The following is a 56,749-nucleotide window of genomic DNA, read 5'->3' on the forward strand; positions in this document are numbered from 1 at the left end:
GGCCCCCTGGGGACTTGGGGTTTGCATACATCTGATTAGCATAAATTAGCAGCTGCCAGCAGGAGGGAGGAATGTTGTATTGGGGAGGGTAGTGGGGGGGGGCGGCAGTCTTGTTTTTGGAAACCTTATGGAGTTCTGCTGAGGGCTCCCCTTGTTCAGAGGCCCCTGGATGGCGGACCGGTGTTTGTGTACCCAGCAGAGGCCCACCCCAGCCCCCGGTGAGCCCACGGCCCGCAGGCTCCAAGGATAACACAGAGGGAAAGAGCGTGATGCCCAGGAGGGGGCACGATGCCCCAAGGAACGTGGGGTCTGCAGACTCCAGACCCTCAGCCGGGGCTCCTAACGCACAGACAGGACTCTGCCCAGGGTAGTGGGGTTCTCGGAGGGAGGGACCCGATGGCCTCCTCCAGCTTGCTCCCCGGCCGGGGCAGCATCCACAGAGCCCTTTCGGCTGGGTGCACCAACCCGGTTCCTGGGGGATGAAGCTGATGAGCTCTGACTCTCCCAGGAAAAGGAAGGGGATTTTTCATCCCAAAGAAGCCCCACTGTGTGCCAAGCCCAGCGCTGGGTGCCTTCTGTGTCATCAAGGACCCCGTGGGCGATAGAGGGCATGGATAGCTTTTGTCTGCCAGGTGGCCCTTCCTTCTGCCTCTGATCACTCGGCAACCTTTAGAGTCATTCTTTGGGTGACCCAGCAGCACGAGCTCTGGAACCAGACTAGGTTCATATCCCAGCCTCACCGCTCACCAGCTGTGTGCCCCTCTGCCTCCGTTCCTTTGCCCATAAAACGGGGTTGCTGAAGGGAGCATTCAGTGAAGTCCAAGATCAAGGCACCTGCAGATTCAGTGTCTGGTGAGGGCCTGCTTCAGGGTTCATAGGCGGCTGTCTTCCGGAACATCCTCACATGGCAGAGGACAAGGGAGTCCTCAGGGTCCCTTTGACAAGGGCACTAGTCCCATTCCCGAGGGCTCTGCTCTCCTGGCCTAATCATCTCCGGAAGGCCCCACCTCCTAATACCATCACCTTGGGGGTTAGGTTTCAGCAGGTGGACTGCAGGGAGGGGGGCAGGGACGAGACCATTTCCTCCAGAGCCTGGAGTGCCCTTGGGGGCAGAGCTGCTAGGTGATGGAACCAAAAGCCATGGCCTAGATCCCAGGGTCCAAGTAGGGAGGGAGGGACGGAGGGGGGCCACTTTCTCTCTTCATCTCCCCTGTCCCTCCTGGGGTGCCACGTTGGCCCTCTGTCGGATGGCTGCCGGAAGAAGGGAGAGCCTGGGTTTGAACTCCAGCCCCGCCATTTTCTGAACAACCCACATCTCCTCTCTGAGCCCAGTTTCCTCATCTGTAAACCGGGGAGAACAGTCCTTACTCCACTAGTCGGTGGCGGCATGAAACGGATTGTCACATTGAGGATGCCCCCCGCCCACTTAGCACCCAGCTTAATGCTCACTTTTCTCTTTCCCCCAGACAAAGAGCAGATGGCCTCAACCCTCCAGGAAGCCAGAATGCCTCAGGCATGAAGGAACTTTCATGATCTCAATGGATCCTCAGGACGGGGATGGTAATCCCCATTTTAGAGATGGGGAAACTGGGGAGTCAGAATGGTCCAGTAATGTACCCAAGGTCAATGAGATCTCTCAAGCTTTGACCAAGTTGCCCCAAGTCCCTGCCCCAGGGTTCTTTACAGTCAGGGCTGAGAGCCCACATCAGAGAGGTGAGGGTCTGGCAGGTAGTGTGGGACTCATAGGGGGTGAGCCCTGAGGGTTCTGCCCAGCTTCCAGAGGCTTCCAAGCTCTGCCCTCCCCACTCCTTCCAAGCCTAGACTCTGGGTCCTGGGTCGAGGGCTCCCCATGCTGGCCATGAAAGGAATGTGTCCCGGGCTCCTGGAAATCCCAGGGAAGGCACCCGGTGGGCAGGCTAGGAGCTTGACCTCAGACTCTGCATGACACCTACAAGGTACCTCCCTGAGCCCTGGTTTCCCATCTGCTAAGTGGGGATGATAACGGGGTCATAAATAATTCTGCAAAGGGCCTGGCACCAGGCCCAGACCGGGAGTTCTCAAACCTGAGTGTGCATCAGAATTACCCAGAAGGTTGGTTAAAACCCAGATTGCTGGGAGTTTCCCATTCAGTCGATCCTCCCTCGATGGGGACTGAGAATTTGCACTTCTGACAAGTTCTCAGATAATGCTGAAGCTGCTGGTCTGGGGGAAATAGTGTTAATTCAAAAAAGACAAGACTGATAAGCACCGGAAAAGATGCTCAACAACATTAATCATTAGAGACATGCAAATCCAGACTACAAAATACCACTTCGTACCTGTTAAGCTGGCCTCTACAAAAAAAGCAAAAAGGAAACCACAGGTGTCGGTGAGGCTATGAAGGATCCTCGGTGCCCGCTGATGGCAACGTCAAATGGCGTGACCGACCGTGGAAAGTGGTATGGCGGTGCCTAAAAACCAAAACCAAAAAAATCAAACACAGAATTGCCGTATGATCCAGCCAATCTCACTCCGGGCGATCGACCCAGAAGAACCGCAAGCAAGGTCTCAAACGGACAGATAGCTGTGCATCTGCGTCCAGAACAGCATTATTCACGACAGCCAAAAAGTTAGGAGCCACCCAAGTGTCCGTCCACGGATGAACGGATAAACAACATGTGGGGTACACATGGAATATCGTTCAGCCTTAAAAAGGAAGGGAAATCTTGGGCGCCTGGGTGGCTCAGTCAGTTAAGCATCTTAGGCTCAGGTCATGAGCTCACACGGTTCATGGGTTCCAGCCCCGCGTTGGGCTCTGTGCTGACAGCTCAGAGCCTGGAGCCTGCTTCGGTTTCTGTGTGTGTGTGTGTGTGTGTGTGTGTGTGTCTTTGCTCCTCTCCTGCTCACATTCTCTCTCTCTCTCTCTCTCTCTCTCAAAAATAAATAAATGTTTAAAAAAAATTTTTTAAAGGCAGGAAATTCTGACATACGCCACAATATGGGCAAACCTTGAGGACATCATGCAGAGAAATCAGCCTGTGATTTCTGCTTCTATCAGGCCGCTCGAGTGGGCAAAGTCACAGGGACAGAAAATAGAACGGGGGTGCCAGGGACTGGGGGAGGAGGAGATGGGGAGTTAGCGTGTTATGGGTGCAGAGTTTGAGTGTGGGATGATGAAAAAGTTCCCGCGATGGATGGAGGGGATGGCCGCACAGTGAGTGTACTTAAGGCCGCCGAAATATACACTTCCAGATGCTTAAAATGGTCGATTGTGTTATGGGAAATTCACCACAAATAGTAGCTGATAATAGATAATAACTTGGCGCTTGAGCTGGGACCTGCAGGATGGGCATCCGTGCCTCCAAAGATGGGGAAGAGCGTCGCAGCGGTCGGAATGGGAGCCCAGCCTGGGAGGCCAGCGGCAGACTCATCCCTGAGACCCCCGAGTCTCAGTCTCCTCTCCTCAGAGAGCATGATCCACCCTCCTCACAGAGACAAGGTACGCCGGTGGGGTCCGCAAAAACGAGAGGGGGCGGAGGGGGGGTGGGGAGCCAAACCAGGAACTTGGTTTCTCTGAGTGAGGTGGGAAGGTGGCAGGCAGGGTTACATTTGGCGGCCCAAAGCTTCCCAGGAACTATAGCAACCCCACCTCCACTCATCCCCCCAAAAGGAAAGAAAGCTGCTTCCCCAGCCTCCCCCCACTCCCCCCCTCCCGTTCCCCGGTACCCCCCGCCCCCCAGCCCCGCAGAAAACTCTCGGAGACCAGGGCCTCCACGAGCAGTGTTCCGAGAAGCCACCAGGGGGCGCACTGCACCCGCAAACCCGGCTCTCCGGACAGAGACAGGGAGGTTGACTGTCCTGGGGCATCTTCCTGGGCAGGGGCCTCCGAGGTCTGTTGAAAGCTGCCCCTGGGCGGGGGACACCCCGAGTCATGGACTCACAGAGCAGAGTCACAAGGGGCTTAGAACGGCGACATTTTTACGGAGGGGAGGAACGCAGAGAGGAGAAGGCACCCACCCATGGTCACATGGCAGGTCAGGGGCGGAACAGGGCTGGAACCCCTGGAACCTGCCTCCCCCAGTACACTCACGCCAGCTCCTCCCGGGCCCCTGGAGAGCTCAGCCCAGACAGACCAGGGACCAAGGCAAAATGGAATTGGGCAGAGGCGGCTATGATGCTCCCACCATCCCCAGGATGCTGAGTCATGGGGACACTGAGACACAGAGAGGCAGAGCAGGCCAGCGCCCCAGAGTGGGTCCCAGTGAGCCTCGTCCGCTCCTCCAAGGGGCGTATTCGGGGACAGTGCTGTGGCTGGCCAGGCAGGCCAGGCCACTGTAGTCTCTGGCTCAAAGCCCAGCAGAGAGCTATTTGACGGGAGCTGCGGTGGGAGAGCACTGGGGGTCAGGCCATTACAGGCCCATGGGGGACAGACCATCTGATGGGTCCCTGGGGCCCTCTCCGGAGGTAGCGGGACTCGGAGGGGAGATGTCAAGAGCTCCACTGGCCCCTGCCGGGCCTCCCGGCGCTGGTGGCTCCCGGTCCCACCTCCCTCCTCAAATGTCGACTGAAAACAGCACCTCCTCCCTGTGGAACAAGACTCTCCAAAGGCCCTCACCCTTCTAGTTCATTCTCACTTTCCAGCGGGGGAACCTGATGCCCGCGTGGAGACAGGGAGTTGCTCAGCGGGGCTCCCACACCTCAACCCCCCGCGGCCCAGGCCCCGTTTCACAGATGAGGAAAATGAGGCCCCAGAAACAAACCATCCTGATATTGAAGCTCTCTGGGCTTCCCTTCGTTGCCCAGACCTTGGACGACAGAGGCCCCCAAAAGTCCCTCCATGCCCCATGTCTGCCCCGGGTCAGAAGTGGGACTGGGCGGGGGACACTGAGCAGGTGAAGAGACCTGCACAGAAAGACCACAACTGAAGGCCAAGCAGGAACCGAGGGTGGCCCCCAACGCCTTTCCCAGCCACTCTTTCACTGACATCTGAAACGCTAGAGGCTGGAAGGCTAAAGTCTCATTTTCCCAACTACCTTCCAGCCAAGGATAGCGGGGGGAATGTTCTGGCCCAGGAGACCTAAGCGGGAGTCTGCTGGAGGGGCTTCACTTTCCAAATAAAAAGACAGAGCTTCCCCAAGTTGGAGACCTCTTGTCCTTCCACTACCTTTCTGCCTGGAATGCAAATGTGAGAGCGCTGGAGGTATGGCAGCCGCTTTGGAACGATGAGGGCAAAACCCACAAGTTAGGAACATTAGAGGGGAGACAGCCTGTTCTCTGACAATGTTGGTAAGCTGCTGTACCAGCCCTAGATTTCTAATATGTGAGAATGATAAGCCCCGAGTTCTTTCAACGCTGCTAAGTTTCCTGTTGGTGCAGCCTACCGGGTTTGCACTCCCATCTGATATAGAGCAGCACCGAGTAGTTAAGACTGTACTCAAAATCTTAGCCTACAGATTAGCAGCCATGTGACCTTGAGTAAGTGGTTTTGTGGTCTCAGAACCTCAATTTCCTCATCTACTAAAGGAGCACACGTGTACCTACTGCAAACTGGGTGCCTCCAGCCCAAGACAGCACACACACATAAAGGTCAGCTCTTACTAGAAAGACAGAAAAGGACATGAGAAGAAACAGAGACTAGATGCCCTCCCCTCAGAAAAGGACATTTGGAAATGAGGTTTGACGGAGGGAAATTGAACAGCAACCCCTGACAGATCAGGAGCCCCAGGCCATTGACTCCCCTCCCTTTTAATTAAGTGCAAAGCTTAGCAGACTCAGTTTACTGGGCCACCAGGCAAGGGGGCTGTTTTCAGTTCAGGGCGGGCTGAACTGAACACACTGGGGATGTGGGAAGGACCCTCCCACACCCACCCAACTTCAGCCTTCTAAGTCTCTTCTCTACCACCTATCACAGTCAGGCATTCCACTATTAGAGATTCACTCCTTTGGATATAACAGCTTGTGGGAGTTGGCTTCCGAATCTCCAAGGTGGGACTCAGGGCATGGGTCTTTGTGTAATTTTCTAGGTAATTCGGGCTGGCACCCCGATAAAAAAGCTATGGTTGTAGGGGGGCATCCAGAGGCCACTATTGAGGTAAGTGCCTTGAAACATGTCACCTTCCATGCTGTGGTGAACACGGCACCTGGGAGCAAAGAAGCGGACGGAGAGGCACTCACACCTCGAAGCCATGTGTTGCACACATGTCCCTCACCCACTTTAATCAGCCCGGCAATCCCGGAAACGGGGTCATTGTCCCCAAGATGAGATAAAAGCGTTAGAAGAGGTAAGGGACGTGCCCAAGGTCGCACAAGTACCATCGAGGAGCTGGGATTCACACCCAGGACTCTGCACTCCACGGCCCAGCCCCACCCCTGACACATGAACTTGGGCCAGTTCCTGAACCCCACGGTGCCTTCAGGTGCCTGTCTGTAAAGCGGGGGGGGGGGGGAGCAGTCGGGCCTTCCTAGGGTCCTTGTGAGAATGAACACAGAACCCACACACGGAAAGCACCTAGAGGGGCCGTATCTGGGGCACGGTGAGAGCCACCGCTGCTTTGGCACCCTAGTCACTCCTGTGGGCGGGGAGGCCCCAAACAGGTGCCCCGGAGGGGGGAGGCAGGAAGCAGGCTGGGGGTGGCCGAGGCAGAGCCCTGCAAAGCCAGGGAGGGAAGCCGTCCCCAACAGTAATCACAATATCCATGACATAACAGTAATCGAGGTCCACCGGGGCCCAGGGCCCTCCGATGGTCCCACAAAAACAGGGGGGGGGATGGTAATAAACCCCAGCTCCCCACTTCCCGGCCTCTCAAAGAGACCCTCTGTCTGGGGGCATCAGAGGCCGGTTCCGGCCCCACGAGGGCCTGACCGAGCTCCAGAGCTGACCCAGGACAAAGGGCCCTCACACGGCTCTGCCCAGGACACGCCCGCCGTGCCCCAACTTCCGCTGCCCGGGTGGCCAACCGGGGCCCACGCACACATGCACGCAGCCTGGCCAAGATCAGAGGCTGCGGGGCCAGACGCCGGGACCCAAGAGGCGGCGGGCGGGTCAGAGGGCGCTGATGACGGGGGCAGCAGGAAGGGGCCCGGCAGGGTGTGCTCAGAATCAAAGGCTTCTGAAGTTCCCCGTTTGAGAGCCAGACAGCAATTTTAGAAATAAATAAATAAGGTGCTCCAAGTCTTCTAGAAGCTTCCACCATCCTCCCCCAAGCTCTGCCCCTGGTGGCCTGCCTGTAGAACTTTCCTCTCTGACATCCCATTCCCCGCTCCCCACTTCTACTCAGGCCTTGCTGAAAGACACATCCCCAGACTGCTGCCCTCTGACCCCAGCTCTTCTCGGGCCCTGTTGCCAATCCCTTCCCTCTGGGGTCTCCGCTCCACTGCCCCCACCGCTCTCGTCCAGGGCAACAACCACCTGCCTGGTGCTGAGCCCAGAGGCCAAGCGCCAGCCCTCGGTTCATGGGACCGGCCCCGGCATGGACGCGGGGGACACAGCTTTCTCCTCTTGACTTCCGGGGACAATCTCTCTCCCGTCGGTCTTCCTCCTGCCCCAAAAGTCGGGGCTCTGCTCTGCCCCCTCGCCCCCTCTCCCGGTGGCCCACGCAGTCTCGGGTCTAACCCCCTTCTTTCTGCTGAAACTCACGCCTCCAGCTTCGACCTTTCCCCACATCTCCAAATGCCTGTCTCTATCCTGGCCTCCAGCAGGGGTCCACGCGGCTGAGCAAAGCCACCAGGCAGCCCCGCCCTCCCGGCCCGCACGCGACACCGTCCCGAGGTCCCCGCTCACCCTGGCCCTTCCATCAGCTCTGCTTGGCTGACTCCCCTCCGAGCCTTCAGGTGTCTGCGTAAACATCACTGGATCGGAGCAGCTTCCGTGGCCACAGACCAGAAACCACCAAGGCACCCGGCTGACTCAGCCATTAGAGCACACAGCTGTTGATCTCGGGGTCATGTGTTCGAGCCCCGCGTTGGGTGTAGAGACTCCTTAAGGAAACTTGAAACACAAAAACATGTCCCCCAGCCACACTCCCTCTCTCTCCCTCTGGGCTGGATGTTCTCCATAGCATTTGTCACCCACTGAGGTCCTCTGCACCTGCTGCCCTCCCCCGCCCCCAACTCCGCCGTTGCCGCCACCACCGGGAACGGGCTCCGTGAGAACGGGGACTTCACCGGGTCAATGCCAGCACCTAGAACAGTGCCCACACATGGTAAGAGGGCTCCAGAAATATTTGCTGAATCAGTGAATGAGCTGAGCCAAGGGCTGAGGAAGCGTGTGTTCGCCGGGTGGGTGTTGGGAAGAGAGGCCAGGCAGAGGGAACAGCGTGTACCAGACGGGGGCACAGAAGAACTAAGGTTATGTTCAAGGAGGCAGGGAGGGGAGGTGTGCAGGGCAGAAGGTGCAGCGTCTGAGTTTAGGGCTGGGGCGTTAGGCAAGAACCTGGTCACAAAGGGCATTTGCTCATTCAATTGTTCATTTAATATTTATTAAGCGCTGTGCGGAGCCTGGCCTTCTGCCCATCGAAGGGGGTAAGTAGGACTTAATCCTGAAGGTACTTGGGAGCCTTTGAGAGACACAGAGCAGGGGCAGCACCTCTCACTGCTGGTCACGATGTTCCAGGAAACGCCAGGGTGCCCCCGGATCTTCCCCCAGGGGAGGCTACTCTACCACTGCCTTTGCCCCGGGGCAGCCCTTTGGAGGTCTGGGAAGAACTGTGCCCACTGAGGTTGCTCCTGGCGATGTTGCACAGCAATGGAGTCTCCGGACAAGCCAGCCCTTCCACCTGTGACCCTCCCAACCCAGATGGGGAACTTGAACTTCCCAGGCTAGAAGAACCTCAAAGAATCCCAACCCTTTCATTTCCCAGATGGAACAACTGAGACCACCACAGAAAAAAGGACTTGCCCAAGGTCACGCTGTGTAGCAGTCTCAGCTCTTTTGTTTACAAGTAACAAGCACCCAATTCAGATGGATTTGGAGGAGAGGGAGGAGGAGGAAGAGGAGGAGGAGGAGGAAGAGGAGGAGGAGGAGGAGGAAGAGGAGGAGGAGGAGGAGGAAGGAGAAGTAGGGAGGAGGAGGAGGACGAGGAGTGGAGATTTGGCTCACATAACCAGGATGTTGAGAGTGAGCTTCAGGTACAGTTGGATCCAGCCCTCAGAAAATGGCTGGCTCAGCCTCAGACACACGCTGCCCCTTGATCATTGGGCCAGGGGTCTGCAGAACTCTCAATGGCCAAGCCTGGGTATAATATGCCTACCTCTGAATGGGGGGGGGGGGCAGTGTCAGCCTGCCATGACATCCCAAGACTGAGAAAGGGCAGAGTGGGACCTCAAAGGAAACCCGGAGTGCCGATCCGAGAAAAGGGGGACACAGAGGTAGATGTGGATCCACCACACCCAGGAACTCAGTGACAGAACACAGACCAGAACGCCGGGCACCTGACTCCAAGCCCCTCACACATCCCACTTTCCCGAACCACGTCAACAAGGTTAACTAGACCTCAGTGTGGGGGAGGGATTGGGCCAGAGGGGGGTGGTGGGCTGCGGGAGCTGGAGGCAGGGGGCCAGTCAGGAGGCCGTCTAGACAAGAGGTAATGAGCCCCTTGGCAGAAACGAATCGATCTCCTAACGCCCTAACCCACTCTCCCACTTCAACATTTTGCTGAGGGAAACACCTGTCACTTCTTCAAGATGGGTGATACGTCGCCACCATTATTAACGTATTTTTAAGTGGTGTTTAGAAGCCACTTCATTTGAAATCAAAGAAAACGACATAGATCTTCCCTGACTTGTGTGGACCCTAGAGGCACTGGCACCTCATAGCAGCTGCCTAAACAGTGTGATGTGCGGCCACGTCCCCCAGCAGGTACCCAGAGCCGGGCCCACGACAGCCAGTAAGCGCAGGTGCACAAAGCCCCTGGCTTTGTGGGACACCCGATGCTGGGGGGGTGGGGGTGGGGGGAAGCGAGATGAAGAATTTCCTCTACTGCTGGCAGGACTCAGTGCCATTTTTCTGAAAGGACATTTAGCAGGATGTTTTTGTTGCTTAAAGGAGGTTCACAACCTTTGGCCCGCTCACCCCCCACTTCTGGGAACGCCCCCTGCAGGCATCTTTGGAGATGTGACCCAAGCTTGGGGTGCTGAGGATGTTCGTCACGGCCTTTTTTATGACAGAGAGAAACTGGAAGTCACCTCGATGTCCCGCCAGAGGACAGGGGTAGCACAAGCGAAGACGGGTCCGCTCGGCAGAACGTTTCATGTCTGTTCGAGAACGTTGCCAAGGAAGATTATTGACTTGAGATGATTTGATTGGAAACGCAGGAACTGAAGGAACCTCAAATCAAAAGGAAGATTATGTAAGTGCCAGAGGCATTCCCCCACCATCCGGCTGCCGGCAGCACAAAGGAGGGAACACAAAACCCGCCAGGTCCCAGGGCCGCGTGTGTCCCCTGCGCCCCCAGGTCTAAGACAGGGAGGAGACGGCCCAGGCCAAAGCTACACGGTCTTTTCTAACCTAATCTCAGCAGTCCCATATCTTATTGGTCCCCAAGCCCAACCCTGGTACAACCCCAGGACCTTGTGGACAGACGGCACCAGGCAAGGGTGTGAACACCGGGAGGATAGATTGTGGACCAACTCATTCTATAACAGTGGTTTCCAATGTGTATATGCTGGCGGGGGCGGGGAGGGGAGGGGGGGCGGCGCCTGGGGGGCTCAGTCGGTTGAGCATCCGACGTCCGCTCAGGTCATGATCTCACGGTTCGTGGGTTCGAGCCCTGCGTCGGGCTCTGTGCTGACAGCTCGGAGCCCGGAGCCTGCCTCAGAGTCTGTGTCTCCCTCTCTCTCTCTGCCCCTCTTCTGCTCTCTCTCTCTCAAAAATAAATAAACATTAAAAAAAAAATCAGTGCATATGCTGGCTCGTTGTCAATATTCAAAATCAACTGAGGGGAAGCTAGTCGAAAAGAAAGCTTTTTTTTTTTTAATTTTTTTTTAACGTTTATTTATTTTTGAGACAGAGAGACAGAGCATGAACGGGGGAGGGTCAGAGAGAGAGGGAGACACAGAATCGGAAGCAGGCTCCAGGCTCTGAGTGGTCAGCACAGAGCCTGACACGGGGGCTCGAACTCACAGACCGCGAGATCGTGACCTGAGCCGAAGTCAGACGCCCAACCGACTGAGCCACCCAGGCGCCCCAAGAAAGCTTTTTTAAAACATGACTTGCCTTTGATTACTTCTACTGGGTCATTAGGGGTCCCGACCGAGCCAGGGAGGACCGGACACACCTAGGGAGCAGGGCCGAGCGATGCTCCACATCCAGCCATCCACGTGCAGCCACTAGGTCACAAGATGGCAGCAGGACCAGGTTACTTTGGGTTCGGACACACGTGAGGCGTGCCTGGAACAAGAAAGGCAGACACCCAGTGGAAGCCAGGAAGGACCGTCAGGAACCAAGGAGAAACCCTTCCTAAGAGAAAGCACAGAGTCCGGGTGGCAAGCCAGGGGCCTCAGGATGGGGGGAGTCTTGGGTCCGGATCCATCCTGCCGGCTGGTTCCCGGACCTGTTACAACCCAGTCGCCAACCTTGGGAGGAGGAGGCTGAGAGCAAGAGAGGGAGCCGTCCGATGAGCGGTCCCAAACAGCCCTGCTGGGGGATCCCACCCTAGAGGAGCACTCTTCCCCTTAGTGACCCGCAAACAGGGAGATCCTGCAGCGATCTAGAAGCAGAGGCAGGCGGGACCTGGCGGGACAGGACCGTCACGGAGAAACTGAAGGGGGCAGTGGAAATGGCGGTTGACGGGGACAGAGGACGACGCAGGTGGCCGTCTCCCCGGATTCGTGAGCACACAGGATTCGCCCACACACTTGAGAGGGGAGAGGAACTCACGCAGGACGTGGCTTCCCGCGGGGGACGGTGGGGGCTGGAGCCAGCAAGATGAGGATATTAAGAATAATGCTACCAGTCAGGCTTTCATCATTTAAGATTCTTAGAGCCGCAAAGCTGGAGGGAGCTCATTAAAATCTAGTCCAGGGCGCCTGGGTGGCTCAGTCAGTTAAGCATCCGACTCTTGATTTCGGCTCAGGCCATGATCTCATCGTTCGTGGCATTGAGCCCCACATCGGGCCCTGCCCTGCCAGTGTGAAACCTACTTGGGATTCTCTCTCCCCGCCCCCTCTCTGCCCTTCCCCTGCTGATGCTCTCTCTCTCTCTCTCTGTCTTTCTCTCTCTCTCAAAATAAATCAACATGAAAAAAATTGTTTTTAATCTAGTCCAAACCCATCTGGGGTTAGGATCCTTGGTCCACACATCTCACCCAGGCACTCAAAGCCTTGAACACTCCCAGGCATGGTGGGCTCACTACTCCATTAGGAAATTCATTCCCTAATTGGACCGCGCCGACACATAGAACGCTCTTTCCGAACCTTGAGACAAAGTCAGCCTCCCTCTGGGTGACACCCTGTGACCATCATGTCACATCTGCCAGAATGGCTAAAACTGGAAAGACCGACGAGAGCCAGTGGTGGTGACGATGTGGAAGACTGTTACCCGCATAGGCTGCTGGTGGGGGGCTAAAAAGGTACGTCCGCCGTGGGAAACAGCCCGCACGACCCAGCCTTTCCATCGCTAGGTATTTACCGAGAGAAATGAAAATTTGTGTGCACGCAAAGACTGGTACATAAATGTCCCTGACGGCTTTATTTGTAACGGCCAAAAACAGGGAGAAAAACCAAATGTCCATCCAAAGGTGCGTGGAAAGACAACCTGTGGAATATCCGTACAACAGGACAGTACTCAGGACACACGACTGCATGGTACATCTTCAAAAGACTGTGCTAAAGGAAGGAAGCTGGACCCCAAAGCCTTCCCGTGGTATGATGTCATTTATATCAACTTCTAGAAAAGGCAAATCCATCTACAGTGACGGAAAACAGATCACTGTGTGCCTGAGAACGGGCGGGGGCAGCTGGGGAGGGGCAGGTTGTTTTTGTGTTTTGAAGGAGAGAGAGAGAGAGAGAGAGAGAGAGAGAATCTTAAGCAAGCTCTACACTCAGCGCAGAGCCCAGCCCAGCATGGGGCTCGATCTCAACAACCATGAGATCACGACCGGAGCCGAAATCAAGAGTCAGACACTCAACTGACTGAGCCACCCAGGCGCCCCCGCACGACGTATGTTAAGTCGTTCTTTACAAACTAACGTGTGAATTCGTTGATTGAGTGATATAACAAACTGGGGCCAGGCGGAGGGCCTCCCGGGTCGGGTTGGAGGGAACCCCTTGTCATGAGCACATGGAGGGACCCGAACAGTTTCTCCTCAGCAGGTTTAGACCCGTTAAGGTCTGATTCTGGAAACTGCCTTGCAGTACTCAGCAGAGGTCATTCAGCAGAGCCGGGAGTTCAGCCCAGGCCTCCTGATTCTTGGGCTTCTTCCCCACGACGTAAGAAGAAATGGAATCCAAGGCTATGGAGAGCTTCGCTTCGAGGTTCTCCAAGCTGCTTGACATCTGTAATCTCATTTCCTGGATTAATCCCATTTAACACAGTGGAGTGTGTAATAGATCAGACGGGGCCGGGAGAACATACCGCTGGTTTATTTACGGCAGGCGTCTATTCTGATGGCTTGGGGCCGGGCCAGGCCAATTGTTAAATATCTTGAATAACCCTCCAGGGTTAAGTAGTCAGGGCTTTGGAGTCAGACAGACCTGGGCTGGAATCCAGGCACTACCGCTCACGACTGGGACAAACCATCCAACCCCTCTGAGCCTCAGTTTCCTCCCTTGTAAAAAGGGGATATTAGCAGTAACTGCCGCTTAGTGCTACTAGGAAGATTCAATGGGACTGCAGTTTCCAACACACAGCGAACACTCGAAGTCTAGAAATAATTGCTACCATTGTTTCCAGTAACGCTTGCAACACCCTTATGAAGTAGGTCCTATGATTTGCCCCAGATGACACAGCAAGTCCCCTATATGGCTCCAAAGCCAACTTTGGCTCCCGCGTACCACACTGCCACCTGCTCAGGTTGCGGCAGGTGCAGCGAGGACTATAAGATGGGAGGGTATGAGGGGCGCCTGGCCGGCTCAGTGGGTGGAGCAGGAGACTCGTGATCTCAGGGTTGTGAGTTCAAGCCCCATGCTGGGTGTAGAGATTACTTACAAATAAAATCTTAAAAAAAAAAAAAAAAAAAAAAAAAAGATGGGAAGTTATGATCAAATTCCCCTCAAAGTTGGCCAGTGCCTATTGTTGCTGAAGGAAGCTGAGGCCCGGCAGACTGGCACAGCCAAGGTCAGACCGGGAGTCCCCTTCTGGACCCTACAGGCTCTGCCACCAGGACAGCACAGAGAAGAAAGTCCACGAGGAAGGGTAATCTCTCCAACTCGAGCACGTCCCTGAGAACGACCGGGCCTGCTCCGTCCACCAGTGTCCCCAACCCACAAGGTCAAGGTCATCGGAGTCTGCACTCAAAACTGCCACAGGGTCAGCAGGTAACCTTGGGCAAGTCCCCGCCGACTGAGAGCCCTACATCCAGCCATAAGCTAAGGGCACCGGACAAGATGACCTACAATCACTTGTCCAGCTCAAACCATCTTCGTTTCCAAAGCAATAGTTATGCCTGGGATGCAGGTGATACTTAACTCCAGGTGGAGTGGGGCCTTTGAAAGCAGAAATGGGTGGAGGAGGGGTCCCAGAGTACCCGGGAGCGAGGTCCTGGCCCCAACAGGGGGTCACTGATCATCCAAACAGGCAGCCCCGGGAAGGAAGAGAACAGCTTTGGAGACAAGAGACCGGGACCCAAATTCCACTCTGCTATTCACTAGCTCTGTGAGCCTGGGTTTTTCCTTGCCTGCTGAGCCTTAGGGGTCTTTATCCACAAATAGGGACAACCACACCAACTTTATAAGGTCATGTGGCACTTAAATAAAATCATCTATCTTAAAGCACCTGTAAAGACTCAATAAATGGTGGCTGTTTTATCCACTGTTCCCACCTTCACCATTAGAAGCAATATTCACGCAGCTTCCCCAAGGGTCTGAGTCCCCAGATTTCAAGGAAGTTCACCTGGAAGTTCTTCCAAGTATCAGGCCATGGTCCCTGCTGCTGCTGCTGCTGCTGCTGCTACTGCTGCTCAAATTCACAGACCCACTAAGCAGCTGGAACAGGATCGAGACCAAAATTTAAAGAGAACTTGAGTCCTGATGCATAGAGGCTAGAAAAACGGTCACCAGGGGATGTATCACCTCGGGAGGGGCACGAGGGAGCCCCTGGACCCAGATGATGGTCCCTCGGTTGGACCTATGTAAAAATCCTAAGCACCTAAGATTTGTGCACCTTCCTGTATGTAAATTACACCTCAATTTGTAAAAAACCCTCAAGTTTCCCCCAAACGTCCAGGAACGCAGGCGCACAGCTGTGCACTCTCAGGCAGTGCCCGCAGATAGGCACCCCCACACCGGACACCCCAGCCCAGCACGCAGACACGTCTCCTTGTGCTCAGACACAGACGCGTGTCCCCTCAGCCCCCACACAGTGACCCACGTGGAGCCACACGGCCAGCTGAGCAGGTGCGCCTGAGCAGACGTACACATGACCTCTGTGCGCCAGAGGACTTTGAAGCAGAGGCTGCTGGAAAAATGTGGAAAGCCGTCAGCAGCTCCGCCGCCACGGCCAGCTCCCTGCCAGGATTTCCAAAAGGGAGCAAACACCGCCTCACGTCTGTGGCTGGGCTGCTGGAGGCGGCCCTGGCCTTGGTGCTGCTTCGGCAGGTGTCTCATCCAATCAGCAGGTCTCTAGCACAGCCTGGAGCACCAGGGGGTCTGCAGAGAGGAGAAGCCAGGTCCCGGGAGGAGGAGAAGCCTCCTCCCTGGCTCATGCTCCTTCCAGGCCAAGGCTGTGCCAGACCAGCCTTGGGGTCAGCCGGTGAGGGCATGAGTCCGTCCCCAGGAAGCCAGGATGGGGGGTGTCCTGGTGGGCAGGAGGCTGGACAGAGAGTACGGGGATCACCGTGGCAGGATGATGGCGTGGTCACACAAGAAGTTTTGGAGCAGGCGAGCTCTGCTTCGTCCCCCAGCCCTGCCATTTATTAGCTGTGTGGCCCTGGACAAGCCACTTAACCTCTCTGGACCTCAGTTTGCCCACCTATCAAATGGAGATAATATTACCTAGTGGGGTGGTATTACATGATGGGAACACCAGGGGGGCGGGGGAGGCAGTCAATTGACCTCACACGTGCCCCCGGACATAGGAAGTACTCAACAGTGCGAGTCACTTTTATCAAGGGTCCAAGGACAGGAAGAGACCTCCAGAGAGCAAGCATCCCATGGATGGCAAAGTGACAACCCACGAGCCCAAAGGCAGCCCACACATGGAGACTGTTCTCCAAAACCACACGGTGTGTTTCTCTTTTTTTGTTTAAATTGTCATCAACATCTTGGGGCGCCTGGGTGGCTCAGTCGGTTAGGTGGCTGACTTCGGCTCAGGTCATGATCTCACGGTCCGTGAGTTCGAGCCCCGCGTCGGGCTCTGTGCTGACTGCTCAGAGCCTGGAGCCTGTTTCAGATTCTGTGTCTCCCTCTCTCTCTGACCCTCCCCCGTTCATGCTCTCTCTCTGTCTCAAAAATAAATAAACGTTAAAAAAAATTTTAAAAAAATTAATAAAATAAAATAAAAAAGTAAAAATAAATAAATTGTCATCAACATCTCAAAGTCAAATTTCACATCAACATCCCAATGTTCTGCTTCTCTTGAAGAGTTCAAACATTTGGCAACCTTGGGCCCACACCCCCACCTGGTAACTGCCAGCCAGAGCCAGTCCCACCTGCCTGCCCTTGGCCCCGCCCAGCCCTATGGCACTTCCTGGCTTGGGGACCGAGGGGAGACGGGCACCCACCGGGAGCCACGCGGCCAGTCAGTGGCAGAGCTGGAAGCAGAATTCAGGTTGTCAGTTTCCTCGTCCTCCCTGCGCACCGATGAGTTGCCCGGGAGAGAAACCGGCTGTGTTCCCAAAGTTCCCGCACTCACGGCCCTTGCTAGAGAGACAAGGTCATCACCGGGCAGGTGACTGACTCCTCTGAGACTCAGTTTCTTCCTCTGTAAAACAGGATAATAATAATAGTCCCTTCCTTGGGATGATTGTGAGGATGAAGTAAAAGAGGGGCCGGGACCACAGAGCAGCTCTCAGCACCCACTCGATCTCATGGCTTCCTCGAAGCGACCGTGACGGTACGTCACTTAGCCCCACCTGACAGATGGGCAAACCGAGGCCAGGGGGCTAGGGAGCCAGGCTTTGGAATTGGAACCCAAGTTCAAGCCAGGACTGTCTGGCTCCACACATCAGCTCTCTCCAGGCATCAGAAGCCTCCGCGGACTTCACAGATAATTCCTGAGGACCTCCTACGTGCTGGGCACTGTGGCAGGCAGAGGGGACACGGCACACAACAGCACGAGGGGCCCAGCCTGAAGGAGCCCAGTCTGAGAGGCAGGGGTGGGGCAACGGTCAATGAACAAATCACCAGGCTCTGGCATCAAGTGCCAGGCAGAAAAAACAGGAGAGCGCTATGGAGGGTGGGAGAGGGCACAGCGGGCACCTTAGCTGGACCAGTCGGGCGGGCCCCCACTCCCCGAGAGGTGACATTAAACAGGAACCTGAAGGTTGGGAAGGAACCGGCCAGGCGACAACTGAGCAGGAGGAAGGATCACTGCAAAGGCTCCCGACTGGACAAAGGGGATGATCTCCAGACACGTGAGGAAGGCCAGCGTGGCCACAGCAGAGCAAGGGAGAAAGGCACTGGGGAAGTGGAGTCAGAAAGGCAGGGGGGGCCTGACTACCAAGCAATGGAGCACCCCATTTTTATTATGCTTATTTATTTTTGAGAGAGAGAGAGAGAGACAGAGCGTGAGCGGGGCAGGAGCAGAGAGAGAGGGAGACGCAGACACCGAGGCAGGCCCCAGGCTCCCAGCTGTCAGCACAGAGCCCGACGCGGGGCTCGAACTCACGGACCGCGAGATCATGACCTGAGCGCAAGTCAGAAGCTTAACCGACTGAGCCACCCAGGCGCCTCTATGATGTTAATTTATTTATTTTGAGAGAGACAGAGACAGAGCGTGAGCAGGGGGAGGGCAGAGAGAGAGAGAGAATCCCAAGCAGGCGCTGCTCAGTCAGCACAGAACCCAGCATGGGGCTCGGACACACGAACCGTGAGATCATAAAACCAAGAGCCGAAACCAAGAGCCGCACGCTTAACGGACTAAGTCACCCAGGCGCCCCCACAGAGCACCCGATTTAAAAATAACAGTGCCCCCCCCCACTCACCTCATCCTCCCCAGTCACCCGTGAGCCACAGCTCCCTGATACTGTTTGTCGGGTAAAAACACTGAGATTCCCAGAGAGGCAGAGACTTGCCTGAGGCCACCCTACTGGGGGTGACGGGTGCAGGCCTGGAACTCCCATCTGAACCCTAAACCAGACTAGGCCAGGCTGTCACCATGCACCCTCTATCAGGGGACAAACCAGGGCCCCCCAGTCTCTGTGTGACCGGAACAGGAAAGGGAGTGAAGGGTCATTGCCCAGCCCAGGCAACCTCTTCCTGGGGCAGTAAGGCTCTAGAGGCCCCCACCCCTAGTGACACCAGGCTTCCAGCCCACGAGCACGCACGTGCACAGCCCAGACACACATCAGACGCCCACGCACACGTGCACGTGCGCACGTACACGCATGCGCAGCTGCCCAGCCAGGAAGAAGGGCTGGGGAGGGTGCAAGGGACCATCAGGAGGACACAGTGCTCTCCATATGCCATGAGCTTCCAGGACCCAGGTGGCTGTGCGCAGGTCCCCCCAAGCTGCTCATCTCATTTGGAGGTGCAACCCATCACCCAGGCCAGAAGCCGGGGCAGCACCCTCACCTCTCGTCTCCCCGCCGCTCCCCGCCTCTGACCTGCTACAAAACCCCCTCTCGCTCCGACATCCATCCCTATCAGCGACCCTGGCTGTAAAGGCAAGAATCTTTCCAGCGTTCGTGTCCCCTCCCCCGCCACCACCTTACGCTGGAGAACCAGGGGCAAGATGGTAATGGCAGATCTTGGGGACTTGGGGGCGGGCTAACCGGTTTAAAAGACCGGAGGGGCGCCTGGGTGGCTCAGTGGGTTAAACGTCCGACTTCGGCTCAGGTCATGATCTCACGGTTCGTGGGTTCGAGCCCCGCGTCGGGCTCTGTGCTGACAGCTCGGAGCCTGGAGCCTGCTTCGGATTCTGTGTCTCCCCCTCTTTCTGCCCCTTACCCCACCCATGGTCTCTCTCTCTCTCCCTCTCTCTCTAAAAAATGAACATTAAAGTTCAAAAAAAAAAAAAAAGACCAGAGTTTTAGTACAGTGATGTCACTAGCCCAGGGCACCTGCTGATAGACACCAACGTCACCCCTTGAGACACACACACACACACACACACACACACACACACACACGCCCTTGAGTTCCTATTTCATAGCTATCAGGTTGCATTGACTCTGCTGCTCCAAAACAAAACAAGAAATCCAGCGGCTGGGTCGGCCAGATGGGGCGAGGGGCTGAGAACATGAAACCGCTCTGCTCCCCGCCAGTGATCACCCCGCATTCCCCACCCACAGCCAGAGCTCAACTCCAAGGACCCTCCCTGGGGAGGAGCTCACCTCCCGGGCCCGGGCATTGGCAGAGCCCCCTCTAGGATTCAGGGCCCGAATTCCTGCTCTGTGCGAGCTCCCTGCCCCACACAGGGCCTCCTGTCTCCATCGGTACGGCGTGGGTGGACGATCCCTGAGAGTCCTCCCAGTTTGGATACTCCACCTTTTATGGACATTTTGGTTCCCAGCCTGTGGCGGGCCGGCTCCAAAGCCGAAGGTGCAGTTCACAGGAAGGCCAGATGGGGGCGCGCAAGCCTCGTTGACAGGAGGTCCGCTCCTCCAGAGGGAGGAGGTGGGGCTTAGAAGGACCCTGGAAACTGACTGTTGACTCGGACCCCTCCCCACTCTAGTCTTCCTAGAAGTCCGCATGGTTGCGCGACTGTCCCCACTCCTCTGGGCAGCCGCCTCTCCCAGCGGCTGCAATGGATCCACGGTGCGGGTTGCAGCTCTAGCCATGAGCCGGGAACAACACGTTGGTAGATGGATGGAAGGGAGTGGCTACCAGCAGCCACACTGCTCTCCAAAAGCAGTTAACATGGCGAGGAAAACCTCTGGGAAGGAAATCATTTCATTTTTTAAATTTGTTTAATGTTTATTTATTTTTGAAAGTGAGAGAGACAGAGTGCAAGCAGGGGAGGAACAGAGAGAGAGGGAGACACAGAATCCGAAGCAGGCTCCAGGCTCCGAGCTGTCAGCATGGAGCCGGACGTGGGGCTCGAACTCACGCACTGCGAGATCATGACCTGAGCCGAAGTCTGATGCCCAACTGACTGAGCCACCCAGGCGCCCCGGGAAGGAAATCATTTTTAAAAATAAAGCATTTATTGACACCTGGGTAGACACCTGTACCCGATATAATGATCTTATTAAACCGACCAAACTCCTTTGGAGGAGGTAATAACACCTCCATTTTACAGAGGGGGAAACAGGTTCAAAGGGAGCAAGAACACTGACCAAGTTACTCCGCCAGAAAGTGGGAGACGCAGGATTCGAACCCACATGTGTTCACTCCTCATTCTGCTGTTAGACGCAAACGTCAACTCTGAGCTCATGTCCCCGCCCCCGACCACCCAGCGGAGTCCTCTGTAGAAGCAAGCACATGCAGACAGCCCCCACCCCACCCGGAGCTGACCGGCAGCCCTGGGCCCAGTTTTTCACGAATTTCTCCCCTGACTCTCAACGTGGCCCCAATTCTGGAGAACCTAATTCTGACCTCGTTAATAACAGCGAGAACCTAATTCTGACCTGGTTAATAACAGCGAGAACCTAATTCTGACCTCGTTAATAACAGCGAGAACCTAATTCTGACCTGGTTAATAACAGCGAGAACCTAATTCTGACCTCGTTAATAACAGCTAACATTTACAAAGTGCTTACCTTGTGCCAAGCACTGGGGATACAAGATTTGTGACCCTGACCAGAACCCAACATGAAGCATATCAATCCCCATGCTATACAGGAGGAGAGAGATTCAGGAAGGTTACAGGCTGGGCCAAGGACACATGACCCACAGAAGAAGAGGTGGGATTCCAGCCCCCGGCTGTCGGTTTCCACACCCAAGCTCCTGTCACTTACACGCGCTTCCTCCCATTCTCCAAACGGCCTCTCCGGCCAAGCCTCAGCTGCTCTCTCATCCTGAAGATGTGATGACCCTGCGCATGCCCCCTGACAACCAGAGTCAAGGCCACGGCCACAAGCCCTGGCTTCAGTTTGATTTTCTGGGATTCTCCTCCGCTTAGAGGAAAGTGAAAGGAGCCCCTATCCCCTCTCCAGAAACACTGGGGTCCCCAGATCCTTGGGCTAAACATGCCTTGAATCACCTCGATCCTGGCTCTGCCACCACCCCCTCGGGGCTTGGGAGGGCCCCTGAAGCGCTCTAAGCCTCAGTCTTTTCATCTGTAAAATGGGCTAACAGTATCAGCATCCCAGGGCGACCAGGGGCATTCCTGGCACACTCGGGGGGGGAGGGCTCCTCCACGCTAGTTCCCTTCCCTTGAACCTCCTAAGGCTGATCCACAGACCTACCCTTGGGAAGACTCCCATTCATTCACCCAGCAAACCTCTGCGCACAGCTGACTTACGCTGGGCTCTGCGCTGGGAAGAAGGAGGCAGAGAGAGGGCTGGTTCTGCAGAGAGACTGGCTGTGCCACGTCAGTGCATATGACCTTGGGCAAGTCACTTCACCGGTCCGGGTTTCATTTATCATCTCTAAAATGGGGATGAATGTGGCACCTACCTCCGGGACGGTCGGGGGGACCTGGACATCACACAGGTAAAGCCTTAGCATGGTGGTGGCAGCTATTTGCATATTATTGAAGTGTTTTAAAAGTCTGGTGGGGGAGGGGACCGCTCATCAAATCATTGTCATACAATGGGATCCCTGCTACTACCAGACCAAACAAGGCAATGGGGGCACACGGGGAAAGGAGCAGCTCGTCCTGCCGGGGAAGTCAGGGAGGGCTGCCCAGAGGAGGTGCCATTTGAAGGGTAAGTAAGATTTCCCCATGAGGATGAAGGAGGAAGGGCATTCCTGGCAGGGAGAACAGCAGCAACAGAGGCCCAGAGGCTCTTGGAAGTACAAGGAGGGGCTCACCGAAGGGGTGCTTGTGTCTGGGGATGTCTGGGGACATGGAACTGGAGAGGGGATGGGAGGTGACGCTGCACAGCCTTGTTGGCCTGCCGGGGGAATTGGGACCCTCTCCCAGGGCAACAGCGGGCAGGAGAGAAACCAGATCCAATTGGTCTTTGAGAAGAATGATCCACGTGGCAGCAGGGTGTGGGAGGAGGGCACAGAGACAGGACAGGAGGCAAAGTCTGGGGAGGCTGCACCTGACCTGGGACGAAGGACCCTCCGCAGAGGAGGGGAAGGCAGGAGGGGACAGAGGAACAGTGTTCAGACTCTACAGCCCCGAGACACTTTTCAGGAAGAAAGGGCTGAGGCAGGGCGAGGGGGTGGGCTGACCATGACCCCTGTCAGCCAGGACCAGAGTTGAGGCTGGGGGTTGGGAGGGGGCTGCCAGCACACTGAGTCACTCACTGGCTTATTGGATTTCTGAGAAATTGCTCTCCTCCCCCACAGCCCGGCAGCCAAGGCCCCTCCATTAAAGCTGCGCTGTCCTTCAGCCGAGGAAGAAAAGCCCGGGTCGTGAGCAGGGATGGGCCGGCACAGAGGGGAGAGATACGGGACCCCAGGAATTGTCAGAATCGGCCCTGGAAGGGCTGATGCTCGGAGCTGATCCCACGGGGAGGCGGGAAGGGGAGGTGGTGAGGGGCTTGGACGCTGGAGCTGGCCAGCCTGCTTCTAATCCTAGTTTGGCCTTTAATGGCTCCGTGACCTGAGGCCACTTCCTTAGCCTCTCGGTGCCTCAAATGGGGATCATCAGAGGGCCTACCTGGGGCAGAGAGTTGGTCTGAGGGTTCCTAAATAAAACCTGTCAGGTGCTGGGCACGCAGTCTTGGCGGGGGCGGGGCCATACTCTCTGCGCCCTTAGTGCCACCACCCCTGTCTCAACCCTCAGCTCTCAAAGGCTCGCCGAGACGAAGTCCATGCTCGGCATCGAGGCCGTTCAGCGCGTGCCCTGTTCCCCTCCCCAGCCTGCCCCTGCGCCTACCATCGTGAACCTCCTAACGACGCTTCCTACAAGTTATGACGGTTCACACTCCCACGCCTTTGCCCAGGCTGGTCCCTCTGCCGGGACACCCGCACCTCGTCCCCTCGTAAACTCTCTGCTGTTTCCATGGCGGGCCTCAGCTAAGAAACCCTGCCCTCTGATTTGGGGTGTCCTTCCTGCCCCTCCATCCCGAACCATCAGCAGTGGCTCCCTCCTCTAACCTCCCTCTCGCAGTTCGCAGTTCGGGGCTAACGCTTGCCAATTACGGTCTACACTTGTGATCAAGATCGACGACCCCCGAGGGTGGGGATTGTGTGCAAATTCCTGGTCGGGGCACATCTGTGGGCATCAGCTAATAGCGGGCAACTAGAGGAACTCGCGAGCACTACCCAGCCCTGACAGAAGCCTCCGGTTGGTTAGGAAGCACCTCGATCCTCACAACAGCCCCCTGGAGCAGGGAGTGCTATAATGCCCACTTTACAGATGAGCAAGTCGAGGCTCCACGCCGAGTGACCGTCCAAGGCCACCCAGGCAAGAAGGGGCAGAGTACGGATGAGAATTCGGGTCTGACCGGCCCTCTGCCCAGGTCATAACCCACCCCCCCACCCCGCCCTGCTACAGAGGTGACGTCAGATTCTCCTACACACCCCCCAAAACCCTGCTGCCCAGCTCCGCCCTGATGTTTCCAATGGTAATCAGCACAATCATCTGCCATGGACACCCCGCCCTCTTACAGATGGGGAAACTGAGGCTCCAAAACCTGAAATGCCTTGCTTCAACCTAACAGCAAAAGTTACTGTTTTCAGCACCAAACCAGTACCTTCCCCAAGATCATTCCCCAAAGAGTTGTTACCCTTAAGGTAAATGCATCAAGGTACCACCCTGCTTACCCTAAATGCATCAAGGGACCGCTCCAAGTGACCACAGCCAACACTTACTGAGTACTCACTGTGTGCGTGTTCTGAGCTTTACTGGGACTGACTCGTTTATTTTCACGCCAACCCTAACGTGGGGGCGATGATTACCCCTAGCGGGAAACTGAGGCGCGGGTAGTTTAGGCGCCCTCCCCAAGGTCGCACTGCTATTAAGGGGCTGGGCCAGGATCAGAACGCGGGCGGGCTGACCCCAGACACAGCGCAGGTGGGGAGTGAGGTCGGGCCCCCTAATCCAACCCGGTTGTGGAGCACGGAGACCTGGAACCCGAGCCTGGGCGCCCCCCCCCGCCCCCCTCCCTCCGTTCCCCTCCCCCGCCCCCAGGCCGGCCGGTAGATCCGGGGACTCGGCGGTGGGCGGGACAGGAGGACGCCCCTCCCTCTGCGCTCCCGCCCCGGGGGGGCCCCTTGGCCGCTGGCGCGCCGGGTGGGGACCCGGAGCCCTGGCCTCGCCGGAGGCCTCGGACCCGTCCCGGCTCCTGCCGCTCAGATGTCACGTCCCTTGGGACGCGTCCCTAGCGCTCCTCCGGCGCGCGAGCGGCGCGCAGCGGGCTGGGCTCCAGGCCACCCTCGATCCGTGCACTGACAATGACCACGGCGCCGAGGACGCCCTTCGGTAATGAGATTAATGAAGATAATAGCTCACGTTCGTGCCACGCTTACCCCAGTCGCCGCGAGCCTGCTTTGCACACATCAACTCGCGCAGTCCTCCACACGTCTCCAGAGGACTACCAGTTACGATCAGCCTCACTTGACAGGCCAGGAAACTGAGGCCCAAGGTCATGCACAGCAAATGGGGGGCAGCCATTTTCTGGACATTTCCACCCCGCTGAAGGAGGGGAGCAGTTGTCATTTTAAACCTCACCACCCTTACCGAGCATCAGAGAAAGTTAATGAGCTTTCCTAGGTTTTGCCTATTAAATTGGCGAGGGAGAGACTCTCCGGATATTGCCACCTGATCTCCTGCGGGGGTGGGGGGAGTCGAAGGGGGGCTTTGAACCTGGAGCTAAACTTGATACCCAAATCTCATTCTTGCCACTTGTGCAGAGGCCTTCGCAGGAAAGTGTCATGGGTGGGAGCTTCCAGGCACGGGAGCACAAGCAGAGAGATACCAGGAGGGGCTCCCTAGACTAAGTGGTATCTGGACTGGGTCTTGAAGGATGCATAGGAGTTCACAAGAGGGAAGGGAGAGAAGCAACAGCCTGTGCAAAGGTCAGAATCCCCGGGGACCAATCCTGATTATCCCTCTTAGTTGCTGGGTGATTTTGTCAGTCTGTTCACCGCTCTCAGCCTCAGTTTCTTCGTCTGTGCAATGGGAATGATAGTCCCGAAGTTGGCAGGATGCAGTGAGATTCTGGAAGTGTAAGTGCTTGATCACCTGTCACCAGGGGAGGGGGAAGGTACTCTGCATGGCTGACCACCTGCTGACTCGGTACAGGCTGCACAGGAGGGTTTATCAGCTCCTCCTGGAAATGATGCTTCTCCACTCGTGAAAAAAAAAGGCAGATAAATGATATTCCTATTCTATCAATGAGGAAACTGAGACCCAGTGAGGTTAAAGAGCAGACCCAGGGTCTGCAACTGGCAGCGTCAGGATTTGAACCAAGAGTCACCTGACTACAAAGCCCATCACTCCCGCTGTCACAGCTCCGATGGCTGCCCCACATCCTACGGGCTGTCACCATAACCTCTCTCTGGTCACTCACTGCACACTGAAGCAGTTTTCAGTTTTACATTTTTTTTTTGCTTTTAATTTTTTTAATGTTTATTTATTTTTGAGATAGAGACAGAGCACAAGCAGGGGAGGGGCAGAGAGAGAGGGAGACACAGAATCCGAAGCAGGCTCCATCCAGGCTCTGAGCTGTCAGCACAGAGCCGGACGCGGGGCTCGAACCCACGGACCGCGAGATCATGACCTGAGCCGAAGTCAGACGCTTAACCGACTGAGCCACCCGGGTGCCCTCAGTTTTCGACTCTTGTAAATAACGTTCGCCTGAACGTCTTTGTGCACAAACCTTTGCCATACTTTATGTTACTTCCCAAGACTGAGCCTCAAAGATTGTTGGTTCTAGAGATACGAACATAGTTATGGCTTTTGAAAATTTTTTGCAAATTGCTTTCAAAAGAGTTGCCTCTTCATATCCCACTTGCCACCTATAAGACATGTTTTCAGTGGATTCTCACCAGTTTTCTTATGTTTATTTATTCTGAGAGAGAGAGAGAGAGAGAGAGAGAGAGAGAGGAAGAGGCAAAAAAACCTGAGCCGAAATCAAGAGTCAGGCACTTAACCAACTGAGCCCCCCAGACGCCCCTCACCAATTTTTTTTTTTAACGTCCCGAACGTCCAAGATGAAAAATGGTATCACCTAGTTGTGTTGGCATTGGCAGTAGCAGCATTACTAATGAAGTTTTTAAGGGCTGGAAATGTGACCGGATATGTATCAGAAGTCACAGACCCTTGGGAGGCCCTAGAGTCAGGTGGGTAGGCACCCAGAGCAGTGTTCATTCCTGGTTAAATGCTTGAGAAAAGAATGCAGGGTCAGGGCGGGAAGGGGTTTCTGGAGCCTGGGGACAGGCTTTGGCATTTGCTCTTTCTTCGTTCTAGAACATTCTTTCCTGTCTCCTCAGCAGCTGACTGCGAGAGGTCCCGCCTGCTGCCCACCATGATAGATGCCACCCTCCCAGTGCCTCTGATTTATTTTCTTCACGGCCCTCAGCATACCTGAAGTGCTTACTCATTTATTTCCGGGACTCTTCTCCGCCTCTGCTTCTAGAATGTGAGCCCCTTGGGAACAGGACGCAGGCTTCTTCATCTGGTGCGTGCAGCCCGTGCCTGGAACAATGCTTTTAATGGATTACTTGCTGCCACGTGTGGGTCATCTTGCTGTCCAGTGGGGCTGTTCCTGGTGGCAGCACCACGCAAGCTGTCCCCTTTTCTTGCACCACCCGCCCATGCCCGTGACACCACTGACACACGACACTGTGTGCCTGCAGACTTTCCTAAAGTCACTGCATACCATGTCGCTCAGCAGGTCTCCCGCAGAGGCTCTGCTCCCCAGGTGACAGGGCTCCCCCTTCCTTAGGACTCGGCACCTCAGACTTCCATCCCCCCCCCATTATGTGACAGCAAGTTCACTGTCCTCTCTGCCCTGCCTCTGGAGACCCTCTAGCATCCCTGCTCCCAGAAGGGCTGTCCACTCCAGGTTCCCCCGCGGAACAGGACAGGGAAGCTGGCAGGGGCATCCCAACGTCCCCTGGCCCCTTCTCCTTCTCCCACTAGGCTCCGTGCGGCGAAGGGAGCGGTCTAGAATTTTATCTCCCCTTAATACGGCTGTGCCACCACAATCCCGTGCCCTACCTTAGAAGCAGAGTGGGGAGTGATTCAGACTGTTTTGAGTTTTAATATTTTTTTTTCTCTCTGTTCTCAAACTGTATCTGTCTACAATCACACCGCATAATGGGATTTCTCCCCTGGAGCCTCCCCGAGGCCTCGTGTGTGGACAGGAGCCGTCGCTCTAATTTTAAATTTTTTTTTTCAACGTTTTTTATTTTATTTTTGGGACAGAGAGAGACAGAGCATGAACGGGGGAGGGGCAGAGAGAGAGGGAGACACAGAATCGGAAACAGGCTCCAGGCTCCAGGCTCCGAGCCATCAGCCCAGAGCCTGACGCGGGGCTCGAACTCCCGGACCGCGAGATCGTGACCTGGCTGAAGTCGGACGCTTAACCGACTGCGCCACCCAGGCGCCCCATCGCTCTAATTTTAAATGGCAGGGGCCATCTTCCTTCTTGCCAGTTTCCCTGGAACTCCAGAAGCCACCGTGGGGGCTCTGCTGCTCACTCCGCCGAAATCACCAGCCTGTACTTCTGCGCTCTGCCCCTGTGAGGACGACAGCCTCAGAGGCCCCAAGGAGAGGGCTTCTGGTGGCTTCGGATGTGTTCAGAGGGAGACAAGACAGTTGGTTCCCTTTTGAGAAACGGGTTGACCTCAGTGAGTGGCTAAAACTGCAAGGCAGAGCAAAGAAGTCATTTCGTTGCTAATGAGTATTGATTACAGAGAGGAAACAGGTTAATTGAGTGAGTGGGTAAGTTGGTTGCTAAGGTAACATCTCACTTGGAATAAACTCATCACCACGGAGAGTGCAAACTGTGTCTGGATAAGGACCAGAGGTGCCACAGAATGTTTTCTGTTTGGGGACCGAAAATAGGAAACATTAAAACGTTGGAAAGTACTGGAGAACGGGAGTTTAACGTCTTCCCTTTAACCGAAGCTAATTCCTTCCTACCAAGAAGACAGTTGTACCCGAGGCTGAGAACAGAAGCCTCTGTCCTCACCGGATCTCGTTCACAAGGTGCAGGCGGGAAACGTGGGGGCATCTCTCTCTGGTGAGCGGGCATGTCGTCAAGTTTCCACTGGAAGTAGGGGGAGGGGGAAGAAGGCGCTAGTTTCCTGAGATTTAAAAGAAGAGTCAACGTAGGGGTGCCTGGGTGGCTCAGTCGGTTAAATATCTGACTTCAGTTCAGGTCATGATCTCACCGGTCGTGAGTTCAAGCCCTGCGTCGGGCTCTATGCAGACAGCCTGGAGCCTGCTGTGAATTCTGTCTCTCTCTCTCTCTCTCTCTCTCTTTCTGCCCCTCCCTGCTTGAACTCTGTGTGTCTCTCTCTGTCAAAAATAAAGAAACATTTAAAAAAAAATTTTTAATAAAGAAAAGTCAATGTTTATTTACAGAGAAGTTGGCAACACTTGAGCTCAGGAGAGAGGTAAGGTATACGCCTCAAGTTTATATTTCTTTACTTTTTGCTCGATATTGGATCATGTTAAATGCTAAAAATAAGCCCCTGGCCAGATCAGGGCAAAACTGACATCCCAGGCTGGCAAATAGTCAGTACCTTGAGGCGTGTGTTTTATTTACCAACTTCCCCCCCCCCCGCTTTTTTTTTCTTTTTGGTCTTATTTTCATATCCTTAGCTGCTCTTCACCTTGATTTCCTCAACTGTTTATCCTATTAAACTCAGATACAGTATAATTTGGCAAGCCACCTCAAATCCCTTTTGGAATGAGAGGAGTATAAATAAATAAAATCTGTGATTTCGTTGGGCCTTTGTAATGATCCCGCGTACATTTTTCACGCAAAAACCAGAGGCTGAATCAAGGTTGAGAGCCCATCTCGCAACGCTCCCCGCCTGGAGAAGGCCTTCCTGACACCCCTCAGATCATGTTTACCTGGTTACAATGAACAGAACCCTAAGAGTTCATAGCTGAAAAGATATAATACACCTCTATTTGTGAGGATCAAGGGAATAAAACTGTCACAGCCTGTAGAAATACGAGAAAAAAAAATGTCTTTGAAAGGGTGACTGCAGAAAGTCTGGCTGCCGACTCTGTGGGAAGGTTAACAAAAGAAAAAGGATAAATCTGTGAATTGACCTGGGTGAGGTGTGGTTTAACCAGAATCGTGCTGGATTATCACTCGATAGACCGTGCGCAGCTGGGCACAGAGCAAAAGACAGCCCAAGACGGGAGGGCAGCTTCCTATGGGCAAGAGTTCTCGAAGCGTAGACGAGATTTTTAAACAGCCTTAACTGGTTTTATTGCTGAACACCAGAGTTATCACCTCGGTGTTTTAAAAGTTCCAGGTATTTCGGAATGCACACGCACATTGTTTTCTAACAAAATTGAGTTATATTGTACCTTTTTGACCCTTGCTTTTTATTTACATAATAATATCTCATGAATATCCCTACCAACGAGTTCCCGTCTATAGCATCATTTTATTTTATTTTTTTTTAAACGTTTTATTTTTTATTTTTGGGACAGAGAGAGACAGAGCATGAATGGGGGAGGGGCAGAGAGAGAGGGAGACACAGAACCGGAAACAGGCTCCAGGCTCCGAGCCATCAGCCCAGAGCCTGACGCGGGGCTCGAACTCACGGACCGCGAGATCGTGACCTGGCTGAAGTCGGACGTATAGCATCATTTTAAAGGCTGCACAGAAATCCATTTTACGAGTGGAACATCTCTTATTTATTTATTTGCCTATTTTCTCACCTTTACGGGTGAGGATTTTTTTGTTTTTTTGGGTTTTGTTTTAGCGCGGAATCCTGGGCGGGGGGGGGGGGGGCTTGGGTTTTTTGTGTTTTGTGGGGTTTTTTGCTATTGTGAACAATACTTGGAAATCATCTTTGCAATTAACTCACTGGCACATCCTTGATTATTTCCTTTGAATAAATTGTAAGAAGTGACATTTCTGGGTCAATTTGTATGCAAGTTGTAAAGCCTTTCATAGGTATTTCCACATTGTGGGACGTTTTTAAGGTCCAGCTTACATCTGGAAATCATGTCTGTAAAAAGATAACTGTTTACGTATATAGAGAGAAAAGTCAGAAAATAACACGAGCATGGGGCACCTGGGTGGCTCAGTCGGTTAAGCGGCCGACTTCGGCTCAGGTCATGAGCTCGCGGTCCGTGAGTTCGAGTCCCGCGTCGGGCTCTGGGCTGACGGCTCAGAGCCTGGAGTCTGTTTCGGATTCTGTGTCTCCCTCTCTCTCTGACCCTCCCCCATTCATGCTCTGTCTCTCTCTGTCTCAAAAATAAATTAAAAAAAAAAAAACGTTAAAAAAAAAAAGAAAATAACATGAGCAGAAGTATGAATGTCAAAATCATGCGTGGTCTTACCACCCAGACGTAGCCTCTGTTACTGTTTCGGGACCCACCACCTCTCTGTCTCGCTCCCTCTGTCTTGCTCTCAGTCTCTGTCCCTCCCTCTTTCTCTCCCAAATCTCTCCCTCCCTCTCTCTCTTTCTCTACCCCTTCCTCCCCCCCTTTCTTTCTCTCTCTCTCTCTCTCCCTCCCTCTCCTCTGTCTCCCTTTCTTGCCCTCTGTCTCTCTCTGTCTCCTGGGTCTCTCTCTTCTCTCTGTTCTGTCTCTGTCTCTCTCTGTCTCTGCTCTGTCTCTGTCTCTCTCTGTCTCTGTCTCTCTCTTTTTCTCTCTCTCCACGGACCTGGGAGTGTGCCTCACACAGTCTTGTAGCCTGGGAGGCTCTATTAATTCCTCGCGCTGGCGAAGCATTTTCACATGCTATTATCACCCTCTTCCAGGTGAGACCCAGAGGCTCAGAGCGCCCGTCTTCCTTGCCCAAGACCCGGGCTCTGGAGTGTCTGTGCGGCAGGCCTTCGAGGCTCTCTGCTGTCCCTGTGACTGTGCGGGACCACACATGTGCCACCAACACGCACGCACCCGCCTGTGCTGTCCCCCTTGGCGATGTCTGGCCACAGGGTCACACAGCTACACTAACATGGGGGGGGGGGCGCGCTGGGCTGTCGCCAGGAGGTGCAGGGTCCCCCCCACCAGGAAGAAGCTAGAAACCACATGGTTGCTCCTCCCCTCCACCTGCAGGCCAGTCTGCCTCTTCCATCACCCTGCAGTCAGGCCCCCTCCCCTGTACACCTCCCCTCCCCCCGCCCCGCCATCCTTCTCCCCTGCTCTCCTCCCTTCCCCTCTTCCCTTCTCCCCTCCCTTTCCCCCTCCCCTCCCTTTCCCTCCTCTCCCTACTTCTCTTTTCCTCCCTCCCCCTTCCCTCCTCCCACATCCCTCCAGCTTCTCCCCTCCTGCCTCTCCTCTCCTCTCCCCCTGCCCATCTCTGCCTACCCCTTCTCCTTCTTTGGTCTCACGAGCCCCAAGGCTATATACGTCCCGTCTACCCTCTCAGCTCCCACGCTTATGTCTGTATCCCAGACCCCTCCCCAGAACTCCACACCTCAGTATCTCACGCATAACACATCCCATCGCGAGATGTGGGCTTTCTCCCCCAAAAGCCAGCCGTTCGGCATGGCACCCCCTTCCCCCAGTCTCGCCCTGGGGTTCCACATCTCAGGGAGCGGCGTCATCATTGTCCACGTGGTCACTGTGGGCAGGAATTAAGAGGCACCCTTCGTTCCTTCCTGTTCTCATTCCCTACCTATTTCCATCAACCCCTTCTGTCCATTTCCGTCCAAACTCTGTCAAACTCAGCAGCCCCTCCCTGTCGACGGCCAGCACCGCAGCCCAGGGGCCACCGTCTCTAACCTGGACACCTGCGCCGTCCTCCTGGCCTCCTCTCTTGCCTCTCTCCTACCCACTCGCCACACAGCAGCCACCAGGAGCGGCATGGCCTCGGTCAGGGTCCTGCACCTCCTTTACCTCAGTGTTTTAATTGGGAATAAGAATCCCGCCTCGGAGTTGTGAGGAGTAGATGAGATCGTGCAACTGCACTTCTCGGCACAACAAATGCATTAAAACACAGTAAATAAATAAGTGCTTGATAGATGCAGGGGTTTTTAGCACATTTTTGGATGAATAAGCCGCCTATTTAAGGATGTATTCAGGGGCACCTGGGTGGCTCAGTCGGTTAAACGCCCGACTTTGGCTCTGGGCAGGATCTCATGGTTCGTGAGTTCGAGCTCCGAGTTGGGCTCAGCACTGTCAGAACAGAGCCTGCTTCGGATTCTCTCTCTCTCTGTCTCTCTCTCTCTCTCTCTCTCTCTCTCTCCCTCTGCCACTCTCCCCACCCCACCCCTGACTCTCTCTTTCTCTCTCAAAATAAATAAGCTTAAAAAATTAAATAAAGCATGTATTCAGAGACGTCGAATCCAAGACTCAGAGAGGCAGTGACTTCTTCAAGGTCACAGGGCTAACAGGTGTGGAGTTTAGGGTCCCCTAACAGGTCTAGCCAAGCAAATGCATCAACAGTGTGTTGATTTTCCAAAACGGGGTACGTGGGGCGTGGTGGACAGACGGTAGGTTAAATAGACCAGAACTCAGAGACCAGCAGGGCCAGGAGAGAAACATGACGAAGCGAGCCCAACCCTGGGAGTGAGACAGACCAGGATGCGGGGACAGAACGGGCAGGACATCAAGCAGTGGCCACATAAAGACTGGCCCCTAGTTTGTCTAAATATACAAATTATTTGAGAATAATTGCCCAGGGAATTTGGGTCTCCGTGCCCTGAGTTTAATGTGGGATCCTGGAGCCACCCGACAGACCCTGCATGCTGGAATTACCACCTCTCTGACCTTGGGGACTCTCCCGCCTCTGCCAAGGTGGAAGGGGCAGCAGAGTGGCACCGTGACCCCCTGGACATCTCCTCGGGATGCTGAGGCCGTGCATCAGCAGGTGGGCTGGGGTCCAGGTCCATCTTGGGCTGTGAGTTTCCATGGAGCCCGTCGCCATGGTAACCAAACCTCAGCGGCAGGACTCCAGCAGCGCGGGGAAAGACAAGCTCCTTTCTTGTCCATATCCCAGGAGCCTAACAGGAGGGGGTGAAGGGAAGTGGGGACAATCAGGCTTTCTGAGCCAGGATGGGGGTGGGGGCAGGGAGAAGTGGAGGTTGTCTTCCTGCTCGCTCGGTGGGCCAGCCACAAACCACCAAAACGTGGCACCGTATTTCACGCCTCCATGCCTTTGCTGACACTCTTCCCTCCTGTGGAATGCCCCCACCCCCACCCCTTCTCCCTGGAGTGCTCCCAAATGACATGTGTGCCTCGCTTTCTACTTGCTGACCCTTCCCAGCTGGCTCAGCCCCTCCCTCCCCTGGCCACCCAAATTCCTCCTCTCTCACGTATCCCCAGGATGTCTTGGCTTACTCGAGAGCTTGGGAAGGGTAGTGGTGGTTGAGAGCACGGCCTCTGAAATCAGAGCGACCCCAGTTCAAATTGTCGCCCTGCCATTAACGTGTCGGGTGACTCACAGCAGCCACGCATCCTCTCTGAGCCTCAGCCTCCTCATCTGTCATCTTCTGGCTGTGTGATCCTGCATGCATGTGCGGGCCTGTTGCGGGGGGGGGGGGGGGAGGGGGGAGGGGGAGGGAGGGGGAGGGAGGGGGAGGGAGGGGGAGAGTGGCTGGCAGCAAATGTTTGAACACACACACCCTCGCAAATTCTCTCGCGCACACACACCCACCACACACACCTGATGGTGGAAGGTGCAAGGACATCCCTGGTCACTCTGGTCAGTGTCCCAGAGAGCCCCTCCCCCCATGACCCTATTTCTCCCCAGACTGCTCCCTGTGGAGTCCAAGCCCAGGCTCTCCGCAGTTGAGAAGTGAAGCTGGGACCCTTCCTGGGCTCACCTACCGGTGACTCAGTCTGCGGAAGTCAAAAGGCCAGGTGACCAGCCAGACAACTGTCTACCTGAACGCAGGTCCCTCTACCTTTAGAAACACCTGCCACCGGGGACGGTGTGGCAGCAGCGGCCCTGCTGAAGTGGGCACAGCTGGGGACTATCTCCACTGCCCCCCTTCTTGTGGCCACTGCCCTGAGTGCCCTGGCCAAGCCTTGGGTCTCCACCCACAGCCCCTCTGTTCCGTCCTGGGCATCGGAGTTCACAAGACAAGGCCATATCCCCCGTCTCCCTGATGTCCTTCCATAACCATCCTGAGAGGCGGGCAGGGCGCACGGTCACCTCCCCGAGCCACAAAGCTGACAAATGTCAGCTAACGCTGATGGAGCACTAATTTTCCACCAGGCACCTTACTCAGCACTTCACCTGTATAACCCCTTGATTATCGCAATATCCCTATAAGGGAGGCAATCGTATAATCCCCACTTGATAGATGGGGAGACTGAGGCGCAGACAGGTTAAGGAACACAGCTAAGAGGGGCGCCCGGGGGGCTCAGTAGGCTGAGCATCCAACTCTTGATTTCAGCTCAGGTCATGATCTCACGGTTCGTGGGTTCGAGCCCCGCATCGGGCTCTGTGCTGACAGCTCGGAGCCTGGAACCTGCTTCAGATTCTGGGTCTCCCTCTCTCTCTGCCCCTCCTCTGCTCATGTTCTGTCTCTATCTCTCCCTCTCAAAAATAAATAAAAACATCAATCAATCTTCAAAAAATAAAAAATAAATTTAAAAAAAACCAAGAGGGTGATACTTGAGTTAAGACCTGAAGAGAGTAAGTAAGGCCATGTACTCATGGGGAAAAAACATTTCAGATTGAGAGAACAGCATGTGCAAAGGCCCTCTGGCAGGAGCGTGGCTGGGCAGTCTGGAATCAGCATGATCAGTGTAATCAGAGCGAAGTGACAAGAAAGAAAAAAGTTGGACAAGGCCACTGATAGATGGATACAGAGGCACACAATGGAATACTACTCAGCCATAAAAAAGAATGAGACCTTGCCATTTGCCACATGAATGGGCCCGGAGGGCGTTACATTAAGTGAAATAAATCAAAGACAAATACCCTATGATTTCATTCATATGTAGACTCTAAAACACAAAACAGGGGGGCCTGGGTGGCTCAGTCGGTTAATTGTCCTACTCTTGATTTCAGCTCAGGTCATGATCTCACGGTTTGTGAGACCGAGCCCCGCTGTCAGCACAGAGCCTGCTTAGGATTCCCTCTGTCTCTCTCTGCCCCTCCTCCGCTCATGTGTGTGTGCACTCTCTCTCTCCTCTCTCTCAAAAATAAGGATGAAAAAAATTGTTTTAATAAACAAAAAATAAAACACAAAACAAGCAAACAAACAAAACAGAAACAGACTCATACATCCGAGAACAAACTGGTGGTTGCCCGGGGAGGGAGAGGTGGGAATGGGAAAAATATGTGAAGGGGATTAAGAGGTATGAACTTCCAGTTATAAAATAAATAAGCCACACAGATGAAAAGTACGGCACAGGGAATATGGTCAATAATATTGTGATAACGTTGCACAGTAACAGGAATACGCTTACCCTTGAAAAGTTGCGTAATGTATAGAATTGTTGAATCACTTTGTTAAACACCTGAAACACACTTCAATTTAAAAGAAAGTTGTTTTTTAAATGTTTATTTATGGGGCGCCTGGGTGGTGCAGTCGGTTAAGTGTCCGACTTCAGCCAGGTCACGATCTCGCGGTCCGGGAGTTCGAGCCCCGCGTCAGGCTCTGGGCTGATGGCTCGGAGCCTGGAGCCTATTTCCAATTCTGTGTCTCCCTCTCTCTCTGCCCCTTCCCCGTTCGTGCTCTGTCTCTCTCTATCCCAAAAATAAATAAACGTTGAAAAAAAAATTTTTTTTTAATTAAAAAAAATAAATGTTTATTTATTTTTGAGAGACAGAGCGCGAGCAGGGGAGGGGCAGAGAGAGAGGGAGACGTAGAATTCAAAGCAGGCTCCAGGCTCCGAGGTCTCAGCCCAGAGCCCAACGCGGGGCTCGAACTCACGAACCGTGAGATCATGACCTGAGCCGAAGTCGGACGCTTAACCGACCAAGCCACACAGGTGCCACACAGGAACTTTGGGTGTGTTGTGTGTCCTGCCCGGGCAGGGCTTGTCCCGCCCTGGGTCCCAGCGCACAGGTCAGTGGCAGCCCAGAGGAGGTACTTGGCCATTCACTGAAGGCAAGCATGTGCCAGGCCCGTGCCAAGTGCTCTATAGGCAATATCTCCCTCACATTCCAGCCTTTGAACCGGCGACTCTCAAGATATTTCTGGGGATCATCTGAGGACCAATGATCTCACAACTCCTGGATGACAGAGGAACAGTTGGGCCCTCGGCTGATAAGAGCCAAGGCTCAAGGTCTGGAACGGAGCCTCAAACCCTTCTCATAGAAGGCAAAGCTCGGAGGGGCCTGGCCCTAGGTGTCCTTGGGCAGCCCCTTAACTAACTGTGAGGCTCTGGGTCAGGTCACAGGAAGGAGTCCCTGGAGCCTCAAGTCCCTCGCCTGGAAAACAGAGGTGAGGTTATGGGTAGCAGGTGCTCTGAGGTCTAAATACGAGAACCCGCAGGAAACAGCTGGTGTGTCCATGGCAAACGGCATGGTGCTTCTTAGTGGGTGATCGGTCCCTATTCCAGCCCCACTGGGAACAGGATTGCTTTCACAAACAATTGCTTGCACTTTTTCAGCCTCTAGATCAGTGGTTCTCAACCTTGAACTGCCCCCGAATCTCCAGGAGGGCTTGTGAAAATACAGCCTGCCCTGGCCCACCCCTAGAGGTTCTCGTTCCTCAGGAGAGCTGGGGTGGGGGCTGAGAATCTACATTCCAACAAGTTCCCAGGGACCAGGTGATGCTGCCGCTGCTGATCCAGGGTCCAGGCCTTGAGGACCACTGCTGTCATTCTCCACCCGGCTGCACATCAGCAATGATCTGAGAAGGCACCGGGGCCTGGGTGGCATCCCCAGACATCCCCATGTAATTGCTCGAAGGCATAGCCCGGCACTGGGAGTTTTAAAGCATCCCCCCCGCCCCACCGCCAAGGTGATTCTTCTTTTTTTTTAATTTTTTAATGTTTATTTATTACTGAGAGACAGAGAGAGACAGAGCATGAGCAGGGGAGGGGCAGAGAGAGAGGGAGACACAGAATCCGAAGCAGGCTCCAGGCTCCGAGCTCTCAGCACAGAGCCTGATGCGGGGCTCGAACTCACAAACCGCGAGATCATGACCTGAGCCGAAGTCGATTAACCGACTGAGCCACCCAGGCACCCCGATCCCCGCCCCCCCAGGGGATTCTAAAGTGGAAACCAAAATTGAGAACCACTGCCCAAGAGCACAGGGAGGAGCCCTAAACTCCTGCACCCACCCCAACTGCTAAGAGAGGTCAGGTCAGCTGCGGGGATCGGGGGTGGGGGGTGGCCAAGAGCTCTATCTTTGCTAACAATGACAGCTAATGTTCCTGCGCAGGCGTGTGCACACACATACACACACACACACGCCAGGCACTGTCCTAAACAGTGTACATCTAGTGAGTCATTAAATCCTCATAACCCCATGAGGTGGGTAATTACATGCATTTACGCTGGAGTCTGATCCACAAAGCCACTCCTTGAGAGTCAAACAGAAAACGGAGCCGGATTTGAACCAGGTTGCCCACCTCAACGTTCCTGCTCTTTGCCACTGGGCCAAGCAGAATGTATTCACGATTGATTCTTGTGAAACAAAGACTTTTCAGGATGCGGGGGAAGGAATCCCATTTTTACGTCTACTTATTTTATTTATTTATTTATTTATTTATTTTTTGCTCCGGATGCCTTTCTGGGGCGTGGGGCCAAAGGCGATACGATGCAGACTTGTAAATATTTGCTGATGTACCTTTTCCAAAGCACGTTTGCAGGCATTGTCTTCTTTTGAAGGCCCCAGTGGCCGGCGCCCTCCCTACCACCCTTCCCCCAAGCCACGCTCCAGCCAAATGAACTACTTTGCAATTTAATTCAATTAAGCCAACATTTATTAAACGCATACCTTGGGCCAGTCGCCAGGCTACAGCCTGAGGACATTAGAGATGCTGAGACTCTGAGGTCTCAGAAAGGAGGCAACCTGCCCAAGGGCAAGTTAAAGGCAAAGCCAAGGCCCAACTCTGTCTAAGATGGGCAGGAGAACAGGTGGTGAGGCTGGAGCGGCCACTGCCACTGTGGAAACCCGCAGGCCAGGGACCCGCACGGACACTAGGCAGGAACTGGGGAGTGGCATGAACGCCCAGGCTTGGGGCAAGTAGGGGCTCAGACTAGGCCTTGGCTCAGCCCCTCCCCATCCCCAACCGGGCACCTAAAAGGGGCGATTACGCCAGGCCCCTGGCAAGGCCGTAAGTCCCTCCCAACACCACTCTGATCTGGGCTTTTATATCCAAATGAGATCAGACACGCCCTCCCTGTATCTTTGTTCATAACATTAATTTGTAAATGTGAGCCAAGTAAACAGCCACCATGTTTGCTCCCCTGGTTTCGGCACATCTTAATTTTTGTCTTTAACCGTATCCAGAAGACTTAAAATATAGATATGAAATAAAATTTAAAAAAGAGGCCCAAGCCTCTCTGCACCTCTAAGAGGCTCTGGTGACAGATCAGAGGACAGCAGCCCGGAGAGGGAGAGTGACTTACTTGCTCAAGGCCACACAGCAAGCCAGTGTCAGAGTCCAGATCACAACCCAAGACCCCTGACCCCTAACCAGGTCCCAGTCCTTAAGTGGCCTCAGTAGCCACCTTTATGCTGGTCACCCCAGCCCAGACCTTCCCCAAGACCGCCCCACCTGGACACCCCACAAGCATCTGAGGCTCTGCAGGTCTGACTCTAAATGAGTCACCTTTCCTCTGAAATCTGCTCCCATCCGTGTTCCTTCTCCCCCTTCCCCTGTCCCATGCTCAGCTGCTCAAGCCAAAAACACAGCGTTCCCCAGGGCACCTCCCTCTCCCTCACCCCACACGGATGCCCGCCACACCATGTCGCCGCTCAATCTCTCAGACAACCTCTCCCCCTAGGGTCACACTTGCCTTCAATGAATGCCCAAGCACCTCCTCTGGGCTGCCACTGACCCGTGCGCTGGGACCCAGGGCCGGGCAAGACACGCGAGCCCCGCTGCCAGTGAGACTGCACGAAACCCCCATCTGACCACATGCCTCCCCACTTCAGATCTCTCCCGCGGCTCCCCATCACCCTGGCATCGAGGGCAGACCCTCCATCCAGGGATTCACCTTCCTGGATCCTCTACCTCCCCCCCTCCCCCCCACCATGCATCCCTCCAGACTGCCCTAACGTTCGGCCCCACCTAGGCTGAGCCAGACAAGCTACTGGCCTTCTCCCAAGCAAGGTCACCGCCTCCACGAAGCTGCCCTGGGAGCTGAGTTTTTCCCTCTCCCGGAATCCCAACCAAACCCAAGATTTGTGCGTCTGCCTCCCTGACTGGGCTGCGGCTCCTAGCGCCCAAGGGACGCAGAGCCTGGCCCTCAGAGGAACCGATACGCTGCCCTGATGATGGACCAAGAGACAGGAGGGTAGGGCAGAAATTCACGCACTCACTCCAATGGTGCCTACGCATTGGTCGTTTTCTGGAAGCTCCTCCAGTGGCCTAACCTAATCCCCTCTGCTGTAATTACTGAAGTTTACGCCTGTCCTCAACGCCCCTCCTTGCCCCAAAGCACAGACCGGCCGGCCTTGCCCTTAACTGGGTGACAAGTCAACGAAAACGAATGTCTGGCGAGACACGCCAGATATAGGCCCAGCCGGCCTCACCAAGGCCTCCAGACCTGGGCCCGGGGTGCCAGAGGTTCCTAGCGAGGCAGAGCTTGCGGTTTGCAACAGTGGAGTCACCTTCTGGCTGCCAGTCAAGGAGCCCTCACTGCGCCCTTGTTTGGAGAAGCGCCGGCCAGCGAGGCTGGAGCGAGAGATGGACTGGCGGCAGAGATGCAAGGAGACAGGGAGACGCACGCGGAGACATAGAGACACTCCGCCCCGGGGCGGAGACACAGGGTCGAGAAGGAGTCACCAAGCCCCCAAGGGGGACAGACGCAGACAGAAGGACCGAGACAGACGGAGACAGGACGGACGCGCAAAGAAAGAGAGACGAGCAGGGGAGACGGCGCGCACAGAGAGAGCGAGCGAGGGCGGGCCGCGGCGCACGGCAGCGGGGAGCTCGGCGCACCCACCCGGCCGCCCGGGCCCCCGCACCGCCTCTCCCACCCGCGGCCCGGCCGGCCAATGAGCTGCGAGATCTGGGCATTACCTCACCACGTCCGGCTGCCATTGGCTGGCCCAGCCGCCGGGGCGGGCTGTTGCTATGGCAGCGCAGGCCGGCTCCGGGCAGGAAGGAGAAGAGCAGGCTCTGGGGGGAGAGCCGTGTCGCACCTCCTTCTAGCCTGTAGCGGGGCCCGGGGACCCCCGTTCAGCCCCACGCACCCCACCTGCTCTAAAGGCTCCCATTCACCCCTCCCGCCGCAGCCCGGCCCCGCCCCGCCCCCCCAGCCCCAGAACGAACACCCATCCATCCCCTCCTCCTGCAAACAGCAAGCAGTGAGCGCCATCCACAAGGCAGGGAGCTGAGAACACCTCCATCCCTCCCTCAAGGAGCCGCTAGTCTGAGCAGCACGCAGTCCCTCGGAAAATCACACGGCAGAGTGTTAAGGACTGAAAGACAGGCAGGCACAGGGCCTGTGGAAACACAGAGGAGGGGTCCCCAAAAGCTTCCAGGAGAAAGAGATGCCCAGCGGGGACCTGAAGGAGTTAGCAGATGAGGAAGGGTGGGGAAGAGAATTCGCGGCAGAGGGAACAGCCTTCGCAAAGAGAGGAGGCAAGAGAAAGCAAGGTGCACTTGCAGGCTTGGAGGGCTCTAGCAGGAAATTAGATGGGGGGAGGGGGTTGACAAGGAGAAGGAGCTCAGGGGAAAGCTGAAAAGGGAAGCGGGAATAAGATTCCACAGGGCTCGAAAGTCATGCCAAGGGATCTTGGACCATAGTCCAGGCAAGTGGAGGGATTTCAGGGGAGGGGCTAGGGTTAGGTTTGCATTTCTGGAAGGTCTTCACTCTTGCTGCTGCGTGGAGGATGGGCTGGAGCAGGGCTGGGAGACCAATGATGGCAGGGACTGCTGACAGGTGGGGGGAGGCAACTAAGGCCCCTAGAGTGGAGATGGGGAGAGCCGAAGTCAGGAGGGGGTATAAACATGCTGGAGGAGATGTCACCACCTCACCCGGGACGCTGTGAGGGCCTTCGTGGCCTCCAGATAGGATCATTGCTTCCCCATCTATACAACATCCACATCTTGTGTAGGCAACTTCTGTGTTGAGAGGCATGCTGCACTGAGAAGATGTCTGTTTCCACATCTGTACACACACACACACACACACACACACACACACACACAGAGTTCATCTCTATTCCCAGCACAGGGCACAGCGCCTCTCTCAAGGACAGGGATGAACCCCCATTATCTCCCACCCCATGACCAGCCCCTGGCTCCCGCCCACATCCATCCTTCCCCTCCCTGAGCCCCTCTCCCCTCTCAGAGAGTCGCCCTGGAGCCACCACCCAGAAGGTGGGGCTGGCCCCTGCCCCCATCAAGCCCCTTCCTCCTCTCACCCCCAGGCAGAGAGGGAAACTTGCCTATCTGTTGAGTCGGATGTCAGAAGACTCCATGGGGCCCGTTCCGGTTAGCAGAGCCATTATAATATACTCATAGAGTTGTTACTGAGAATTAAAGTTTGTGGCCTGGCACACAGTAACTATCCAATCAGTCAGTTCTAGTGGTGACATTACTCTTACGGAGTGTTAGAGGGGGAGGCAAGGCTGGCCAGGCCGCTAACATGACACAGCTCTGCGCCGAGATATGAGCCGTTCGCTTAGCTGTCACAGAATGGTGTTTTGACTTGTCATTCGTCACACGTGCTTATTACACACTCCCTGGGGGGGAAACAAAAGATGAAATATGATGGCAAGACAAGACTTGTAGATTTTGGTCATAATGCCGTAGTAACACCATCAAACCCTCACCTAGATGGGGGCGCCTGGGTGGCTCAGTTGGTTAATCGTCCGACTTTGGCTCAGGTCATGATCTCGCGGTTTGTGAGTTCGAGCCCCACATCGGGCTCTGTGCTGAGAGCTCGGAGCCTGGAGCCTGCTTCGGATTCTGTGTCTCCCTCTCTCTCTGCCCCTCCCCTGCTCATGCTCTGTCTCTCAGGAATAAATAAATGTTAAAAAAAATTTTTTTTTTAAAAACCCTCACCTAGATCCCTGATACAATGCTTACAGATGTCCTCTCTCAAGGAACACGGGTGAAACACCCTGGCAGCTTCTTAAATGTCAAGAGAGTCGACCCAGATGTTATAATGAAGGGATCTTCAGGAATTGGGAGTTGAATCCTTTTATTCAACCATTGGTTTCACAGATGAGGAAACTGAGGGCCAGAGAAGGGAAATGACGTGCCAAGTCCCCCAGTTAGTTGCATGGCAGAACCAGGAGATTTTATCAGGTGCTCCCACCTCCAAATCCACTGCAATTTTCCAACTCCGGTCTGCCTTGCAATTGAACAGCGACCGAGAACTCCTTCAGCCCAGGGCATACTTCTTCACACGCGTGACAGCCCTGCAAGGTAGGCATCATTATTCCCAGTTGAAAGGCCCAGAGAGATCAAGTGACTCACCTAAGACTGCACAGCCTTCCTTGATCGAACACAGGTCTGTCAGCTTCCAAAACCCACGTTCTTGGCATGACAGCCAGTTGACCCTAGGACCACTCAGTGTGGTTTGTTTGGGGGCTTGGGGCTTCAGGGAGAGTTGCCAACGTAATCACTGAAGGAAGAGAGGTGGCCAAAGACAAAAGGGGCCCTAGAATCTCTTGCACGTTTGTGTTTCACACGCCTACACTGTTCTGAAAACACTCCTCCAAATAATATGACTTGAAGAGTTACGGTCCAGCCTGAGGGTCTATTAGGGGACCACCCGGGAGGCTGATTCTGAGACTTGGGCACATTTTCAGAGTGAGATGCCACCCCCCACACTCTCTGGCCCACAGAACAACACACAGGAGAATTAACTTTTAAGGAGACTTTGGCATGAGTCTGTGGGTCTTGAAGTGATCACGCGTCCAGGGGATCCTGGGGGAAGGGCCAGGATGGCGTCTACGAGACAGTCCCAGGGACAAATGTGACTCTGTTAACTTCGTGTCTTTGGAGGCTCCCCCGACACAGTAGCCCACAGCCTCTTCCGTGCCGGCCGTGCCCCTCAGTCCGCAAGGGATGTCATTCTTGACTCACAGGAACTAGAAGGTTCTCTGTCTTCAAGAGGTTCTATCTCTAGCTCTAGAAAACACCTTGACTGTGGATCAGGAAAAAGAAATGCCGTGTCTGGCTCTGGAAATAATCTCTGTGCCTCTGGAAAATATTCATGGGCTATTTATAGCACCACAACATTGTTGACTGTAGGAAAAACTCCATGGCTCCTGAAGATTTTCAGCTCCTGGTTCTGGAATTCTCCAGCCTGTCTCTGGTGGACCCTTCCTCCTTGATTTTGCCCTGCACCGCCTTCCTGGCTCCGTCAGATTATCCAATCCCAGCTCTGGAAAAGGGTCCAACTGTGCAGCTAAAGGACTCTTCATCCCTGGCTTTAGAGGGCTGACCCTCCACGGAGCTGGAGGCCACCACGACTGGCCTGGAACACTGTCCCTACTCTTCGTCTAGGATCTGGACTCAGCCCCCCCTGGCTCAATGGGGTTGGCCGTCCAGGAATGTGGAGGGTCCAGCAATGCTAAATCTGAGTCTGTGCCCCTGGACTTGAGACGCTTCTTCATTTCTCGCCTCTGGAATAGGAGGAGGGGTGTTGGATGGGTCAGGGGGGTGGGAAGATAGGAAAAATGGAGAGGTTGCCGTGGTCTCTGCTCAGCAACCTGGCCTGGGCTTGAGCTCCCGTGGTCAAAGTGTAGAGGCCCAGAGTTGTTCAGATTTAATTTACATGGGCAGCATGGTGGGGTCTGAGTATGACAAGCAGAACTACTTTGGGAGCCTGCAATGCATGTGGCCGGGAGACAGGGAGGAAGCTGTTCTCGCCGTGGCTCGTGACCCCAGCAGAGCCCAGGGAATCTGAAGGTGAGGTACGTGGGAACATCCACAAACGGCAGCTACGGGGAACACACGAGAGTTTCCAAGATCGGCAGAAGTAGCGATGGGCCCTGGCCAAGCCTCCCCGTGGACAGCAGGCCCAGATAAGCGGAACAGGGCAGAAAAGGAAGGACGTACCAGAAGTCCCGTGGAGCTTGCATTTGGCCATTCGAAGGTCTTTCTCACCGTGCCGCACTGCCCTGACCCTCTCGGAATAGCCAGAGCCAGAAGTTTCCAGCTTACATTTCCCAGACAGCCTCAGAGCTGGGTTCCCGTTGGGTTCTGACATGGGCGCGGTGGGGAGGGGGGTATCCGGGTGAGATTAGGTGGCAGGAAGGAGATTAGGCTTCTGGAAGAAGCATCAGTGGGAGTGCAAAAGCTCCTATCTCCTGAGTGACGGCAGTGACAACAGTCCGGCTGCATCGGCGGTGACTGTACCCCCTGTTTCCTCCACTGACCCTTCTGACGTATTTGCAACCGATTCCCGAATTAAACCGCTGAATTGAACAGCGGTACCCACAGTGCTTTCTGTTTTCGTGACTGCAGCCTGAGGGATACGCTCGCCAAGGACCGATGAGGGCCTACTACGTGCCAGGTGTCGTTCTGAGAACTAGGAATGCGACAGTGAGCGAGACCAGCATATTCCAGAGCAGGGGACACGATGACAGACATATCCATGCGTAGGACTATTTCAGGAACATGCGCATGCTTTGAAAATAAATGAGTACCGTGATGCGGCAGAGAGTGAGTAAATAGGGATCCTCAGTGCTGTGGAAGGTGTAGGATCAGGGGCCACAGCCTGAGCAAGGAAGGTCAGGGAGGCCCCCATGGAGGAAGCCGGATGTGGGACCTGAATAAGAAGGAAGGAGTCGTGTGAAGGTCTGGAGAGAGTATTCCAAATCCCTCTGTATATATAAAGACTCTAAGGGCACCTGGGTGGCTCAGTCGGTTAAGCGTCCGACTTCAGCTCAGGCCATAATCTCACAGTTCGTAGGTTCGAGCCCCGCGTCAAGCTCTGCGCCGACAGCTCAGAGCCTGGAGCCTGCTTCGGCTTCTTTGTCTCTCTCTCTGCCCCTCCCTTGCTCATGCTCTGTCTCTCAAAAATAAATACATGTTAAAAAGAAATTGAAATATAAAGGCTCTAAGGCAGGAGAGAGTGCACCCCATCAAGGAAGAGCGGGAGGCCAGTGTGGCCAAAGCACAATGCACAGGAAAGGGTGGAGGGGTCGCAGAGGTGGGCGCGGCCAAAGCCACACAGGGCGCGTGAAGCCATAGGAAAGAGTTTGGGTTGCAGTCTGATTTCAGTGCCAAGAGCATCATATGCAGGGGAAGGGAGGGATGGGATTTGCGGCTTGGAAAGATCGTCCTCACAGCTGGACTCTGGCCGGCCCAAAGAGGGACAGGGAGAGGGTTGGGCTATTTGAGAGACTCAGGCTACAGACCGCGGAGACTTAAAGTGAGCGAGGGGGCGGAGTAATTTCAACATTTGCTAGATCGTGATGAAGGCAAGACACTGCGTAATGATGCCCGGATAGGGGAGAGGCAGGACTGTCATTAGGCACAGCTCTGAAGGAGAAAAGGCTGCTACTCAGGGCCACACGGGGATGGGGGTGGGCACCGGGCAAAGGTAGCAGCAAGCCGGAAGTAGCAGTGTGGGGTTAGGAGGTTTCAGCCTCCTGTGGCTGGAGTATTATGAATGAGTCCAAGGCCCCAAGGAAGAAAGGGTGATCCCTAGATGTTTGGCTTCAGGGCGTTGCCACCCAGGGGAGGCAGAGTCAGATGAAGGGAAGAGGTTGGGATGTAGTTTTAGCAAAATGCCCGCAGAGAGGAATGATGCATGTTCAGCCAGGCTCCCCAAACTGGGTCAAGACAGCACTCAAGAAATGTCATATTAGGGGCGCCTGGGTGGCTCAGTCAGTTAAGTGTCTGACTCTTGATTTCGGCTCAGGTCATGATCTCACGGTTGGAGGGTTTGAGCCCCACGTTGGCTGCGGGCTCTGCACTGAGAGTGCAGTTTGTTTGGGATTCTCTCTCTCCCTCTCTCTCCGCCCCTCCCTGGCTCACCCGCATGCTCTCTCTCTCTCTCTCTCTCTCTCTGTCTCAAATAAGTAAACTTAAAAAAAAAAGAAATATCATATCAGAGGTTGACATCCAGGGGCTGGGGTCCATTTTGGAAGCATAGCTGAGGGGCGTATGAATGGGCGCACTTGAGGGAGAAGAAACTTGAATGACCATGGACTTCCAGAAACCGATGCCTTGGTTTTCAAGACCAGCCATCCCCTTAGAAACAAACAAAGATGCTAGATAAAATTTTAAAAGCTTCTTCTTCAGAACAACAAAGAGCTGACGGGATCCTAAGACATGACCAGGGCAGGTTGGGAGGAAATATAAGAACCCAAAGAGGAAAGTGATCATGGAAACCACTTTTGTCCTGAGGACGTGGAGAAAAATACAGCGCAGACACAAACAAACAATGTCAAAAATAAAAGGAAGGAGGGGTGTCACTGAAGATGCTACAGACATCCAGAAGAAGAAGAAAACACGACGAAAATTCCATGCCCAATAAATTTGGAAGTTTAGGCGAAGTGGACAAATCCCTAGAAAAATATGGCTTACCAAAACTGACTTGAGAAAAAAAAAATGTTACAACCACTTTGGAAAAAGAGCTTGGCTTTTTCTGGGAAAGTTGAAAATAGATATACCCTGTGACCAGCAATTATAGTTCTAGGAATACACTTTAAACAAATTCATGCATTTGTGTATCATAAGAATGCACAAAATATTTTTAGAAGCATGGTTCACACCAGCTAAAAATTGGAAACAATGCAGATATCCATCAAGGGTAGACTATGGCTTGTACCTTATAGCGTATACGTTATAGCAGAATAATAAACAACGATGAAAATGCACGGGCTACAGGTATAGGCAACAGTAGTGTGAGTGTTACAGACACAACGTTACAAACTCAAAGACATCAAAAGATGCATTTAGTGTGACTCCACTAATATAAAGTCCAAACATAGGCAAAACTAAAAAATATATACTCTAATAAATAGATATTTAGATATAAATTACACTATACATTATAATATATAGTTTACTATGAATCTTATAGTATATATTATAATATGTATTTTTTAGAGATTTGTAAGAAACTTTCGAACATTGGCAGTGTTATTTACTTCTTGGCTTGTAGGGTAGTTACACGGATGTTTGCTTTATTTGTTAAATATGCATTGAGTTTTTATGTACTTTCTGTGTGTAATTTTTCTCTCACAATATAAAAAGGAGTTCAAAAGAATGGGGCCAGGCAACTGGATGGATAATGGTGCCAACTTCTGATTTGGAGAGGAGGTGAGAAGAGAGAAGATAGAGTCCAGAAATAAGAGATCCATTTTTGCCATATAAAGTTTGACACATCCATTGGACACTCAAGAGATCTTGAGGACGCAATCAAGTACCAAGAGACCCAGACTCTCGATCTCAGCTTAACGGAAGAAGATATTTACAGCAGACACATCTGGTAAAGACTCACATCCGGCATATCTAAAGGACTCTTACAAATGAATAAGAAAAAGACAACCTTGTAGAACAAATGGGCAAGAGACTTGAGCGTGCTAGGTTTTCATGTAGGCAATTACACAACTGGGTCAACTAAGGGGAATGAAGAAGAATCCAATGGCATGGATTCCCCTCCTTGATTTAAGAGACTGGTTGTTTCCAGGAAAAACCTAAGAGGCCAAAAATTGAAACACATACTCTACTGGTTAAGTTCTAGCCAAAGGACAAGAGTTTAGAAAGTGCTGATGACATGGCCAACAGAACCCTACCTCAAGAGGGAGGCCAACCCATCAGATGTCTGGAAAGTCCACTCGTGATTGGGCTTCGGGTGGTCTGGAGCATCTTTGGTGTCTCATGGCCTTGTCCAGGGTTCAGCCAAAGCCTCTCCTCCGATGTCATGGACCTGAGCCTTCTCCCAAGTAACCTGGATGGTTTGTGTTTATTTATTTTGAGAGAGACAGAGAGAGAGGGCATGAGCAGGGGAGGAGTAGAGAGAGACAGGGAGAGAGAGAATCCCAAGCAGGCTTCGCACCTTCAGCACAGAGCCCAACCTGGGGCTCGATCCCACGAACCGTAAGATCATGACCTGAGCCAAAATCAAGAGTCAGGCAGCCCCCAAGTAACCCAATTTTTAATGCAAGACAGAAATGTAGTTCACCTTGACCAGGGTGAAAAATGTATAGGTTGACTCACACATATTTCTTTTAACATGAAAAGACAATAAAGAAATAAATCATAATACTGAACATTTTATATAAATTGTGTTTACATTTGTAGTAAGAAATTTTATAATCATTGTTTTGTTTTATGCATGTTCTCCTTGTTTTTTATGTTTGACACAAAATCTGAGCAACTAATTTTATGTCGGATTTGATTTACAAAAGTTATTTAAGTGCTTGGGAATAATTTGTTCATCAGATTGGTAAATCTCCCTTGTCAGGTGTTTGAAGGGTTTAAATCAGATAAATTGAATGTGTAATTGTAGTTTGAGATATCTAAAGGAATTTGCTTAATTCAACGTGTAAACGGTGCTAAAAGTTTGTGGGAATTTAATCTTTCAAATGTATGAGTTAATTGACTCTGGATCAATAAACAAGTAAATGTGATCTTACTTTTTACATGAAAATTACTAAGTTCATAAATAAAATATCAAGATCCATAAGCTGGAAGCAACAGCGAAAGTTAGCTTCTAAAATCTGTAGCTTTAATAAATTAAATATTGACTGAAATTAAACAATTGTAACTTTGTCCCTTACTAGCTGAATTCTCACATCTGAATGGCTTACTAAAAAAAGAAAGAAAAGAAAAGAAAAATTGAGGTCCCCAGCACAGGAAACAAACAAAGATGTGCGGTAATTAACACGTGCGGGATCTTCACTGCCGGAAGCACTCACGCTGCACGCAGGCACAGGCGGCAGAAGGTAGTACGTGCAGCAGGTGATTCTCGGCGGTTCTCCCATAGGGATCCGGGGGTTTGGCTTGATTATTTTCCGTACGTTTTCCTTGCTTCTGCCAGACACCTGAGGGCACTGCCAGCCCGGGTCCAGAGCAGCCGGGCTCTAGCGTCTTTAACCCGCCCATCTACTGGTTATTTACAATGCAGCACGTGTTCATTGTGATGCAAAAAGAACACCCCGTTCACACCCTCCCCTCCATGTATCCCGGTACACCAACCTGCCCACGGCTCATCCATACAGGGCTAAATAATCCGGGTGATTTTAAAATCAGAATAATAATTTAAAAAAACAAGTTTTTTTTTTTTTTTATTGATTTCAATTTAAAAGGCTTTATTTGGGGCAGACCTCCTTGAAAGGTTGTCGTATTCGTGTCCAACAGGGTTTCTGAGACATTTGTGTTCACTGGCTGGGAGTGTGCTGGGCCAGGAAGGCCGTGTGGTCTCCAAAGTCTCGCTTTGCAATACATCTTCAGGAACAGATTCGGCTCACGTGATGAGAAATGCTGTCCTTCCCTTCTGGGCAGGGAGCCCTTCTTGGGGACAGAAGGCAGACTTCCCTTCGCTCTTGGCACGGGAATGCTTTGGTTTCCCATTTGCTCTTCATCTTTGCACGTATAGGTGGCCGAGAAGTCTTGAGAAGGAGGACTGATTAGCCACAAGGGGACCTCCACTCCTGGGTCCTTGGCCGAGTCACCACATTTGCACCTTCGGGACCTCACCCAACCCTCCAACAGGATGCTGATGGATGTCATTGCAGACACTGAGACATGACTCCGCTCTCCCTGCTCAAACGACAGACTTTGGGGCAGCTTCTGAAGGCCAGGGTTCAGGTCCTAGAGTGCTAGTGCACGTCGGAGCTGGTGTGGATATTAGGTGGCGTCATCTCTTTTCATCCTTGATTTTGTGGTGTGGAAACAAGGGTCAGAAGAGGAAGGTGGTCTGCCAGGACACCCCATTAAGGACCGTCGGACCCCTGGACAGGCCAGTATACGTTTCTCCTCACTGCCTATATTGTATCTAGGCATCTATATTTACTAGATCTATATATTTTTTTTTAATTTTTTTTTCAACGTTTATTTATTTTTGGGACAGAGAGAGACAGAGCATGAACGGGGGAGGGACAGAGAGAGAGGGAGACACAGAATCGGAAACAGGCTCCAGGCTCTGAGCCATCAGCCCAGAGCCCGACGCGGGGCTCAAACTCACAGACTGCGAGATCGTGACCTGGCTGAAGTCGGACGCTTAACCGACTGCGCCACCCAGGCACCCCTACTAGATCTATATTTACTAGAATATCTATATTCACTAGAAGGCTGTATCTACATTTGCTAGAAGGCTGCTACCTCCGAGATACCGCGCAGGGGGCCTCACACCCAGGACAGGCTCTGAGGTCCTTTACATCAGCAGGGTTAACCCAGAGAACTTGCTTTTCGATTTCTCAAGAAAACTCTCAATCCCCAGCTCTGGAAAATTCCATACTTAGGAGTGGGAAAACTTCCGTCCACGGCTCTGGGAAAAACTCCTTGAGCACAGGGGAACAGCTCACTGCACACCCTGGAAAACATTTGTTCTGCCCGTAGCGATCACTCTATGTTGTTAGCTCTGGAAAACACTCCATCCTAAGCTCCAAGAAATACCCCCCCTTCATGACTATGGTCTGTACTGCACGGGGCTCCAGAAAATACAATATCCAAAAATCTAGAAAATAGTTTCATCACCAGATCCAGAAAGTCCGCCCCTAAACCTGGAGGACTTTCTGCTCTGAGTCTGGAGGTCTCTGAGTGGGGTGCTGGTGAATTTTAACAACAGGCCCTCAATGGGGGAGGGGCGCCGCCGACGGGTAGTGTTTGCCGATTTCCATGGTGGTTGGAACACCCCACCGTGGCTGAGTTCGTTATCAACGTGACATCACTGAAAGCAGATCTGGGAGGAGATGTGTTGAGTCACCTCATACAATCGCCACTACGAGCTGGCTCCATTTAAGCCCCCAAGAATGGAGACCTAAGACCTTCGAAGGTCGTGGGCTCTGAGCCTCTGAGTGGGGAAGACTCTGGATCTGGCGTAATCATAGCTCCAGCGTCTGAAGGGCCCCTGGTCTCTGGGTATGGGGGATTCCAAGCCACACATGTCGCTAACCCCTGTTCTTGATGTCTGGCACCCACTCTAAACCAAGAGTGGACACGGTTGAGAGGACACGGAAGGCAAGAATGTTCTGAAAACCTGGCATTCCTAATGTCCTCATGTGTCCTGCCATTATCCTAATGACCTTAAGAATACATACATAATTCAAGGTATTTCTTCTCATCTGGAAGGCCTAGAATTTGATCACCTGGGAGGCGAGGCCCATTTTCTAGCTGACACATGAGTGGAAGTAATTGTTCTCACAGCGACACTGCCCTCCATCCCTGGGTCTGAGTAGAGAGGGACCCAGGAGGTAGAACGTGGGATGATGAGGGTCGGTGGGCCATCAGGTAGATTTGGAGATCCTGAGATGTTGCACAGACCAGTAACAGGCTCTGAGTGTCCTGGGAGGTGAAGGGTGAGGAGGCAAGTGGGCCTGACCAAAACGGAGGCATTCGTGTCAAAGGCCAAGTTACATTTACCAACCCCACCGCCCCTAGAGGGCTGGGGGACACTGCCTGGCTTCTCAGAGGGAAGATCTGCACCTCCCCTTGGGGCTAGGAGAGATGCCCACTTTGTACTGGAAAGTACGATTCCATCATACCTGGCCCGGAAGACACCCTGGGACAGGGTGACACCCAGAAGACATAACCTGTGGACGCAGAAACCCCACCCTAGCCCTGAACAACGCTGACTTCCAGCCCTAAAAAATGCTGTCTGTTTAGTTCTAGAAAGGCCCCGACCTGTCTCTGGAAAACACTTTCTCCCTCACCCCAGGGGAAGCCCACCCCGTCAACAACCCTGACCCCAGGAGACTCCCCGCCCTTGGCTCTGAAGAAGGCCTGAGGGACGCTTCATTCCTGCCTCCAAAATACATTTGGTCTCTGACTTTGGAGCACTCTCGCTGACAAATGCAGGAAAAAGCACTTTGTAAAACTAAAAAGCTGTGCCTGGCTGTGGCAGATGCTTAATAAACGTGTGTGGAATGAAGGAGTGGTCCTGGGAGGTCTTCGCAAACTGCAATGCACAGCACGATCTCCAGATATGATTCTTACTGGGACTTAAATAAAGCAGTTATCAGAGGTGTGATGGGAAACTCCATATTTCTCCCTAACGAGATCTTTTTCTTGTGAGTTCCCACCAGATGAGGAGCAGAGGGCCTGGCTCTCAGTGGGCATCAATAAACGTTTGATAGATGAATGGACGCATGGATGGATAAATGGGGGATATATGGATGAATCGCTGTGCAGATGATGAGCGAATGGGAAGATGGATGGGGTGGCTGACACATTTGCCTACTCATCAGCTACCTCCCTCTTCCCCTTCCTTCTTCCTTGCTAAATGAATCCCAATTCCCCTAGAGTCTCTGGCAGCCTATACAAGGAGATCTGAGCCCCTCCCCGCCCGCCAGTGACACATCTTGTTTAGTTTACGGCCATCGTGGGGATACCTTTCACCTTGCCAGAGAGCTGTTTTGGAAGAGCCATGTGATGCAATTGTGACCCAGGAGACATGAGAGGAAGTCTCCCGGGGATCCCTCAGGAAAGTTTTCCTCATTAAAGAAACACAGAGAGGGGATGTTCTCTCTTCTGGCTTCTGAACACTGATGTGTGAGGAGAGATGCTCAGAGATCCCGCGGCCATGAGGAGCAAAGATGGGGACAAAAGCCTGATGTTCTGAGGACCACAGAGCAAAACTATAGAAAGACCCTGGGTTCTCACAGTTCCTCATTAAAACACTAAATTAACCAATGTGTGTGTAGTCGGGGGGGGGGGTGGAAGGATGCATGGATGGATGGATGAGTAGATGGATCGGTGGGTGGATGGATGGGACAATGGGTAGATGGATGGATGAATGGCTGGATGGATGGGGGAATAGGTAGATGAATGGATGGGTAGATGGATGGATGGGTGTATGTATGTATGGGTGGATAGGTGGATGGGAGAATAGGTAGATGGATGGATGGATGGATGGATTGATGGATAGATGGGAGAATGGGTAGATGGATGGATGGATGGATGGATGGATGGATGGATGCATGCATGCATGGATGGGTGAGTAGATGGATCGATGGGAGGATGGATGGATAAATGGCTGGATGGATGGGAGAATGGGTGGATGGATGGATGGATGAGTAGATGGATGGGTGGATGGATGGATGGATGGATGGGAGGATGGATGGATGGATGGATGGAAGAATGGGTAGATGGATGGATGCATGCATGCATGCATGCATGGGTGAGTAGATGGATCAATGGGAGGATGGATGGATAAATGGCTGGATGGATGGGAGAATGGGTAGATGGATGGATGGATGGATGGATGGATGGATGGATGAGTAGATGGATGGGTGGATGGATGGATGGGAGGATGGATGGATGTATGGATGGATGAATGGATGGATGAGTGGATGGATGGATGGATGGATGGATGGATGAGAGGATGGATGGATGGATGAGTGGATGGATGGATGGATGGGAGGATGGATGGATGAATGGCTGGCTGGATGGATGGGAGAATGGGTAGATGGATGGATGGATGGATGGTTGAATAGATGGATGGATGGGTGATTGGATGGATGGGAGGATGGATGGATAAATGGCTGGATGGATGGGAGAATGGCTGGATGGATAGATGGGTGGATGGATGGATGAGTAGATGGATGGTTGGGTGGATGATGAATGGATGGATGGATGAATGGTTGGATGGCTGGATGGGAGAATGGGTGGATGGATGGATGGATGAATGGGTGGATGGATGGATGGATGGATGGATGAGTGGATGGATGGATGGATGGATGGATGGGAGAATGGGTGGATGGATGGATGGATGGATGGATGGGAGAATGGGTGGATGCATAGATAGATGGATGAGTAGATGGATGGATGGATGGGAGGATGCGTGGATGGATGGATGGACATGGAGATGGAGAGTTGGATGAGTGCATGTATGGATATACAGTGTATTAAAATATAAAGGACCATCAGCAGTGTTATTGTCTTCCTATGAAGGGCCACTCAAGGCACTCAAAGTCAGAATTAGCTGAGGAGAACTGAACTTTTCCAGCACTTTCCCCCAGGCCCTCATGCCCACTCCCTATTTCACACACCCTGGACCTACCGGTAGGACCAACATTTGCCTTTAGTTGCTTGGCTGGTCCTGACACAGTGGACCAAGACAATCTTGGTCCAAACGTCGGCCCCGCTTCCTAACCCCCCTGAGCATTTGCCTTCTCATCTACAAAATGGGGATAACAGCGCCACCTCCAGGCTGCAATGAGGAGTCGGTGAGAAGACCATGTGTGAAAGCCCCCAGGACTGTGAGTAGCTCCTAGTCCGTCCTCTACAAATGCCAGCCCCCCTTGGTTCTTGCCCGCTCGGCCACAGCTGGGCATGCACGGGCTGTGGCCAGGCAGCAGCCAACACACAGATATAAAAGGAGCCCCAGGTCGGAAGAGCCCGTCTGTGGCCCGCCATCCATCCTGCTGTGCAAAGCTATCTTGAGCCATTGCTCCTTGGAGCCAGCACAGGGATTACGGAAGGACCACAGGAAACTGAGCAAACTAAGATTGCTTCCTCCTCCCCTCTCGTGCCACGGGAGCTGGCAGGGTGTGGCAGCAGCGGGGGGCCTCCGGAGTCTGCAAGTTCAGAGTGGATGGCTGGCCCAGCAGGCAGGGCCGGGGCCAGCCCAGGGTCACCACTTCCCATCCCACAGCTTCCGGTGCCCACCTGCACACAGACAGGTCAGCCCGGCAGGGTCAACCTTTTCACCTCCAGGGCCTTTGCACAGGCTTTTCTCCTTGGCTTATCTATCCCATCCCTCCCTCATCCTTTGAGACTGCTCCCAAATGTCAAACATTCCAGGAAATTCTTCCTGGCCCCCACCCTGGTCCAGCCACCTGTGGGACCCAGACATTCTGCATTTACTGCACATGTCACACTGCCTTGCCAGCTCTGTCTCCCCACTAGACTGTTTCTTGACATTAGAGATGGTGTTTCACGGACACCTGCACCACTGGTGCATAAAACAGAGCCTGGCGTATAATCAGTTCGTTCATTCTTTTCTTTCTGAACGTTTATTCTGATGCATCCAAGTGGTCCTTGGTCTATTGTGGGTGTGTGACCGTGCAATGATAAACCAATGTCTTCGGCTTATCCTTGGTCCTGTGTTTCAAAGCACTTGAACTCCACTCGGTCAAACACACTGACTTGTGGCTCTGAGAATTATTGACTGTGTGTCCTCAGGTAAATTACTGAGCCCTCATGAGCCTAAGTCGCCTTACCTGTCACCCACCGATTCAACAAACGTTTATGGAAAATCTGCTGGAGGTCTGTCCCAGATGCTGCGGGAAGGGACAAAGTCCCCTGCAATCCGGTGGCAGAGCGGGAGCCAGAACTCACCTTGCTCATCTACCTGGCTTCCTCCACGGGGAGGCCGTCCGCAGGTGCCGCCGTGGCTGTCCTTCCTCCCCCGCAGCGGCTGGGACGCCAGGCAGGGCCTGGACCATCCCCAACTCTGCACTCTTCTCCTGAGACACTTCATAATCACACTTCATTCTGAGTTTGATAAATAAAGGTAATTGTGGGACAATTAGACTCTCTTCTCTTCCAACATCTTAATTGGAGCAAGACGCATGAGTCTTTCTTGTACATCATTTTGCCAGGCGCATCTGGGCCTCCTCATCCACCGTAGGAAGAGTGATGGCTCAGAACCCACTGCCGTGACACGCCTGGAAGCCAGCAAGCAGCTCCTGTGCGGCCCCCGACTAATCGCTGTGAATGTCTCCTGTCACATGCCGGGAGGGTCCCCCAAGTAGATCATGGCCTTGTAATCACCGTCATCAATCACGTGGCGGTGGTGATCTCCACAGCACCTGTGCGAGTGAGAAGCACGTGACTTCAGGAATCTGAAGATCCAAGTGCAAATCCCAGCTCCGTTGCCAATTTGCTTTGTGACCCCGGACAAACTGCTTAACCTCTCTGAGCTTCGGTTGCCCCAGAGAGGGACGATCATCCTTAAGACTATCAAGTAAGGCAACGATTCCTAAAAGACGGGCCAGGTAGCACCTGTGTAGCCATCTACCCACCCCCACCCCCACCCCTTCCCCTCCCCGCCAGCCTCCATCTGCAAAAACTGGCCAAGGAAAACCT

General features: G+C 53.6%; 2 long non-coding RNA genes across 4 annotated transcripts in view; both read right to left on the bottom strand.

The window, feature by feature from the left end:
• Nucleotides 1-2,204: 2,204 nt before the first annotated feature.
• Nucleotides 2,205-11,920, bottom strand: LOC123379547. Of its 2 annotated transcripts, XR_006584117.1 has the most exons (3): nt 11,253-11,920; nt 10,162-10,303; nt 2,205-2,450 (listed from the first exon to the last, which is right to left on the bottom strand). It is a non-coding gene; the product is annotated as an uncharacterized LOC123379547 (long non-coding RNA). The 2 variants fall into 2 exon arrangements; XR_006584118.1 differs by lacking the exon at nt 2,205-2,450 and having other exon boundaries at nt 8,427-10,303.
• Nucleotides 11,921-49,204: 37,284 nt separating this feature from the next.
• The window catches only part of LOC109502200, a 10,590-nt gene continuing 3,045 nt past the window's right edge, over nt 49,205-56,749 (bottom strand). The window contains exons 3-4 of one of the 2 annotated variants that reach the window (XR_006584120.1): nt 56,000-56,472; nt 49,205-50,372 (exon numbers count right to left, since the gene is read on the bottom strand). This is a non-coding gene — a long non-coding RNA (uncharacterized LOC109502200). Of the gene's footprint in view, nt 50,373-54,478; nt 56,473-56,749 lie in introns of those variants that run through there. The other variant, XR_002744387.2, reaches the window with a different exon arrangement.

This window comes from Felis catus, chromosome C1 (genome assembly GCF_018350175.1).
Source record: "Felis catus isolate Fca126 chromosome C1, F.catus_Fca126_mat1.0, whole genome shotgun sequence".
In the NCBI taxonomy this organism is placed as follows: Eukaryota; Metazoa; Chordata; class Mammalia; order Carnivora; family Felidae; genus Felis; species Felis catus.